This window comes from Vigna umbellata, chromosome 11 (genome assembly GCF_029865625.1).
Source record: "Vigna umbellata cultivar VRB3 chromosome 11, Vumbellata_1.0, whole genome shotgun sequence".
Lineage (NCBI taxonomy): Eukaryota > Viridiplantae > Streptophyta > Magnoliopsida > Fabales > Fabaceae > Vigna > Vigna umbellata.
Window position 1 is genome coordinate 3577850 of NC_142175.1, and position 72089 is coordinate 3649938.

The window sequence follows — 72089 nt, forward strand, 5'->3', positions numbered from 1 at the left end:
GGCACTATAAGGTGAACTCGAAGTATAGAGGTATAGAGTAATCTCAACAACACTTCAATATATCTTTCAAGTTGGATTTTACATGGAGATGCACCTCTCTTTTATAGGTGAAGAGAGAGCTCTAAATCTAACTTTGCAAGCTTCTAAAATCACTAAAGAAGAGTATCTACGACCCTACTAAACTTAGGCTGCAAGTTCCATGCCAAAAACATTAAAAACGTGTTTCTTTTAAAAGCTGAAATCTGGTGCAAAATGGCCGAGCGTGGGCTGGCAGTGGCTGAGCGTAGTAAATTCATCAGGAGTGCAAGGTAAATTCAAAGTAAATGTGTTTTTTATTGAAAGGCTTTATTCCTTTCCCTTTCTTAGTCTTAGTCTAAGTTGATACTTCTTTTGATGGGAAATCCCTAAAGGAGTTGCCATCAGGAGTGGTGGTGTTTGATTGATTCTCTGCAGGTGGTGGTGGTTGACTTATGATTTAGGAATTCTCTTTTAGGGTTTACTGTTATTGTATTTTGATCTTGAAATTGAGATATTTGATTTGGATTTATAGGATTCTTTGTTCTTCCCAATTGGGAATCTTTGATGATGGTGATGTGAGATGGAGCGGTGGGCGTTGATGGATTGTAGCCAAGGGCTAACAACTGACCTAGCGAATGGTGAAAACAAAAAAAATACAAAACAAGCAAAAACCCTTGTATTGCCTCAGTTGGATTTGAACTGAGGCAAAATCACACACCTTTTTGCCTCGGTTCAGAAACAAGGCAAAAAGCCTACCCTTTTTTTCTCGCCTGTATATGCCTTGGTTCAGAAACGAGTCAAAAAGCATATCCTTTACTGTAGTAGTGTTGATATAGTTACGTGATAGTACATATTTTGACACATTTATAGTTTCATTTTAATTTGATTTTGTAAGACTACTAGAAAATATATATTTATGGTTATTTATTTATTTTTATTTAAAAGAATTATGATTGACTAATTATTTAATATATTTATTTTATTTTAAAAAATATAGAGTGATTATTATAATATAGATTTTCTGAAATATATATAAAGTAGTTATTATAATATAAAGCAGTTTACATAGTTATTATAATATAAAGCAGTTAAAAATATATTAGATTTATTATGGGTGTAATTTTCGCTATATACCATATATTTAAGATTTTCTAAGAAACAAAAATTGAAAGGTATGAATATACAATTAATATTTTATGGTTATTAGAAAGATCACTGATAATGCTAATTCTTACCATTACCTAAGCATCATTTTAGTAGCAAAATCAACTCCTTTCTAGCTTGTAACTTGCTTAATCCTTTTCTTTTGTGATGTTTTATAAATAAATGTGTTTTAGGCTACATTGATGTAACTTCATCACTAATCTTATTATTTTGTAGCTAAAACTATACTTCGAAGAATCTCCAACAATGTAGAGAACTGAACCAGCCACAAAAGCAAGCAAAGCTAAAAAAAAAATAAAAAAAGAAGTAGTGCAACAAAGTTAGGCTTGGGCCCCCTTTTTCCAAGGGCGCTTGAGCGCTAGTGCACCTCGACTGACGCGCGCCTGGTGTCCACTCTTTAGGGCCGCTTGAGCGCCATTTTTGCTGACATGGCAGATTTGCCCTATTTAACTCAGGAACGCGAAGCTTTTGGGTGGGGTCTTTGGTTCTTTGGAGGTGTGATTTCACGGCTGGAGCTCATGGAGGGCGCAAGTAGCTTGTGGGAACATCTCCTCCTCTTCCTTTGGGTCTCCTTCATCTTCTATCTTCCATTTTGTAAGCTTTAAGGTTCTCCATGAAAGTGGAGACCAGATTCATTTTGTTAGGGGTTGTTGTAGCCTATGAATTCTTGTGTAATTGTTGATTGATTCGAATATATATATATATATATATATATATATATATATATAGTATTATATATATATGTATATATATATATATATATATGTATATATATATATGTATATATATATATATATATGTATATATATATATATATATATATGTATATATATATATGTATATATATTATATATATATATATATGGGGTTTGCTAACGCACATACGCCTGTTTTTCAGTTGGTACATATTAGCAATGTGTACCGGGTTTTAGTAGACAAAAATATCCCTATATATAATGAATTCTAAGCTTTAAGATTAAGGGTATTTTAATAATTTTCATTCTCAAAACTAAAAAATAAAAAAAGAAACCCCCAAACCCTTACTCACCTCTCTCATTCCTCTCAACCCTTTCTCTTTCATCTTTCTCAGTCTAATCTTTTCTCTGTCATCCCTACTGTAACCCCAATTGAAAAAATCAGAAACACTTGTCGTTAAACAATCTTACAAAAAAATGATTTTATAATGAGTTTTCATCTTATAATTTTGTTTTATCTAATTTTATCCAATTTTCACAAGCATAAAGGAATTGGTAATTGACCTGGAAAAAATCAGAAATACTCGTTGTTAAACAATTTCTTACAAAAAATGATTTTATAATGAATTTTTATTTTATAATTTTTGTCTTATCTAATTTTATCTAATTTTCACAAGCATAATGACATCAAAGGAATTGGTAATTGGCCTGGAAAAATCAGAAACACTCATTGTTAAACAATTTCTTACAAAAAATGACTTTATAATGAGTTTTCATTTTATAATTTTTGTTGTATATAATTTTATCTAATTTTCACAAGCATAATGACATCCGAAAGAATTGATAATTGGAGGGTTTCTTTTAGAGATGATGATTCAACATATGCAGATGATGAAATTAGAGAGGTTAGTGAAGATGGTGAAATTGTGAAGAGATCTTGAATGAACCTTTGCCTCAAGGTGAATATGTCAATGACTCAACTCTTTACAAAGGCAAATTGTTTAAAGGCAAGTGTTTTTGATTTTTTCAATTGGGGCTACAGTAGGAATGACAGAGAAAAGGTTGGAGTGAGAGAGATGAAAGAGAAATGATTGAGAGGAATGAGAGAGGTGAGTAAGGGTTTGTTTTTTTTTTTTTAAGTTTTGAGAATGAAAATTATTAAATACCCTGAACCTTAAAACTTAGAATCCATATATATAAGGGTATTTTTGTCTACTAAAATCCGGTACACATTGCTAAAATGTACCAACTGAAAAACAGGCGTACGCACGTTAGCAAACCCCTATATATATGCCTTTTCTTTTAAAAATATTATATTTTTAAATATAAAAATATTTATATTTTCACCTAAAATCTCTTAAGAATATCTAGGGTTTTAAGGATGAATGTGAAATCCATAAATATGTATATTAAATAAGTGAATACTACTCTTGAGTGACAAAAAGGCGTGGCTAAGTAGATTTGAAACATATGTGAAGTGCAAGAGGTAGGGTGAACTTACATTTTTTGTATTCTTGTAATCTTGGATGCATGTGTTTTGAATTTAAGAACAATGATGCTTTAAGGTTTGATGAATATTTTCAATTCGTTGTTTAAAGCTATGAGGATGAGATTTTCTGAAATTGCATTAGTATTTGGGATAAATGAATTAAAAAGATGAGTTTTGTGAAAACATATATTTTGAAAAGTTTCTATGTGTTTATGAATGCATTCCACAACAGCTACACGAAATAGCAATGTGTTCCATTAGTCTGGGAGGCTCTTCACAAGAATGAGGTGTCTCGTTAGTCAGGGCGACTATCCCTTATTTTGTTCCATCACAACTCTCAAAGCACTAGTACAAAAACAACGTACAACGTCGAATATTTTGGGTCTTTCACGTCGAATTCGAGAACGACGTCATATCGGGAGACGTGAACTTGACGTCGAATTTAAAAAATTCGATGTTAAATTTAACATCGAATTTTATCAATAAACGACGTTAGTCAATTTTTTATTTTTTTGCAACTCTATGAGATCTGAAAAGAGAAAAATAAAAAATTTCAGTTTTGGGTATTTTGTAAAGCATGAACTATGAACTGTAATTAATTAAACACAACAACAATGACAAACAATAAACAGTCCAATCAAAACAACAAACAAGTTCAATTAAACAACACAACAAACAAGTTCACCCAAACAATAACAACAAAAAGTTCAACAAAAAAAACAGAAACAAGTTCACAAATAAGTTCTTCAAAACGAAACGAAACTAACCTTGGTTCATCAGAATAAAGTGTTTGCCACACGTGAAAGAGAAAGCAGAATGCGCCTATGAAAGACAAAAACGAAATAATCGGTCAAAACAAACAAAATCATACCTAAAGTAATAAATTAACATCCATTTGTATCAAATGAAAGAAAGATTACATGTGATGGTCGTCAAACTTCGTTCGAGAAAAGTTTGAGCAGAGAAGAGGGTCTCGAGCGCTAAGATAAAATGAATAAATTTTCAATCTCCCGCTCAAATTTTCATTGAATTCACTAACCTTTTGACGTCTAACGCTGGGACATTCGACATTTTATATCCTTTTACGTCGAATTACAATTCTAAACGACGTTTAATAATTGCATTTATTTACAAAAAGGTTACTGTCAATTTTTAACATTAGCTATTGAGTGGTTCGACGTTGAACGCGTGACGTTATATGCTGTTTTTGTACTAGGGAAGGGTGTTTTGTTCCATCATAGGAGAGACTACCTTTTCAGAGCATTTTGTGTGCATATCTATGAAAAAAATTAATTTATTTATGTGTTTTATATTTATTTTATTGGTTTTATTAACAAAAAAGAATTATTAAAAAAAATTATTAAAAAAGTTTTATTTATTTTTAAATAAAATGTTAGCTTCCTCTTTTTATTTAATAATTTTAAACTATGATTATCATATTTTATACAATAACATATAATCGTATATTTTTTTTTATTAAAGTTTGTGGTTGATGAAACAATATTTTTATTGAGATTTTCAATAAAATAATAATAAAATTTTGTTTTAAATTATGTAATTTATGTTAATTATATATTTTAGAAAACAATAAATTGGAATTGTTACAAATTTAATTTTTCATTTATCTTATTTTAGGTTTTAGGTTTTTAGTTACTTTTTCCTTAACATTAAAGTAAATTTATTAATATTAACCAGTAAAATTTCGCATTTTTAGTTTATTTTACCTTTATTTTTTATTTTAATCATAACTTTTTTTAATATATTTTTGGTTGATTCTAGTTACATTATTTTCATACTTCAGATATTCTTATATAGATAGTTGGATTTAAACTCCTTTAATTTTTTTTATGATTTTTAAAGTTAAGATTTAATGTAAATAAACTTAGCATATAAATATTGCGACGAACTGAGATAAAAAGTGTCCATCATCTCTTTCATCATTTTACCACCTCAACTACATTCTATATGCTCTAAATCTCTATCTCAATACAAAAAGAAAAAGATGATGGACTTAAATATTATAATAACCTCATTAATTAAATCTCTTTCTTCAAACTATTATAACCAAAATTACACTTTGATGTGAATCTGTGAGAACCTGATAAAATTAACACACTTAAATCCATTCTCTGATCACTGTTTTAAATTACCTGCCACGTCAAAATTCCACTAAATCCTCTCTACATGCACTGAATGCCATATGTCAATTTGGAAGCTTCTAAAATCAGTATTGGAAACCAGGTGGCAGTGAATAACTGCTCAACCGTTTGACGAGGGAGAGAAAGTGATTTCTCTGAAAAACACTTCTCTTCATTCCATGCAATCACCTTCTTCCTCTCCAATTTCTGATCTTCCATATTCTCTGCATTTCTCTGCACTCTTTCATCTCCTCTCTGAAGTAACTCACCATAATCTACTCCAATCCCATTTCAGAACCAGTAGAAAAGTTCCCTGCACCGTGAGTATCAAGTTGATCCGAACAGAATTGAGAACTGAACTGGTAAGTTCTCATTCTGCATAATTGTTCATTTAGTTTATGCGAACCAAAATTCTGGTTGCATGCAGAATTAGAAATCTGATCTGTGATGATTTTGGTGTATTAGATTTAGTGGAAGTGGTTGAGTGATTTACTGGATAGAAAGCCGTGAGTGCTAGAGTGAAATTTTAAGCAATTTGGAGAATACTGCAGTAACAGGTAAGGGAAGCTTTAGTAATTTCATTTAATATATGTTTGATCTGTATGACAGTAATGAATAATGTTGAATGTCTGAAATGTATGAAATACGTGATGTGTAATTATGTGTGAAAAGAACTTGTTGTACTGGTTGCATATGAAAGATGAATACTGTGGAAGTGTGCTGGTTGTCTGAAATGTATGCCATAGATGAATTTTGAGTGTGTGCATGAATCAGCAGAGTTGAACTGGATGTATATCAGAAATGTTGTTTGAAATTATGCAGAAAATGAAATGTATGGACTGTATTATGATTTGAATTCTGGATGATTTGGAATGATACGTTTGAATTGGGAAATTCTGTAAGGTATGAAATAATGTTGGAAATAAAATTCTAAGTTTATGAATCATATGAAAATCTGTGAAGTTATCGAGTTGAAAAATCTGGAAATTTCATCTTCTCTGATTGATCATGTGCGCTCGTTATCGAACGGTCTTATACCGTTCGGTTTCCCTGGAACATCACTTAAAATGAGGATCCTTTCATTGGAAAGGACTCTGATTTAGAACGAGCGTTATTGGTGTTAAGAGTTAGGCGTGAGCGTTCGGCTTAGCCTAGCGTGTCCAACCATTGAAAAATAGTTAAGTATAGTTGGGACGCTCGGTTTTGTTTACCAGCGTTCGTCATAAGGGGCGCTTAGTATTTTACTGAGCGTTCGTCCAAAGTAACTCTCGATCTTAGATTGAGCGTTCGTCCTAGTTAGCGTTCGGTCTGATAACGGACGTTCGTTCAAGTGCACGTGCGTTCAAATGCGCGTTCGTTCAAAGTACACGTTCGTTCTACTTGGTGCTCGATCATTGATCTGGCGTTCGTTCTGAGCAGCGTTCGGTTTTGTAATTGAACGCTCGTCTTTCATGGCTTCGTGAGCGAACGTATCTGGCGTTCGTCCAAATTATTAATTAACGTTCGGTCTTAGACTGGCAGTGTTGTTTTCTGAATTCAATTATATTTGGTTGTTTATCTAAATAATTCTTACTGGTTTAATTCTTTGGATTCTGCCTGGAGTCTTTATACTTAAAATTTTTCTAAGTATTATCCATAAATTCTAAGATCAAGCTTTTTAAAGTATTAAGTGTCATCAAGTATCAAGGGATAAATGGCTCGTTTCTATCGTTCAGAAACGTGGATGTATGAGTACTGCAATATGTTCCTTCCTATCTATTGAGTGATGGTTGTTCCTTAAAAGTAAGAGAGTGAATACAGAATGAAAATTTGATTAAGAGAAATTGTGAATATGTGCGAATTATGGATTGAATGGATTTATTGGAATGGATTGTGAAAGAGCGTTCCAAGGAGGAACGTCTCCATGATGTGAATATGAGAAGTAGTGTAGTATGACCATGGATAAGCTACTGATGGCTGTTCATCCTGATATTCCGTGATTGCTCATCCTCATGTAGAGGAGAGTAGTTCATGCGTGGGAATGGCAGGAGGCCCTAGTCCTTATAGTACTTGGGCTGATAAGGGTTAACCTCGGGTGGCAGCTGTTGAGGGTATCCCAGTTACTACATCACCCGGGTGCAAAGAACGCCTGTAGATACATGGATCATACAGTCCGGACAGTCTATAATTATGAGAATTTGAATGAGTTCCTTTATGCGTGGATTTATGTTTAATGTTGTATGAACTGTATGATTGATTTTATTATGTTAAATCATGTTGATTGTATTGAATTAAATTACCTAAGCTTACCCTTGCAATTTTCCTTGTGTTGTCTACTGTTTCTGTATGTCCGTCTTGTCAATGCAATGATCATCCGTTGTGGATGTGAGCAGACGGTGAGGCTCCCCTTGAATCTATGCTGGAAGAAGAAAATTTGGAGGATGCCAACCTTGTGGAAGTTGAAGTTAAAGCTGAGCAGTAGAGGCTCGTTCTATAGCAGCTTTTAGAATTTTGGGTGCTGTATTTTGATATTCTGTATGTAGTTTTACAGCACTGTTTATACAGTATTAGCAATAGTTAGTCTTCCTGTATAGCATTTTGGGACGTTGACTGTATAGTGTTGCAGAACGTTGGTCCAGTAACTGGTTCTGTTTTTTTTTATTTCTGAGTACTGTTATGTGCTGTATGTTCAGTTTTAGATTTCTGAACAGCTTCTGTAAATTACTGTACGTGCTGTTTTATTTTGGAACAGCTGTTATTTATATTAAGACTGTATTGTGTTTACTGTAAATGTGATTAGTTCTGATTAATGGTAATTATCATTTATTGGGATGTTACATTTATTGGTATCAGAGCAGTTTTGTTCTTTTAAGGACATATAGGGTATGAGTGCACTGTGCTTTTCGTTGTGTGCTTGATATGTGTTTGATGAGTTAGTAATTTTTAACTCTTGAACATAGCTAACGTACGTTTTCTCTGATCCAGAAAACGAATGGCTCCTAGACTTCCTCCCCCACCTCAGCCGAACGAATCTGATGCAACAGTTAGTGCCCGTGTGTTGGAGGCAGTCATAGACAGGCTTCAACAACAGAACGCAACTTTGGTGGAGCAGAACGCTGCCTTGATGAGGCAAAACCAGGAAGCAATGCAAAGTATGGAGGCTTCTCGTGTTCATTCAGAAGCAACGCAGAGACAACTAATGGATATTTTGGCAGCTGGCCGAGGCACACCAGGAGCCTCTTCTTCTAACGCTGCACCTCATGCAGAATGGAGTTTAGAGAGTTTATTGCAGCACCATCCAGCCAAATTCAATGGCAAAGGGCTTCCGGATGAAGCTGATCAATGGTTGAGGGATATGGAGCGTATCTATGATGCCAAAAGATGTCCAAATGAAAATCGTTTGGCATTTACAGAGTACTTATTGACTGGTGAAGCTAGTCATTGGTGGGCGAGCATGAAGGCCATCCTAACAGATGCGCAGAATCCAATTTCCTGGGAGGTTTTTAGAACCAAATTTTATGAAGAGTATTTTCCTGATAGTGTGCGGTTTGCTAAGGAAGTGGAGTTCCTTCAACTGGTGCAAGGTGGTATGTCCGTCTCGGAATACACCAACAAATTTAAGCATCTGGTCCGTTTTAACACCATGGCTACAAACGAAGAATGGCAGTGCAGGAAGTTTGAGAATGGACTTAGAAGTGATTTGAAAGTGTTGATATCCTGCCTGTGCATTCGGTCTTTCCCTGCCATGGTTGAAAGAGCAAAGGTACTGGAGAAGAACGTTGCTGAGGCTGAACAACTGAAGAAGCAGCAGATGAATAGGGGGCAGGTGGTATCCAGAAACACAACGAACGTAAGAAGGTCCCCATACGTTCGTCCAACTCAATCATCAGGTGGATCACAAGCCTTGGTCACTGTTGGCCAAACTGGGCAGCAGAGGAGTCTGACGTGTTATCAGTGTGGAGGACCGCATTTGAGATGGGCGTGTCCTCAACTTGCTGGAGGGAAACATTGCAACAAATGTGGGAGGAACGGACACTCGGATCAGGAGTGTAATATGGGAGGCCGTGCAGTGATGAGACCTCCAAATGCTGGAAGAACTCAACAGGGAAGAGGTGGACGTGCACAAGCAACAGGAAGGGTGTATGCCATTACTGGTGCTGAAGCTGCTCGTTCAGGTACACTAATCACCAGTACTTGCTTACTGTTTGGGAAGCCGTGTGATGTGTTGTATGATTCGGGGGCAACTCATTCCTTCATCTCGAAGGCGTGTGTTGAGAAGCTGGGATTAGTGGAGAGCGAATTACAGTTTGATCTGGTGGTGTCAACCCCAGCAGCTGGTGGGATTAAGACATCTACAGTTTGTGTGAGATGTCCTATAGAAGTTGAGGGACGTAAATATAAAGTTAATCTCATTTGCCTACCCCTTCAAGACTTAGAAATAATTTTGGGGATGGATTGGTTGAATGTCAATCGGATCCTCATTGATTGTGGGAAGAAGGAGTTGATCTTCCCAAATGAAGAAGAAGAAGAACTGTCTATTACTCTTGGACAGTTTAAGGAGGACATTATGGAGGGAGCAAGCTGCTTTCTGATTATGACGTATGGAGATGATGAGATAGAGCGTTCATCCACTATTGATAACAGTGGAGGACGAACTGTAATAGATGAATTTTCGGATGTTTTTCCGGATGAAGTCCCTGGTCTACCTCCCATCCGTGAGGTAGAATTCACCATTTAGTTGGTAACTACTGCTGCACCCATCTCGGTTCAACCTTACAGAATGGCACCAGCTGAGTTGGTAGAGCTTAAGAAGCAAATTGAAGATTTAATGGATAAGAAGTTCATCAGGCCGAGTGCTTCTCCTTGGGGAGCGCCTGTATTGTTGGTAAAGAAGAAGGATGGCAGCTCACGGCTATGCATTGACTATAGACAACTCAATAAGCTGACCATCAAGAACAAGTATCCTCTTCCAAGGATTGATGACCTGCTGGACCAGTTGCATGGTGCGTGTGTATTTTCTAAGATTGATCTACGTTCGGGCTATCATCAAATCAGAGTTAAAGAGGAGGACATTCAGAAGACTGCATTTCGGTCACGCTATGGCCATTATGAGTATGTGGTGATGCCCTTTGGAGTGACAAACGCACCTGCAATCTTCATGGATTACATGAACAGAATTTTTAGACCGTACCTGGATAAATTTGTTGTGGTGTTTATTGATGATATCCTCAATTATTCCAAGAGCTTTGAAGAGCATGAAGACCATTTGAGGACTGTCTTGAGTGTATTGAGGGAGAAAGAACTGTATGCCAAGCGTTCAAAGTGTGAATTCTGGATGAAGGAGATCCAATTTTTGGGACACGTTGTGTCTGCTGGTGGTATTGCAGTGGATCCAGCCAAGGTGAAGGCAGTGCTGGATTGGGAGAGTCCACGTTCTGTAACAGAAGTTAGGAGCTTTGTGGGGCTTGCGGGCTACTATAGGCGATTTATTGAGGGATTTTCTAAGATAGTAGCCCCTCTAACTTACCTCACCAGGAAGGACCAGCCGTTTGCTTGGACTGATAGATGTGAGGAGAGCTTTCAGGAATTGAAGAAGAAATTAACAAGCGCTCCTGTGTTGGTCATTCCAGACACGGCCAAACCTTTTGAGGTATATTGTGATGCATCGTATCAAGGTTTGGGCTGTGTACTGATGCAGGAACGAAGGGCAGTGGCATACGCTTCTAGGCAGTTAAAAATTCATGAGAAGAATTACCCCACACACGACTTGGAGCTGGCAGCAGTCGTGTTTGCTTTAAAAATCTGGAGGCATTATCTGTATGGTGCAACGTTTCAAGTATTTAGTGATCACAAGAGTCTCAAGTACCTCTTTGATCAAAAGGAGTTGAATATGAGGCAAAGGAGGTGGCTTGAATTCTTGAAGGATTACGAATTTGAATTACTGTATCATCCTGGAAAAGCAAACGTGGTGGCTGATGCATTGAGTAGGAAAGCAGTAAGGGTTTCGGCAGATGATGATAAAGGAGTGGAATTTGGTGGAGAGTTTTAGAGATCTAAGATTGCAGTTTGATGTAGGAACGGACGTTATCAGATGCTGTAATCTTAGAATTTCCAGTGATGTGTTTGACAGAATTTGGATGAAGCAACGTGAAGATGAAGAATTGGTGAAAATCTTTAACGTGCTCGGTAAAGATCAGGCTAAGGGATTCAATGCTGGAACGGATGGCATGTTACGTTACATGGGTAGAACGTGCATTCCAAACGATGGAGAGTTGAAAAGAATTATATTGGAGGAGGGACATCGCAGCCGTCTTAGCATGCATCCTGGCATGACTAAGATGTATCAAGACCTTCGTTTATCCTTCTGGTGGCCGGGTATGAAGAGTGACATTGCACGTTTTGTGTCAACTTGCTTAACCTGTCAAAGAGCTAAGGCTGAACACCAAAGACCTGGAGGATTGCTGCAGCCATGGAAATTCCAGAATGGAAGTGGGATGGCATCTCTATGGATTTCGTGACTCATCTGCCACGCACAGTCCGAAACCACGATTCAATTTGGGTGATTGTAGACAGATTGACTAAGAGCGCTCACTTCCTTGCTGTTAATTTGAAGATGTCTATGACCAACTTGGCAAAGCTGTACGTTAAGGAGATTGTTAGACTGCATGGAGTTCCTTCAAGCATTATATCAGATAGAGACACGAGATTCACATCTCGTTTTTGGCAGTCACTGCAAGGAGAATTGGGAAGCAAACTGCAAATGAGTTCTGCTTATCACCCTCAAACGGATGGCCAATCTGAACGAACCATCCAGACTCTTGAAGACTTGTTGAGAACATGTGTGATAGATCATATGGGGGTTTGGGATGAAGTTCTGCCACTGGTTGAATTTACCTATAACAACAGTTATCAAGCAAGCATAGGAATGGCACCGTTTGAAGCTCTTTATGGAAGAAAATGTAGAACTCCTTTGTGTTGGTTCCAAGAAGGTGAAACTGCAGTAACTGGACCAGAATTAATCCAGCAAACAACAGAGAAAGTGAAATTGATTCAAGAACGTTTGAAGACTTCTCAAAGTAGGCAGAAATCGTATGCAGATAAGAGAAGAAGACCCTTAGAGTTTGCTGCTGGAGATCACGTGTTCCTGAGGTTGAATCCAGTCACTGGTGTGGGAAGAGTCCTGCGTCCAAAGAAGCTTTCTCCCAAGTACGTTGGACCTTATCAAATTCTGAAGAAGATTGGAGCAGTGGCGTATGAACTGGCTTTGCCACCTCAACTGTCCAACCTGCATCCAGTCTTTCATGTTTCACAACTCCGGAAGTATATAGCAGATCCATCACACGTATTGGAGTTAGAAGATATCCAACTTAGGCCAGATCGAACACTGGAGATGCAACCTGTTTGTGTGGAAGACAGCCGCACCAGACTCTACAAAGGGAAGGATGTTCGTCTTGTGAAAGTGGTGTGGAATGCAAAGACTGGTGACTCAACATGGGAGGTTGAAGAGGCAGTGAAGGAGTTGTATCCACATCTATTCCCTGGTAAGCCTTAGAATTTTCGAGGACGAAAATTTTTGTAGTTAGGGGGAATGTGAGAACCTGATAAAATTAACACACTTAAATCCATTCTCTGATCACTGTTTTAAATTACCTGCCACGTCAAAATTCCACTAAATCCTCTCTACATGCACTGAATGCCATATGTCAATTTGGAAGCTTCTAAAATCAGTATTGGAAACCAGGTGGCAGTGAATAACTGCTCAACCGTTTGACGAGGGAGAGAAAGTGATTTCTCTGAAAAACACTTCTCTTCATTCCATGCAATCACCTTCTTCCTCTCCAATTTCTGATCTTCCATATTCTCTGCATTTCTCTGCACTCTTTCATCTCCTCTCTGAAGTAACTCACCATAATCTACTCCAATCCCATTTCAGAACCAGTAGAAAAGTTCCCTGCACCGTGAGTATCAAGTTGATCCGAACAGAATTGAGAACTGAACTGGTAAGTTCTCATTCTGCATAATTGTTCATTTAGTTTATGCGAACCAAAATTCTGGTTGCATGCAGAATTAGAAATCTGATCTGTGATGATTTTGGTGTATTAGATTTAGTGGAAGTGGTTGAGTGATTTACTGGATAGAAAGCCGTGAGTGCTAGAGTGAAATTTTAAGCAATTTGGAGAATACTGCAGTAACAGGTAAGGGAAGCTTTAGTAATTTCATTTAATATATGTTTGATCTGTATGACAGTAATGAATAATGTTGAATGTCTGAAATGTATGAAATACGTGATGTGTAATTATGTGTGAAAAGAACTTGTTGTACTGGTTGCATATGAAAGATGAATACTGTGGAAGTGTGCTGGTTGTCTGAAATGTATGCCATAGATGAATTTTGAGTGTGTGCATGAATCAGCAGAGTTGAACTGGATGTATATCAGAAATGTTGTTTGAAATTATGCAGAAAATGAAATGTATGGACTGTATTATGATTTGAATTCTGGATGATTTGGAATGATACGTTTGAATTGGGAAATTCTGTAAGGTATGAAATAATGTTGGAAATAAAATTCTAAGTTTATGAATCATATGAAAATCTGTGAAGTTATCGAGTTGAAAAATCTGGAAATTTCATCTTCTCTGATTGATCATGTGCGCTCGTTATCGAACGGTCTTATACCGTTCGGTTTCCCTGGAACATCACTTAAAATGAGGATCCTTTCATTTGGAAAGGACTCTGATTTAGAACGAGCGTTATTGGTGTTAAGAGTTAGGCGTGAGCGTTCGGCTTAGCCTAGCGTGTCCAACCATTGAAAAATAGTTAAGTATAGTTGGGACGCTCGGTTTTGTTTACCAGCGTTCGTCATAAGGGGCGCTTAGTATTTTACTGAGCGTTCGTCCAAAGTAACTCTCGATCTTAGATTGAGCGTTCGTCCTAGTTAGCGTTCGGTCTGATAACGGACGTTCGTTCAAGTGCACGTGCGTTCAAATGCGCGTTCGTTCAAAGTACACGTTCGTTCTACTTGGTGCTCGATCATTGATCTGGCGTTCGTTCTGAGCAGCGTTCGGTTTTGTAATTGAACGCTCGTCTTTCATGGCTTCGTGAGCGAACGTATCTGGCGTTCGTCCAAATTATTAATTAACGTTCGGTCTTAGACTGGCAGTGTTGTTTTCTGAATTCAATTATATTTGGTTGTTTATCTAAATAATTCTTACTGGTTTAATTCTTTGGATTCTGCCTGGAGTCTTTATACTTAAAATTTTTCTAAGTATTATCCATAAATTCTAAGATCAAGCTTTTTAAAGTATTAAGTGTCATCAAGTATCAAGGGATAAATGGCTCGTTTCTATCGTTCAGAAACGTGGATGTATGAGTACTGCAATATGTTCCTTCCTATCTATTGAGTGATGGTTGTTCCTTAAAAGTAAGAGAGTGAATACAGAATGAAAATTTGATTAAGAGAAATTGTGAATATGTGCGAATTATGGATTGAATGGATTTATTGGAATGGATTGTGAAAGAGCGTTCCAAGGAGGAACGTCTCCATGATGTGAATATGAGAAGTAGTGTAGTATGACCATGGATAAGCTACTGATGGCTGTTCATCCTGATATTCCGTGATTGCTCATCCTCATGTAGAGGAGAGTAGTTCATGCGTGGGAATGGCAGGAGGCCCTAGTCCTTATAGTACTTGGGCTGATAAGGGTTAACCTCGGGTGGCAGCTGTTGAGGGTATCCCAGTTACTACATCACCCGGGTGCAAAGAACGCCTGTAGATACATGGATCATACAGTCCGGACAGTCTATAATTATGAGAATTTGAATGAGTTCCTTTATGCGTGGATTTATGTTTAATGTTGTATGAACTGTATGATTGATTTTATTATGTTAAATCATGTTGATTGTATTGAATTAAATTACCTAAGCTTACCCTTGCAATTTTCCTTGTGTTGTCTACTGTTTCTGTATGTCCGTCTTGTCAATGCAATGATCATCCGTTGTGGATGTGAGCAGACGGTGAGGCTCCCCTTGAATCTATGCTGGAAGAAGAAAATTTGGAGGATGCCAACCTTGTGGAAGTTGAAGTTAAAGCTGAGCAGTAGAGGCTCGTTCTATAGCAGCTTTTAGAATTTTGGGTGCTGTATTTTGATATTCTGTATGTAGTTTTACAGCACTGTTTATACAGTATTAGCAATAGTTAGTCTTCCTGTATAGCATTTTGGGACGTTGACTGTATAGTGTTGCAGAACGTTGGTCCAGTAACTGGTTCTGTTTTTTTTTATTTCTGAGTACTGTTATGTGCTGTATGTTCAGTTTTAGATTTCTGAACAGCTTCTGTAAATTACTGTACGTGCTGTTTTATTTTGGAACAGCTGTTATTTATATTAAGACTGTATTGTGTTTACTGTAAATGTGATTAGTTCTGATTAATGGTAATTATCATTTATTGGGATGTTACAGAATCTATATTTTATCTTTTACTACAAATTGTTTGAGTGGAATCAACAAACACAACATATATTCGTATTCGTATGTCCACAATCACTTTCGAATCCATTTAATTTCTTGTGATGGTCTTCGGTTCAACTGGCGAAGAAAAAGAAACCTACATTTTTGTTCTTGAATTTTTCAAGGAGTCTTCGTATATATTCTTCACAAAATGGACTAAAATATTCTTTTGGTTAGATAAGAATGAATATATATATATATATATATATATATATATATTGATTTATCTTTTATATATTTGAATATTTTATCTCACATATTCAGTTAATAAACAATTATTTAATTAACTAAAGTGTTACAAAAATAGAAAAATAAATATAGATAAAACTAAAATTTGATTGAAATTGTTGATTATGAAAATAAAAAAAAAGATTTATTTTAAAAATAAGTTTGAAATTTTAATAGGAAATTGAAATTATATTTACTGTCTCTAGATATTGGAGGAAAGCATGGAAGAAGATATTAGTGGGGTTGTAAAAAGGTTGGAGATTGCAGTGGTATTAATGGTGGGCCTGTTCTGAAATGGTACCGCTTGTTGTGGACATGGAATCCCTTTCCATTTGTGACCGAAAAGGTTATTGATATCTTTATTAGAAAATGATCATTATCTCATATTATTCCTTTACTTATGAAGGTTGGGTATGGATAAGTTTATAAAACTATAATAAAAAAACTAAAGTTTATTCATTAATTAATTTATAAAAAAGTTATATGCAACTATTAAGTTTTACTTTTTAATTTGTTCATAAGTTAATTTTAACTTATTTAAAAAAATGTTTTTATTTTATTTTATTGCATTTCCAAAATTACTTATGGAGAAGATTTTCAAATAAACCTTAACTTTTCATTTTTATTACTGAAATATAAAGCTTGACCAGTTAGGTCTTATTGTGAGAAAATCTAAATAGGCTGAAAAAATCTAATCTATATTCATAGGCTTGTTCTGATTTAATTATACTATTTTTTTAAGTTAGTAATCAATTTCTCTTTGAAAGAATTAATACAAAATTTGGAATTGAAAGTTGGTTCTAGAGGGATGAACAAAAGCTTTTTTGCAAAGCTGTTGGAAGACATAAAACAAGTATATTGTTCAATAATAAATACCTCTTAGTTCAATTTTTTTTTAAAAGTGCTTTCGCAAATCAGGAGTAAAAGATATCTAGGAACAATGGCATGTAATAAAGTTGTTATATCAAAGTTTAAGGTATTGGTTATGATTAATTGGTTAAATAAGAAAGTGTTAAAAGGTAATTTTATAAGTATTGTAAAAAGGAAGTTTGTTGTTTAACTTAACATAAGCAAGTAATGTGACTAAATAGATGCAAGCGCTTTGCTGATACTTTTTATCCCAAACAAATGCAAGCATATTATTGTCATCAGTTTTTCCTTGAATAGATGCAAACATGTCCACTTTGATTTATAAGTTTTCGTTAAGTATAAAACAAGGTCATGTTTTGGTTATAGATGATAGCTTCAATTCAACAATAGATCTTGTAAAATACCAAGGGTTCCATATAACAAACAATACAACACTGTATAGTCTTAACTTATGTTTCATAAGAATAAGCTAAAATGATAAGTACATAGATTTAAGCTAGGAAAGCATATATATATGCTTACTTTATATTACAGAGAACGTCTTTTACTACCATTTACCAAGAAAATTCTCTTTCCACAAGTCACAAAATGATTTATTGATAGTGACAAAAAAAAATCTTCAAAAATTCCCTAAAGTTAGCATTGTCAAGTCTAGAAATAATATTTAGTTCATATAAATCTATACTTTAGAAACATTCCACTAAAGGTACATTGTCCAAGAAGATATCAATGCATCCAACTATTAGATATTACATGAAAGAAGAAAAGAACATTTAATGTTTTTTTTGGAGTAAACTTAATGCATCATTCACAACCAAATTAAACAAACAAAAGAAGAACATTAAAAAGAATTGAAGCTACTCAATTGCAAAAAATAGATTCACCACATCTACTTTCTTCAAAATTTATATAAAGTTTTTCAAGAAGAAGCCAGAGAGAGACCATGTTGCATAGTGATGAAATGTTGCTAAAATTTCTATGCCCACGAAAAACTTCACAAAGAACATTGTTCGTGTTCAATCAAAAAACTAGAGGATAGAGCACAATAAATCTATAAATGATATTTCTCTTTACATGTTTATTAATAAGAAAGCCTATATTCTCACAAGTGTTGTATAACTTAGTGGGCGGGAGCCCTAGTTGGGCATGTATTAAAATCTTGAAGAATGCTTAAAACGTTTTATTTGTTTATTTATGCTATTATTGATGTGTGGTACGTTTACGCTTAAATGTTTGTGATTCACGATATAATCAAATGAGTCTTGATAGCTTGATGGATCATGTGATTGCATGGCACTTAAGGTGAAGAGGTTTGAACCTAGGCAAGTATTCTTTGTCCTTTGTTTTGTTGTTTTACTTGTTCTCTCCTTTTGTGGCTGCCATGTGGCACTTTTAAATTTTGCACGTTGAGGAATAGTTTAAAGTAGAGAAACAGAAAATCTGTTGGGGGCATTTTCTACTGCTATATTTTATTTTTGAATGAGAGAGATTTTAGGAAAATATCAAAAGGATCGGTTAGTTTAATAGATGAATTGGAGTGAGGATTAGACATGAAACCCTGATGTAGCCGTGAGTGAAAGAGCATAGAGTGCACTGTGGTGTTTTTGGAACCTAGGAAGCTTTGTGTTGTGTTTTTGGAACCACGTATAAGCTATAATTCTTGTTGGTTTAAAAAGGTAAGGGGAGCTAAACCTTAGTTTTGGGTTTTGTAATTTATGATCTGATGAGCATGTGTGGTTAGAAGTTCTTGTAGTGCTTGGTTAAACACATATTATGATTTCTTTGGGGATATTTTGTTGCTTTTATGTTCTGTTGTGGGCTGAATGTGAATTGCTCCTTTATGTGCCGATGGAGATTAATCATGAGCATGCATTGGTTTCTACGTAAGTATATAATTTTGTATTTTATAAGTACTTAATTTAATTTCAGGAGCAACAAGAACTAGGTATGTGATCATCATTTAGTTTAAGATAATTCTGTTTTCTTTTCTTCATAATTGAATGGTGTGATAATTGGTATGTTTGAGGTATTAAACACTGGTTGTTTCTATCCAAAAGAGATGTTTACGTGCTGTATTCAGATCAAAGTTTTAAGTTTAGCAGTTGTCACGTTTTTGGATGTTTCAGTGGGTGTATATATTGGTTGTTATCAGTGTTAATTAGGTATAAGAATTAGCATGTAAATAATGGTTAATCATAAAAGTGAAAGAAGGTTGTGGTTCATAGGAATCATGTTCTTTAAGTGTGAATCAGTGTGGTGAAAAACTAAAATGATGTTGCTAGAGGGTTACCAAACTGTTGAAGCAATCAGTGAATTATCATAATTTAGTCTGGATTGTACTATGTTATAATCTTATTAGGGGTTGAGTTGTTATGAATAACTGTGGTGGTCAAGTGATTTAAAAGTTCTAGGCCAACATGGGTTTGTATGTAAAAGTAATGTGGGTAAACTAGGTTATGGTTGGTTTATGGTGCTTGGATAGTATTGAATCAGGTTTAAAGATAAAAATTACCAATCTAGTGGTTGGCATCACTAGTGCAAAAACAACTTATAACGTCACGCGTTCAACGTCAAACTACTCAATAGTCAACGTTAAAAATGACCGGTGACATCTTTTTAAATAAACGCAATTATTAAACGTCGTTTAGAATTGTAATTCGATGTAAAAGGATATAAAACATCGAATGCCCCAACCTTAGACGTTAAAAGGTTAGTGAATTCAATAAAAATTTGAGCGGGAGATTGAAAATTCATTCACTTTATCTTAGAGCGCGAAACCCTCTTCTCTGCTCAAAAGTTTGAAGACCATGACATGTAATTTTTCTTTCATTTGATACAAATGCATGTTAATTTACTACTTTAGGTATGATTTTCATTAATTTTGACCGATTATTTTCGTGTTCTTGTCCTTCATAGGCGCATTCTGCTTTCTCTCTCACTTGTGACAACACTTTATTCCGATGAACCAAGGTTAGTTTTCGTTTTCGTTTTGAAGAACTTATTTGTTGAACTTGTTTGTTGTTATTTTTGTTGAACTTGTTTGTTGTTATTGTTTGGTTAAACTTGTTTGTTGTTGTTGTTTGATTGAACTTTGTTGTTTGTCATTGTTGTTTGTTGTGGATACTCTATTACACATTCATAGTTCATGCTTTACAAAATACCAAAAACTGAAATTTGTTGTTTTTCTACTTTTCAGGTTTCGTAGAGTGTAAAAAAGGATCACGATTAATTAAAAAAATAAAAAATTGATTAACGTCGTTTATTGATAAAATTCGACTTTAAATTTAACGTCGTTTATTGATAAAATTCGACGTAATTTAACGTCTCCTGATATGATGTCGTTCTCGAATTCGACGTGAAGGAGTTTTAAGAGCTTGGTGTGGTTCATAATATGTGTTTATTGCTAAGACAAGATTGTTTAGAGAGATTAGACCATTCAACAACTCAAGTTTTGAAGTTTAACAATAAGCATTAAACAAAATATCTTCTTAGAAAGAGAAGCACCTACGTGCCCTAAAGCGTGTTTGCTTAATCAAAATGAAAATCTAGGATTTTATATGAGAAGTTATGAATATGATAATACAAAACAATGTTTCTCTAAAGTATATATCATCTAAACATGTTGTTTATAGGAAACGTCTAATCAATTAAAAGAGTTTAGATGAAAGCTTTAGTGATAATATGCTTAAGGATATATCTAAGCATTAGTGATAATATGCTTAAAGATTATTAAGCGTTAATTTCCAAAAAACGCAAAATTGGGCCAAATTTCCCTCATAAGATATATCTAACACTCTCAAATATCTCCTAAGCTCATAAAATCTTTCCTTAAGCAATCCTTTGGAAAATATATCATCTAATTGATGCAAAGTATAGTAAGGATCCTATCATGCCTCCAAACATGGTTTGGTTAACCTCTATTCTAGATTCATCTTTATCTAAGTAACAAGAGGTTCCCCTGGGTATGTTGGCTTCTTTAGCAGTGTCCATACTAAATTTCTTAAGAATCTCTCTACAGTACTTGGTGTAGAAAAGTGGTGCCAATATCTCAAGCCAAGACGGGGTGAACTGGACTTTTCTTTCAAAAATAGTTTTAAAAAGCTTTGCAAAATCTTTAAGTTTTCTTGAAATTAATATAACAAGTATATGAATCAACAATAAAAGAGAAGGAGAGAAAGATCAACACAAAGATTTATACTGGTTCGGCCAAGCCTACATCCAGTCTTCCTTCAACAACCTTAGTTGAAGGGAACCACTATAATGATAAAGTATACAAGCAAGAATACAAAGATATCCTCTCTCAATTCACTCTCCTTTCCCACTCAATATCACTTATAGTACTAGATGTAAACACCTCACAATCTCACAAACCCAGAAAGCAATCCTAACTTTTTGTACACCTTGGGAGCAATCCCAACTCTCAATGCAGAACACTCAGGTTCTCCTCCGGGCTAACAACAACAGAAACACAATCTTCTTTATTATAATATGGACACTGATCCTCAAAGAATACACTAGAAATGCATAATTGATCAACAATGTATCAACTAATCTTTTTTGCAAGAATCTTTACGAATTTTCCAAAAGAATGATCTTAATTCTCCAAGAAGTCTTAGGACGCTCATGCAATCAATACTCAACAAACTAGTTAGTTATGAAAGTGTAAGTTCAGATAATTGTATTGAATCAGCATGCAAGACGTCTATTTATAGGATTTTCTAATCCTGACACAATTTAATCAATTACGCTTTTAATGTAATCTGTTAAGCTTTGTTTTTCTACTTTAATAGTTTTACATCAATTTCAAATTTAACAGATTAAATGGCACATGCAATCAATTAGATAAATCACACAAGCCAACAACAAACAAATATGACCGTTATAGGCATTATGGCTATTAATGATGATGATTTTCAAAAGATAAACAATTTAAGTGTTTATGAAACTTATGTTATCGGTTAAGTTCCATATTTAAGCAAATTTATCAAATCATTTTCCATTCCAAACACATCAATGCACTTAACAAACACATTTGGCATAACATCGTGTTTTAATCAATTATACAATTAACGTAATCGGTTAATACACAACTATTTTGCCATTATTAAGCATGTACTGAAATCTGAAGAAATTTAACAAATTATATAAATAGTTTAATCGATTATTTCTTCTGGATATAATATTGCAATATGTTTCAACTTATGATTCATTTCCATATAATGCATTCATATACTAATCATTTCAAGCACAAACACAGTAAAGATCTAACAATTGTTATGTCATTTGTTGTGCAAGAAACTATAAAACATTTCTTTTGTTCATCATCAAAAACACATATGTGAGATGGGTTTTGCTAGATATAGCTCTCCCTATCAACACTAGGTTTGTGAAATGAAGGTTCCCCCATCCATTTGTTTAATTTGAAATCCTAAGAAAAATGTTAACTCACCCATCATAGACCTTTCAAACTCACCTTGGCTTATGCTATCAAATCCTTCACATAAGGTATTATCATTTGATCCAAAAATTATGTCATCAACATAAAGTTGGACAAGTAAAATATGACTTCTTACTTTCTTTATGAACAAGGTTGAATCAACCTTTCCTCTAAGTCTTTATATATGAGTCTATTCAATTGTTACATATATGAATATGAGCAGTTCTCTTATGCCATAACCATGACATTTCTTTTCTTACTGCTAAACATGAAATTTTTTTATTTGAAACATTTTCCAACTCAAGTAAATAAATATTAGCATGTCTAATACCTTTCATAGCAATTTCAGAAGAATCTTTTTCATGGATAGTGCAATAATTGGGTTCGAATGTTACCTTGAAACCTTTATCACATAGTTGACTAATACTTGATAGATTATGTTTCAAATCTTCTACAAATAGTACATCTTTTATCATTGAGGTTTATGTACTTCCTATATCTCTTATACCAAAGATCTTTCCCTTAATGTTATTTCCATATGTAACATAGCCTTGTTCCTTCTTCCAAAAGTTTGAGAATTTATTTTTATCCCCTGTCATGTGCCTTGAACAACCACTATCGAGGTACCACATGGACTTCTTGGATTTAGAACTTATCTACAAAATAAAAAGAGAAACAACTATTTTAGGTACCCAACAACTTTGTACAGGTCCTTTGGGTTAGTTAGATAAATATTTCAAATTATTTTATAACCTAAGTAAATTCTTCACAAGGAACAATAAATGATGAATCAACAATAAAAGAGAAAGCGTAAAGAAATATCAACATAGACAATTTATACTGGTTCGGCTAATCCCAAGCCTACATCTAGTCCTTCTTTAACAACCTGAGTTGAAGGGATTCCACCATAAATTAGTTGAGTTTACAGAAATACAAAGATACCCATCTCAATGCACTTCTCACCACACTCAAAATCAATGTAGCAATACAAGAGATGAATAACCTCACTCTCTTACCACACTTGAGAACACTCACAGCTCTGAAAACTGGCCAAACTGCACAGGTACAATAATACAAAATGTCTATGATGATTCTAATCTTCAAGTCACACTCCTCTTGGTGCAGATCAAATCAAAACATCTTTAGCCCACTTCTCTTGAAAGAATCTTGATGTATAAGCAACAATGTAGCCAAGATCTCTTCTTGAACGTTTATGTATTCAAAACTCAATGTAAACGTTAGTATTTAAAAATGATAGCCATTGATTCATTTGAAACAAAGCTCAAGTCACATATATATAGGATTTTCTGAATCTAGACGCAATATAATCGAAAACCTTCCATATAATCACACACCATATCATTCATAAATAAGCGTTAAAGGTTTAGCTCCCTTACCTTTCTTCCAGCAAAAGCTTCAGCCCCTAAGTTTTCAATAACATTGCTCATTGCTCATGATTCCGCACCTTATGCTTCCAACAAAAGCTCTAATCCACTAAAAAAAATGTAACAAAAATATAAATAAAGACTTAAGCTTTAACCAAGGTACTTCATACCCTCAAGAAGCAAGCAAACACACCTAACCAATCCAACTATTATTCATCTTTGTTATAACCATGCACAACAAATCTTATAATGATACACATCCACAACACATCAATTAAATAACATATTATCATACAATGATACATATACACATCATATAAATTAGATAGCATATTGAAATAAGTAAACACAATTTATGCACTCAGCAGAAATTGAACACATGATCACCAACCTAAATAAGAAGCTTTAACCATATATGGCACCCTTTACTTCTATAAAACATATAACTTTTATTATAATAAACATAATCAATGTCCAACACAACATTCCCTAACTTTATTTCTTTTCCTAGGTCTTACACACCATCTAAAGTAATTGCAACCAACATCTTCACTTCCACTCTGTAAAACACAATAACAACAACAACAATTCAGTATTCCAACATTGACTTCTTTTAAAGAATAATAACACAAATACCATAACTTTCATGTATTTTACCTTGTACTTACAACAACCCCAAAATTGTTTTCCTTTATTCTTAGTACTTTTTGTAGTTCTCAAAACTGGCTTCTCTCCACAATGACAAATGGGTGATACACCTAAACTCCTCAATCCTCTACCACCACAACAATAAAGACTAATATTTTGCATCCGCCATTACATGTGGAAGACGAACATGAATGGCCCACCGACATACCTCAACTACTCTAACCAGAATGTTAAACAACAATCAAAATTAAGAACATCAAACAAAAACAACAACCAATATGAAGAAGAACAAAAACCAAGCTCAATAGTGTTGTAGAAGATGAATAACCAACATCAACAACATTAAAGAAGAACCAAGATCAATAATGTCGAATAAAATAAAGACTATAGAAGAAGAACAATGAATATAAAAAACATCAATTCATTAGGACTTCAACGAAAGAGAGAATTTAATTCACATGTAAAAAACATGTATGCTTAACTCATTTGACCATCATATGTCATATATCCATTATACATATCTATCTTATTATCTCCTAATATGGTTTTAGCCAATTTAACGACAAAAAAAAAAAGATAAAGATATTAATTTGTGATTTCAGAAAAAAAAATACACCACTGATTATTAAACCTTAAAACTAATATTTTTAAATGATTAAACCTTAAAATTAATATTTTTGAAATAATTAAACCTTAAAATTAATATTTTAGTTTTGTAATTTGAAAAGAAACACTTATTTAATTTCTCTCTTTTGTAGCATTAATAACATAAGTCCTAATGAGTATGCAAAACAGAAAATTAAAATAAATGCTTTTTTAATTATAATTATTGAAATACAAACTTTCAATTTGAAAGAATAATATCAAATTTACACTAAATTTAATGAAAAAAATATTTAGGCCCTAAACGAACCCACTGTTTCTGCAATTAGTAGCCAGAGTGGAAGAATTTTCAAGAGAAAATGTAAACTGTCAAAGCTTCCTTCTTTTACTGAACCTTTTGAAGTTTGAATTCCCTTTTGTTGCCCATTCTCTCTCAACAATGCGAAAGAGGTTTCTGAGCATCGTTTGCTCAAGCCCTCCAGGGAACTTTAGCCCATTATCCCAGTTCTTCTCAAGTCTCACGGACTCTGACCATTTTCCCGAGAAAATCGTTTCAACCTCCAATTTTCCCGAGAAGACCCCCCTGGAAGCCCAATCTCCTGAACCCCGTAGGATTCCGTCGCAAAATGAAGTCTTGGACACCCTCTTGCTCCACAAAGCCGACCCCAGATCGGCGTTGGTGTTCTTCAAAAAAGTAGAGAGGCAACGAGGGTTTTTAAAAACCGTTGATGTTTTGTGCTTGTTGCTTCAGATTCTCTGTTCGAGCCCCGACACTCACGGAGATGCCAAGTATTTGCTCAATAACTATGTGCTTGGAGATTCAGCCCCTAGTCCGAAGGTGCTGGTGGAACACTTGGTGGAGTGTGCGGGAAGGTACGGTTTTGAATTATCCGATTCAAGGGTTTTCAATTATCTGTTGAATGGTTATGTTAGAGCTAATAAGATCACCGACGCTGTTGAGTGCTTTAGAACCATGTTAGAGCACAGCGTGCTTCCCTGGGTTCCAGTTATGAACATACTTTTGACTGTCATGGTTAGGAGAAACATGGCTGACAATGTGCACCAAGTGTATGATGAAATGGTTGAGAGAGAACTTTATGGCGATTGCTATACCCTGCATATTTTAATGCGTGCGTGTTTGAAGGGACAGATGTTTTCGAATGCTTGGAAGTATTTCGAAAATGGGATTGGTAGAGGATTGAAGCTTGACGCGGCTGCCTATAGTATTGTTATTCAGGCTGTTTGTAGGGTCCCGGACTTGAATTTGGCGTGTAAGCTGTTGAAGGAGATGAAGGAGTTGGGATGGGTGCCATCTGTGGGTACTTATGTGGCTGTGATCGGTGCTTGTGTCAGGCGGGGGAATATTGTAGAGGCCTTGAGGCTCAAGGATGAAATGGTGAGTAACGGTGTGCCTATGAATGTAGTTGTTGCGACGAGCTTGATTAGAGGGCATTGTATGCAAGGGGATGTGAATAGTGCATTGCGGATGTTTGATGAAGTTGTTGAGGCTGGTGTTACTCCCAATGTGGCTATTTTTTCGGTTTTGATAGATTGGTGTTCTAAGATTGGGAATGTGGAGAAGGCCGATGAACTTTACACCAAAATGAAACTCGTGGGCCTCCAACCCACTGTCTTTATTGTAAGTTTTCTGTTGAAAGGATTTCTGAAAAGGAACTTGCTAGAAAATGCATATACATTGCTTGATGAGGCAGTTGAAAATGGAATTGCTAGTGTTGTTACATATAACATTATTTTATTGTGGCTCTGTGAATTGGGCAAGGTTAATGAGGCTTGCAATTTGTGGGAGAAAATGATTGGTAAGGGTATTACGCCTTCACTAGTTTCTTACAACCACATGATCCTTGGTCACTGCAAAGCAGGCTGCATGGATGACGCATATAATGTGATGAATGATATTATTAAATCTGGCTTAAAACCGAATGTCATCACTTACACAATTTTGATGGAAGGATTTTTTAAAAGGGGTGATTGTGATCATGCTTTTGATGTGTTTGATCAAATGGTGGCTGCAGATATTGTGCCTACTGGCTACTCAATCAACACAATTATGAATGGCTTGTGTAAAGTTGGCCGAATGTCTGAGGCAAAGGATAAGTTGAACACTTTTATCAAGCAGGGTTTTATTCCCACATCTATGACCTATAATTGCATCATAAATGGATTTGTCAAGGAAGGTGCAATTGATTCTGCAGAGTCTGCCTATAGGGAGATGTGTGAAAGTGGAATTTCACCTAATGTCATCACTTGTACTAGTTTGATTAATGGATTTTTCAGAAGTAACAGGTTTGATCTTGCTTTGAAAATGTATGATGATATGAAAAACAAGGATTTGGAATTGGATATTACTGCATATAGTGCTCTCATTGATGGTTTCTGCAAAATGAAGGACATGGAAAATGCAAGCAAAATCTTCTCTGAACTTTTGGAGGTTGGTTTGACTCCAAATACAATTGTTTATAACAGCATGATTAGTGGCTTCAGAAATTTGAATAATATGGAAGCAGCACTTAACCTGCACAAGGAAATGATAAATAGTAAGATTCCATGTGATTTGAAAATATACACCTCACTGATTGGTGGACTTCTAAAAGAGGGTAAATTAAGTTTTGCGTTAGATCTTTACTCAGAAATGCTTTCCATGGGTATTGTCCCTGATATCTTCATGTACACTGTTCTGATAAATGGACTCTGTAACCAGAGACAACTAGAGAAAGCGGGCAAGATTCTGAAGGAAATGGATGGGAATAGTATAACTCCTACTGTTCTTCTTTATAACACTTTAATTGCTGTACATTTTAAGGAGGGCAATCTACAAGAGGCTTTTAGGCTGCATGATGAGATGCTAGATAAAGGTCTTGTGCCTGATGACATTACGTATAATATTCTTGTAAATGGAAAGTTAAAGAGATCATATGCCCGGGTTGGAGTTTAATTCACGCAAAAGGATCCTGGGCTGCACTAATTTTTCCATTGAACTTTCTTGCAAACCGAGGTTTGCTGAAAGTTCTCAAATGTTTTGAAATTGGTGTCATCTACATGGAAAAAATTGCCTTTTGCAACAATTTCATCATGATTCATGTAAAGGAAAGTGTAGTTCTTTCATTTTCATATAAATGAAATTGTAGTTCTTTCATTTTTATATTATGGGTTCATTTACCAATTATGGCCAAAGTGAGTTCTTTTAGTTAGGCTTTCATTGGCCAAGAGCAGGAATTTCCAATAGCTACAGTCCAGTAGTGTTTTGTTTTTGGAGGTTAAGAGCAATGGGAAGAAAAATAATCAGGTGTGATCTTAATAATCTAGTTTCCTTTTATATACATTGCAAAATTACTTTAAATTTTGTTTGAGAGGAAGGGTTATATGATATGCTCTTCTGGTATGAAAGTGACACTTTGGTGTTCAATTTTGTTTTGCTAGACAAGGATGAATAATTGTCAAAGAGTTTATCTTTATCGCCTCGATCTTGCACGAATCTCTTTAATCCACGGGTACCAAGGATTGACAATTGCTTTTATATTTTAGTAAGGCTTTAAGTTTAGGTACTTTCACTTGACTCTTACAAATTTTCGTACTACTGAGTTCTTAATTTTTGTTGTCTAAGTACCGTAATATTTTATCCTTTTGCCATCAATGAGATGATGCGATTGTTACATCTGTCTCTATCTTCATTTCACGGATCAACTTGTTGCTTACCTCCCAACTGGTCAGTCAACGTATTCTTTCCTTTTCCAAAACTGAGTTGACAAACAAGTTTGAGAAATTGCAGAGGAAAGGAATAAATTGACCAGTGAGTTTGTTAGGTTTCTTATGAGCAAGAAACCTGAAACACTATTCTGGTTTAACTCCAGAAAGTGAAACACAACAAAGAACCTGTTTCTTTATTTCAGAAAACACAACAATTGTACAACACTATCAAGGAAACATGTCTTCCTCCCTCATAAGATGTGCACATCCTGTCTCGACTTCAAACAATACAAAAATGTGTCTCTTGAGAGACATTTATTTCCCCTTATATAGCTAAATCCTAGCTAACTCTTAAAACAATCTCCTAACGTAACTGTCTAACCAACTTTCCCTGACATAAACCCTTAAGACTCTATCATTACTTGTCAGCCTTTGAACAACCTTGTCTTTAAGGTTGAAATCTCGGAATTGGTCTTATGATCCTGGTTTCTCTTGGGTGGTAGCTTTGCTGGTTCCCTGAAAATCTCTTCATGCTTCCCTAAGATCTTCTCAAGTTCTGTGGACTGCCTAGGTGATAATTGAGCCACCCTTCCCACTTTTTCTTCCAGTTCTATTTTTTTCAGACTCCAAACTAAAGCCATAGCCTCAATTTTTATTTCCTTTACTAAAGCCTATGGAGCCACCACTTTCCTAGCCAAAGCAGGATCCCCTCTAATCATTACCTCCATTTCTCCTTGGGCAAAACTCATAGTTAATTTTATCCAATTGATCTTGACTTCCCCTAATGAAGCTAGCCATGATACACCCAAGATCATATCTACTCCTGTGAGTTCATACAGATAAAATTTTTCCTTCACCTCTACTCCTTTCAGGACCACCAAAATGTTGGGGCAACATTCACCGGAAGTCTTCTTGTTATGAAAGTTTCTAACTCATTCAATCACATGAAAGTTTCTAACTTTAATCAAAGTAAATTCTCAATTAAAATTAAAATTTCTTGGACTCATATCATTTATTTGTTATATAGACTTAACACCATGCTAACTTGCTATAATGTAAAAATCATTATTTTGACTTGATTAAGAAGGAAAAGACATAAATAAAAATAAATCACAACAAAAACAACGTGGTGTTGTGCTCGCTTCCTCTCTTGATCTTGATCGCCCTCGCACTACATGGTATGACGTAGTTCGTGGCTTCGCACATGCCTCATCTCTTAATCTCGCGTGGTAGTGGCTTGTGATATGTTTATGGGTGCTGGTGGTGTCTCTCACGTCGCGCGTTGTGTGATCTATTAGTGTGCGGGGTGTTTTCGATTTTAATTATACACTTAGTCCAATAACATGTGTGTTATAACAGTAAGGCAATATGTTAGGAATAAAAGAAGTTAATTGTTAGTAGAGAAAGGGTATAAATAATAATAGAATAGGTGGAGAGAGGATTATCAGATATTTTACTTTTGGAATAGACTGGACATTTTCCAGTCGAGGAAGGGAGACTTCCTTGGGACACTTATTGTAATTCTGTTTTTCCATACTTTACAGAATTAATGAAATACGTATACATTCATATCTTTTCTACTGTTTGAGTGTTGTGAGAGAGGAGAGTCATTTGTTACGGTTCCCTGCATAAAGGAACCTAACAAATTTGGTCCGACCTGCCAGATCTGTATCGGAGGAGCAAGAGGAGAAGTTCGACACTGTTGGAGGAAGCGCATTGAACTACCTACATTTGAAGGTGTGGATCCCATGGGCTGGATCGCACAGGCAGAGAAATTCTTCGACCTCCAGAACATGACGGAGAAGGAGAAGATGAAGCTCGTCTATAGATGCATGGAGGGAGGTTTAGTGAGCTTTTGGTTTCGCTTCTGGTGGAAGAAAACCACGCATCCGACTTGGAAGATGTTCACCGACGCTTTGACGCGGAGGTTTGGCGGACTAAATCGGGGCACCGTTTGTGAGGAGTTGATAGCGGAGTGACAAGAGGGGAGCGTCGACGAGGACGTCCAGGAGTTGGAAATTCTGGTGTCGCGAGCATCGGGAAAACCAGATCACTCCTCACTTTTTGTCTTTGTTAATCTTTTAGCTAGCATTATAACTGGTGGTGGAACTGTAGGGAAAGGAGGTACGACATGGGGAAGATGTAACTCAAGCTCGGGGACAATCGCGAGGACGGAGACATATCGGGGATCGTCGGAGGTAACTATCAACACCGACGGAGGGCAAAAAGACGAAGAAGATGAGGTAGAGGAGGGTCCCGAAATCGAACAAAAAACCATGGAGTTATCTGTATTATCTACAGGTGGTTTAACGCAGTCTAAAACAATGAAACTGCAAGGAAGAAAGGTATTGGTGTTGATTGACAATAGGGCGAGTCATAACCTTATTTCCTCTAGATTGGTGGAGGAATTAGGGCTGAAAAGTGAGGATACACCCCCTTATAATGTATATTTAGGTGATGGGGCTGCCTTGTCTTATGATGGAAACTACTGGTTGTTAGGTACATCCCCAACTGAAGCACAGGTAAAAGACATTGCATAATGGTTACTTAGTAATCATGGGGATTCAACTGGTTTGACAATAGATAGTTTAGCTGATCCTAGTTATCCAGGTGCTGCTTCACTAGGTTATGCGGTTTGTGGCATGGCCGCGACAAGAATCAATTCAAAACATTTCTTGTTCTGGTTCAGGTCTCACACTGCTAAGGAAGTCAAATGGGGAGGAGCCAAGCATCATCCAGAGGATAGGGATGATGGAGGAAAAATGAACCCAAGATCATCATTCAAAGCTTTTCTTGAAGTAGTCAAAAGCAAAAGTTTGCCTTGGGAAGTGTCAGAAATCAATGATATTCACTCATTACAACTAATGATAAGAGATTCTTTCCATGACACCGAGATCACCGGTCCAAAGACTTCAAACTATGTGCAGAAAACTGACACTTCAACTGGAGTGATGGATGAACTGAGTTCAGTAGCACTTGAAATGGTGAGATTAATCGAGACTGCAACAGTTCCGATTTTTGGGGTTGATTCAGGTGAGGTAATCAATGGATGGAATTCAAAGATTGCTGAACTGACAGGTCTACAAGGCAATATAGCTATGGGGAAATCCATGGTAAATGAAATTATACATGCGGACTCATGTGACACTTTTCAAAATACTCTAAGCAGAGCCTTGCAAGGAGAGGAGGACAAAAGTGTAGAGTTTAAAATAAAGCACTTTGGGCTTCAACAACAACAGAAAGTTGTATATCTCATGGTCAATACTTGCACTAGTAGGGACTACACAGATTCTGTTGTCGGGGTATGCTTTGTAGGTCAAGGCATCACTTATAAGAAAATGGTTCAAGATAAATTCATCAAGTTGGGAGGTGATTACAAAGCAATCGTCCAGAGTCTCAGTCCATTGATTCCACCATATTTTCTTCTAATGAGAGTGCCTGTTGTTCTGAATGGAATGCAGCCATGGAAAGGCTAACTAGTTGGAAAAGGGATGAAGTCATAGAAAAATTGCTTCCTGGTGAAATATTTGGAAGTTTTTGTTGACTAAAAGGTCAAGATACCCTAGCTAATTTTATGATTTTAATATACCGTGGAATAAGTGGCCAAGATTCTAAGAAGTTACCATTTGGATTTTTTGATAGAAATGGAGAATTTGTTGAGAGTTCTATAACAGCAAACAAGAGAATTGATGCTGGTGGGAATATACTTGGTTGTTTTTGCTTCTTGTAGGTTGTAACGCCAGATCTGAATCAGTCCTCTGAAGAACACAAGCCAATAGGCAGAGAAAACATTTATGAATCCAAAGAGTTAGCTTATATACTACAAGAGATTGAAACCATGACTCTAGCTTGGAGTTTGAGCCAAGCGGAATTTGTGGAGGGGGAGACAAAAGAGAGTGACTTAACTCCCAATAAGGAGGGACCTACAGAGGGGAAAGAGCTGTTGGAAGCATTGAAAGACATCAAAGATCATCTTCTCCGGGCTTATAGTTTTGGAAAAGATGTGACCAGAATAAGGGAAGTCAATAGAATCGAAGAAGAATGGAAGACATTGGAGGAGGATTTGCCACCACCCAAGCCTCCATACCAGAATTTGGAGGACGCCACCTGGAAAGAGGAGCATTACCTCAAATAACAGTTCCTTGACTTCAACCTTGAGGACAAGGTTGATTATGAGGGGTAGAGTAATGTTAGGAATAAAAGAAGTTAGTTGTTAGTAGAGAGAGGATATAAATAATAACAAAATAGGTGGAAAGAAGATTATCATATATTTTACTTTTGGAATAGACTGGACATTTTCCAGTGGAGGAAGGGAGGCTTCCTTGGGACACTTATTGTAATTTTGTTTTTCCATACTTTACAGAATTAATGAAATACGTATACATTAATCTCTTTTCTACTGTTTGAGTGTTGTGAGAGAGGAGAGTCATCTGTTACGGTTCCCTACATAAAGGAACCTAACACAATATGTGTTACGACCTGGCGGGTGTACGAGAGAAGAAGATATAGAAGGAATAGAGGAGAGGACGAGCGTCCATCACAGGAGGACGAGCGTCCATCACAGGAGGTAACGAGGGGCGAGGACGAACGCACTCAGCGAGAGGCCGAGCGAGCGGGGCAACAGGGAGTGAGGACGAGCGTCCGGGATGAGCAGAGCGAGGACGAGGACCGAAGAGAAAGGACGAGCGTCATGAACGAACGGAGCATGGACGAACGTCCTGAGACAAGGGGAGACGACGACGAACGTCCAGCTACGTCTAGCTGGCAAGCGGAAGGATAGGCGGGAATTCAGGGGACGTCAGCAGAGTATTACTGTAATAAATACAGTAATAAATAGAGTAAATAAGGACAGAATGATTCTTTCCAGATAATTATAATAAATAGGCAATTATGTTTAATTATAATAAATAGGCAATAGCGATTATTCCTTACCTTTTCTGGGAGGAGTAATTAGTATTAATTAAGGGGGCACCTAGGGCTCAGGATATGTTTTGATTATTGAGGATTATTGTAAGAGAGGTTATGCTCTCGTGTGACTGAAGGAGAACCTGCTCCCAGTCATTGGTTGTGTTTGTGCGTCCTATACCGTTGCAGTAATAAAGGAATTTATTCAGTCATTTCTTTTGTCAGTCGTGAGCTGAGAGATTACGTGATCAGGCACGTAACAATTGGTCCGACCTGCCGGATCCTATTGAAGGAGGAAAGCGTTATGGAAGGAAGACTGAATGCTGTGGAAGGAAGAATGGAGAACCTAGAAATCTCCATGGGCGGACTGGAATCGGCAGTCCAGGAACTAGTGAGGGTGATAGGGGAGCGGGGTCGACGGGGTGATGGACACCTTTCTGGCAGCCAAGGCTCGGTCAATGGAAGAAGGAATGACGAGGAGGAGAGGGATGACGGCGGCTTAGAGGGGGGGCCCCGAGAAGGGCAACCGTACTGGAGGAAGAGGGTCGAGTTACCCGCATTCGAAGGCAACGAGCCTATGAACTGGCTTTATAGGGCGGATAAATTTTTCGAATTGCAAGGGGTACCAGAGGACGAAAAGTTACGCCTGGCCTACATCAGCATGGACGGGATGGCGGGACACTGGTTCCGGTTTTGGAGGGAGAAAGCCAGGAACCAAACGTGGGCCGGATTAAAGGAGGCGTTGGTGGTTCGGTTTGGAGGCAGGAATCGAGGAACGGTCTTCGAGAGGCTGGCATCCTGTAAACAGACAGGGTCCGTGGGAGATTATATACAAGAATTTGAGGTGTTGGTGGGCCAAGCAGAAAAAATACCCGAGGCACAGTTGATGGGGTATTTCATGGCAGGACTGCAGGAGGGGATTCGTAACCAACTCAGGTTGCTGGACCAGAAGGAGTTCATGGACGTCATGAGACTAGCCAGGGACGTGGAGGCGTTCCAAGCTGGAGCGAGAGCAAGCGGGGGAATCGTCAGCAAAGGACAGACATGGGGAAAACCGAGCGGTTCAGTGACAAGGGTGGAGCCTAGCCGCCACACTCAGAACCGAACGGGGACTGCTGAGAAGGAAGGAGGCCCGAGGAGAGAAGGCGAACGCACGTTCCCTAACGCTCAAAACAGGAACGTACGTGACCTGCCGTACGCTGAGTACGTCAAACGTAGGGAGGAAGGGAGGTGTTTCAGGTGTGGAGGACCGTTCGGTCCGGGGCATCGATGTCCCGAAAGGGGACTCCGGATGTTGATATTGGCAGAAGACGAGGAACCGGGAGGGGAAGAAGAGATGGAGGTGGAATTCGAACAAATGGAGCTGTCCGCGTTCTCGGCAGGAGGGCTCACCCAGCCCAGAACGATGAAGCTGCAGGGGCAGATAGGGGCGAAACAGGTTCTGATTCTGATTGACAGTGGCGCCAGTCACAATTTCATAAGCCGGGAATTGGTAGAAGATCTAGCATTACCCGTCGTAGATACACCACCCTACAGGGTGAGTTTGGGGGATGGGCAGCGCAAAGAGACGAGGGGGTGCTGTGAAGCAGTCACGATCCACATGGGAGAGGTTGTGATCAATGAACGCTTTCACCTGTTCGAGTTGGGCGGAGTGGATGTGATACTGGGGGAAGAATGGTTGGCAAAGCTGGGCGAGGTGACCTTAAATTGGGGGCAGCTAACTATGGCGTACGTTCAGGCAGGGCGCACAATGACCATTAAAGGAGACCCAACTCTAACTCGAAGATTGGTGGACCCGGCCGCGTTGCGGAAGATGAAGGAAGTGGAGGTCTGTTGGCTGTTGTGGGAGCTTGGGGAGACAGAGAAGGAGGAGGAGCCAAGACCGTACGTTCAGATAAAAGAAACGTTCGGCCCGGAGTTGACAGGGAGGCAGACGTTCGACATGATGCGAATCTTGGAACGGTACGCGGACGTATTTAACGAACCAAACGGACTACCGCCAGATAGGGGAATGGTTCATCAAATTCCCTTAAAAGAAGGTACGGACCCTGTGAATGTAAGGCCGTACAGATATCCCCATGTAATGAAGGGGGAAATTGAGAAACAGGTAGGGGAGATGTTGAAGGCAGGCGTCATCAGGACGAGCAACAGCCCATATTCGAGCCCTGTAATTCTGGTTAAGAAGAAGGATGGCAGTTGGAGGTTTTGTGTGGACTACAGGGCCTTAAACCGCGCTACTGTACCAGATAAATTCCCTATTCCTTTGATAGAGGAGTTGTTGGACGAACTGAGAGGGGCCAAATACTTTTCAAAGGTAGATTTGAAGTCGGGCTATCACCAGATACGAATGGGAGCAGGAGACATAGAGAAAACGGCCTTCAGGACACACCAGGGACACTACGAATTCATGGTGATGCCGTTCGGCCTAACCAACGCACCAGCCACTTTTCAAAGTGCCATGAACACCCTGTTGCAGCCTTATCTGCGGAAATTCGTACTGGTATTCTTTGATGATATACTGGTATATAGCCGAACTTGGGAGGAGCACTTGGAGCATGTGGGGGTGGTGCTGCGGGAGCTCGTGGCCAATGGATGGGTAGCCAACAGGAAGAAATGCGAATTCGGAAGAACTCAAATAGGTTATTTGGGCCACCGGATATCCGAGAAGGGAGTAGAGATGGACGAAGACAAGGTGCGAGCCGTGTTGGAGTGGGAAAAACCGAAGACGGTGAAGGCCTTGAGGGGCTTCCTGGGTCTGACGGGATATTACAGGAGGTTTGTGAAGGATTATGGAAAGATTGCCAGACCATTAACCGACCTTCTTAAGAAGGGGCAGTTTGCATGGACGACACAAGCAGAGGAGGCCATGTCAAGGTTGAAGAAGGCAATTACAACGGCGCCTGTATTGATTCTGCCTGATTTTGACCAGCCGTTTCACATTGAATGTGACGCATCCGGAAGGGGAATTGGAGCGGTACTCATGCAAGGGAAGCAGCCCATAGCTTTCTTTAGCAAAGCGCTATCTGAGGGTTCATTAGGGAAGTCAATATATGAGAAGGAATTAATGGCGCTGGTTTTGGCCATACAGCACTGGCGGCCGTACCTGCTGGGGCAACGGTTTGTAGTTCACACGGATCAGAGGAGTTTGAAGTACCTTTTGGAGCAACGCATCACCACGCAGAATCAGCAGAATTGGCTGGCCAAGCTCCTGGGATACGACTTTGAGATTGTGTACAAATCAGGGGTGACCAACAAGGTGGCGGACGCCCTATCACGCAAGGATGAGGATGAGCTATTGGAAGAGAAGGAGTTGACGGTGATTGCTCGACCATACTGGCAAGATTTCAGGGAGATCTTGGAAGAAGTCGAGGCGGATGAGGAGTTAAGGAAAGTGATCGACGACTTGAAGAAAGATCCCAATTCCCACCCCTCGTACACCCTGGAGAACGAGCGCTTGCACTATAAGGGGAGGCTCGTGCTATCAGCCAGTTCGGCCTGGGTGCCCAAATTGATAGCCGAATTCCATACCACGCACACAGGAGGCCACTCAGGGGTCTACCGAACGTACCGCAAGGTGGCGCAGTCCCTTTACTGGGTGGGCATGAAGAAAGCCGTGACCGAGTTCGTTGCCAGATGTCTGGTCTGTCAACAACATAAATATTTGACCTCATCTCCGCAAGGGTTGCTGCAACCGTTACCCATTCCCAACGCCATTTGGGAGGAGATAAGTATGGATTTTATTGTCAAATTACCCAAGTCTAGAGGATATGATGCTGTGTTAGTGGTGGTGGATCGTCTCAGCAAATACGGACATTTCATACCCTTAAAACACCCTTATTCTGCACGCACCATAGCCGAAGTCTTTGTGAAGGAGATCGTCCGATTGCATGGGGTGCCGTTATCTATAGTAAGTGACAGGGACCCACTGTTTTTAAGTAATTTTTGGAAGGAGTTGTTCAAATTACAAGGCACTCAACTAAAGATGAGCACCGCCTATCATCCTGAATCGGATGGGCAGACGGAGGTTGTCAACAGGGTCTTGGAGGGGTATTTGAGGTGTTTTTGCTCCGAACAGCCCAAGGGTTTGAGTATCGTATTACCATGGGCGGAATACTGGTACAACACCAGCTACCAAGAGTCAGCCAAGTGCACCCCTTTTGAAACCGTCTATGGGAGGCCGCCTCCATCACTGCACAGGTTCGTTCCAGGGGAAACCTTAGTAGAAGCTGTCAATCAGGAGTTACAAACACGAGACGAAGCACTCCTCCAGCTTAAGTTTCATCTAGCCAGGGCTCAGGAGTTAATGGTGAGGCAGGCCGACAAGGCAAGGAGGCCCTCCCAAGTAAGCGTGGGGGATTGGGTCTACCTGAAGATTAGACCTCACCGACAAACTACGATGCCGTCCCCAGTCCACTCTAAACTGGCCGCACGTTATTTTGGACCGTTCCGGGTCATACAGTAGGTGGGGGCCGTCGCATTTAAACTACAACTGCCAGAGTCCGCCCGGATACACCCAGTGTTCCATGTGTCACAGTTAAAGAAGGCAGTGGGGGATCACAGGGTCGAGCAGGAGTTACCAATAGACTTAGAGATGGAGGAACCGTCTCCACAGCCGGTCAGAGTTTTGGATAAAAGACAGGTGCAACAGGGAGAGGACGAGCGGCTGGAAGTCTTGGTCGAATGGCAAGAGGGAGGTATTGACGGGGCGACATGGGAAGATGCCCTCACCATACAAGATCAATATCCTGACTTCAACCTTGAGGGCAAGGTTGATCTTCAAGGGGTGGGTAATGTTACGACCTGGCGGGTGTACGAGAGAAGAAGATATAGAAGGAATAGAGGAGAGGACGAGCGTCCATCACAGGAGGACGAGCGTCCATCACAGGAGGTAACGAGGGGCGAGGACGAACGCACTCAGCGAGAGGCCGAGCGAGCGGGGCAACAGGGAGTGAGGACGAGCGTCCGGGATGAGCAGAGCGAGGACGAGGACCGAAGAGAAAGGACGAGCGTCATGAACGAACGGAGCATGGACGAACGTCCTGAGACAAGGGGAGACGACGACGAACGTCCAGCTACGTCTAGCTGGCAAGCGGAAGGATAGGCGGGAATTCAGGGGACGTCAGCAGAGTATTACTGTAATAAATACAGTAATAAATAGAGTAAATAAGGACAGAATGATTCTTTCCAGATAATTATAATAAATAGGCAATTATGTTTAATTATAATAAATAGGCAATAGCGATTATTCCTTACCTTTTCTGGGAGGAGTAATTAGTATTAATTAAGGGGGCACCTAGGGCTCAGGATATGTTTTGATTATTGAGGATTATTGTAAGAGAGGTTATGCTCTCGTGTGACTGAAGGAGAACCTGCTCCCAGTCATTGGTTGTGTTTGTGCGTCCTATACCGTTGCAGTAATAAAGGAATTTATTCAGTCATTTCTTTTGTCAGTCGTGAGCTGAGAGATTACGTGATCAGGCACGTAACAATATGCCTTTTTTTTTCAAACAGGTCGCGGGCTGACTTATGTTTACTTGCATGCTAGCCTCTCTTGAACCGCAGGCTAGTCCGACGAGTTGGTGGATTTTCAGCATCAGGCTACTCTAGGATGATGGGTTGAAATTATTGACCCGACTCACCTATTTTATATTGGGTTGACATGTTAATCCGACAAATTTGACCCACTTTATCACTCTTACTATTAACTCTTTTTCTTAGTTTTTTTTAAAACAAGAATCATATAGAATATTTTCAATTTGCTTTACATTAGTTTTCATCTTTAAATTTTTATCATTTTCGAATCTTAATCTTTAGGAATCATCCTTTTTATTTGTTTATCAAATTTTTTATTCAAGTACACTATATTCAAAGTTTATTTTGTATATTAGAAATTTGCCACAAATTTAAAAGCTTTTTCAATCATATGAATAAGAATTTACTAAAATATCCAACTTTAATAAAACATAAATTGAATTCATAACAAAAAATATCTTATACTTTTATTCTAAAATCTTAAAATATTGAGTTTATGAATTTTTTTTATAAGATATTCAGTTTTGTTCATGTCTATCAATGAGATTTCAAATCATGCTTAAATTTTCAATACATACTACTCTATTGTTTGTTTAGGTATGTAAGGCATATTTAAATATCAAATTAGTCTAGTCAGTAAGTAACAAAAAGAAAAATACGACAAACGAGATAATATGTGGAAACGTGAATGACAACTTTTTGAAATGGAAACTACACACATAATCTTATTGTCATATTACATGATACCATAAACAACTAAAACAAAAACTAAAACTCTTGGGCTAGGATCATAAGCTAGTTGAAGCTTAAGATGAAATTTAAGGATTCTAACAGTAGAAATAATAAGTATATTTTGTTCATCGGTTGAAGAAACCTAGGTGGTGACTTGTGCTGAATAGAATTAATTTTCACGAATTCAGACTCTAACATCTGCTTTACCATCATCACTTTTGTCTTCATAACAATCAGCCACGGCTAACTTCTGTACATTCTTGTAGTTATACTTGCGAGCAAAGAACACAAACATGAACAAGTTCAATGTGGTGATCAGTGCCAGAAGCCAAAAGAATTTGTCCAAGCGGCTAGAATTCAAATCCTTACCAAACCAACTCTTCCCACTCTTACTTGTCACATGATCAACAATCGTTATCAACACACTGCTTAGAAAACTTGCAGCCCCAATCACACTAAGGTAGAGTGCTATTCCCAAGCTTCTCATTGAGTCTGGCACTTGGTCATAGAAATACTCTTGCAAGCCCACAAGAGCAAACCCATCACCAACTCCAATGATTATAAATTGTGGGCCCAACCAAAAGACACTCATTGATAAAGAACCCTTTATTGGTCCATTCATCTCAACAGCATCAAGCCTCTTTCTTTCTACCAAAGCTGCTACTATCATTGAGAGAACTGAGAAAACCATTCCAATACCAATCCTTTGGAGGATGTTGATTCCTCTTTCATTTCCTGTTAGCTTTCTTAGGGTTGGCACAAGGACATTGTCATACAGAATCACCGCAGATATCATCCCAAGAGCAGCAAGAGTGAAAATTGAAGCTGGAGGGACCTCAAACCCATTGCCTAATTTTCTGTTCATGATGGCACCTTGCTTGATGAAGAAAGTGGAGGTTTGTGCAGCACAGATTCCAAATGGTAAAGTGAACACCCAAATGGGGATCATGTTGATTATAAGCTTCAGTTCTTCGACCTTAGTCACTGTTGCAAGTCTCCAAGGACTCTGTTTCCCTTCTACGTTCCCTTCATTTTCAGTGATTGCTGCCTTGTCAAGAAATCTGGCAGAACAAATCAAAGGAAAAATCTTTTAATTACTTAAAATGCACACAATAAAACTATCTGTTTTTGAATCATCATATTTAAAATACTATCCGTTTTTGAATTTGAAACTCTTGTTAAGATTTGTTCTTAAAAAACGTATAGGAGAATTGAAGGAAGAAAATATGTTCCAATTATCTTTCACTTCAAAGTTTAAACAATAGTTCTAACGCAGAACTATTGGATATATGGAAACATTTTCGTTACAGAGAAAGTCTATTTCTTATGTGTGCCTCTAAATTGATCTTTCTCAAAGTAATGATTGAGATTTTGTACTTACCTGAGTTTCTTGGTGTGAACCAGAAATCTTTCACCATTGCTTTCAGCCTTGGAAAGTTCATACAATTGAGTTGAACTGGAAGGATATGGAAGCTTTCTTTTGGAAATAGCAGCAACAAGAACCTGCAACATAGGAGTCAAGGGGCTCCCAGTTGGTGTCGTATAACGATAATAAGGCCTTCCTATCAAGAAAATGAGCAAAGAGATAGCCATGACAACTGTGAGGATGATATAAGCAGCCCCCCAATTGATACGTTCTTGTGCATACACAATCACAGTCACTCCCAGAATGATTCCACTGCACAACCCACTGTTCCACCAGTTGAAAAAGGACATTTTTTGCCTTCTTTCTTTAGCATTGTTATCATCAAATTGATCAGCACCAAAGCTTTCCAAGGAAGGTTTATGCCCCCCTGTACCTATGGATATCAGATAGATCCCTAGGAAGAAAGCCACTTCGTGAATCCTCCTAGGTTCGATGCATGTAGCCCCATGATCACATGGCTTCAACCCCGGTAAGAACCATGACAGAGAAAGCAGAACCAAACCCTGTGGTGTTTTTGCCACACATAAACAGTCAACATCAATATATTGTTATAATGCTCAAGAGAAAACAACACCATAAGACAAGAGAAATGAATGATGATGATTCAGATTGATTACCATGAGATAAACAATGCACGATGCTATCACAGTGCAGTAACGGCCCAAGTAAGCATCAGCTAGGAATCCTCCTAACAATGGCATCAAGGTGGTAACACCAGACCAGTAGTTCACATTCTTAACTGCTGTCTTAAGGTCTTGATGAATAACTTTTGTAAGGTAAAGAACCAAACTAGTTGCTATTCCGAAGTAGCTCAATCTCTCACTAAATTCAATTGCTGCAAATCAAAATAAAAAGTATGTGCTTATGTTATTTATCATCAATATTCATCATCATATTATTATCAACAGATATTTGGATTGGATATGTTTTCTTTCTCTTCAAGCTATTCGTTCTAAATTAAATTATAAAATATTTAATCTATACACTTTAATGAAAGTAATGTAAAAGTTATCTTAAAACAATATGTAGAAATGTTTCTCATGCGACAAACAAGTTCTATAATGAACTGTAATACAACTTCTGCATGCATGTTGTTTGTTTGTTAGAAAAAATGTTTTCCATTACTTTCAAAAAATATGAATAAGAAATATTTTATAACTTAATTTAAAGTGAAAAAGCATTATTTTATATTAGCTTGAGAAAACGAATATATTTAATTTTTATTATTTTATTATTGTTGAGAAGCATGAACTCAGTTTATGAATATAGGCATGGTAGGTGGAGCAGTTAAGGAGTGATTGTTAGCTTTGTAGATTCAAGCAAACGGTTTCAAGAAATGCTTCCATTCTCATGATTGAAAATATCACATGAGAAAAGGCTGGAAAGAGAACAAGCATCCTGAACCAGTAATCCTAATCTACATATCGAATAGCTTTTTCGAGTGAAAAAAAAAAAAAACCAAGCATGCGGGCACAGTATATTCTTGTTCAATGATTTTGGCACGCACAATATGCGTAAGAATAATAAACTTTTGAGTTATCATACAGGACAAGACAACCCATTATCTCGTAACCTTTTTACGATGATTTTTGTTCTATTGATATCTATTAAATAACTTTTATTCTAATCATTATATTATTTTTCTAGTTTAATATTTCCTTATTAAAAGGTAATTGACATGTGATTGTTCCAAAGCTAATGGTTTTAGAAAAAAAAAAAACTATTTCGCTAAACCTTTCAATTTTGTTTAGAATTTTGAAACTTTCAATTACACAATCAGTGAGAAAAATAACTTTATTGTCATTATCTAGAATTTTCTATATAGAAAAGTCTTTTTCATATAAAAAACTTTTTACTTTTAAATGATTTAAAATTTATATATAAAGTCATGAATACCATGTGTATGGACAAATAGGGAATTTTGAACCACTGATTTGAATACAGGCTGTAGTGTTCTTTCTTATCTACTTAAAATAACACTCATTATCCAGTTTGAGAGGAGAGTGGAGCATCTTTCTTACTATTAATAGTGAATTATAATGGCAATTTTGTGTGGTTCATATGCATTATCTTTAATAATAATGGTATTAAAATATATCTAGTTGTAGGAAGGGGACCCACCTATTTGAAGGTTGTGGTAGTCTTCTTGACCATTTGAGTGCATGAGAATTATCTGTCTGGGTACTATCCCAATAATATTCTTATTTCTTTATTTGCAGTGTGCCTAATAATTAGGGTTGAATATCTACGGATATATACCGTTGAACATTCAAGATTAGGAAGGCAAACATGTATGTAGTTTTTTCCTGATGAAGCTCTAAACATAACAAGTAGTGGTTGCTTCTAATAACCATATCAAATTATTAAGAATCTACTTTGTAAAAAGATAATTGTTACATTATTTATAGAAGCATTAAATAAGAACTAAATTTAAATATGGGAATTCATTAGTCTTTATATTAACTAAATTAAATATTATTTTAAAGTAAAATTTATTGATGTTTAAAATGATTTCTATTATTAATAAAAAATTATAATTGATTTATAAATTAGAATTCAAATTAATCTCTAAAATTAAAGTTTATTTTAAATACTAATAATTCTTTATTTATAAAATGGTTTCTAATTTAGTCAATATAATAACTAATTATTCTTGTTTATATATTTGATTACTATTTAATGAGTTTTTAGTATATATATATATATATATATATATATATATATATATATATATATATATATATATATATATATATATATATATATATATATATATATATATATAGAGAGAGAGAGAGAGAGAGAGAGAGAGAGAGAGAGAGAGAGAGAGAGAGATAGATAGATAGATAATAGATAGATAGATAGATAGTAAATAACATGATAAATTTAATAAATATTAATATAATAAATTTCAATATCATAATATAGAGTAAATTTAAATTTAAGTTATTCTTACAAAATTTCATTTATAGAATAAAAATTATCTTCATCTTTATATTTTAGTTTGTCTTTTATTGTACATGATGTGAAATTTCGAGTACTTGTGTTTTGATTTTTTTCTATCTATACATATGTTTAAAAACTAAATTGTTAATATGAAAAAAAAAATCTAAGCATTGAAGGAGAATAAACGATTAAAGGTAATGAGTAAATAAATTATTAATATGGTTATTGATAAATTATTAAAAAATTTTAAAAAAATGAAACAGATGAGATCTACGATTTGAATTTGAGGGAATAAAGTATTTTTGTTATAATATCACTAGTATATTTCAATAAAAAAATAAATCTGTATATAAAAACAATAAATATTCAGTCAAAAAATCATGTATAGAATCTTTCATGACACTCGGATTCTCTCTTGATTATGGGATTTTTTTACTCGTTCTATTGTATTTTCAAATAATATTATTATTTCACTGTTTTTTCAAGTTGCACTAATTTTTAAAATATCAAAATCAATATAATTTAAAAACACAGTAAAATATAGTAAAAAAAAATCCAAATTTTATGATTGCGGATTTTAAGAATCTAATGTATTAAATTAGTACCAAGTACATATGTTAATATAATATATGGTATGCATGTATAACATTGATATTATTTACAATATACAATACATAAAAAATTCATTACATAACACTTTTCGAGTAGTGAATCTCTATCCTTTGTATATAGGAATTTTTTAAACTCCTAATGGGATAGGTATCATGAAACACTTTGGAAGTACTGCATTTTCGTGAATCATAGGAAAAAGTCTTCCACCATCTAAACATGGTCGGTAGGATTGAATTAAAGGTCGACTTTTTTTCCAAATACTTTAAAATAAAAATTAAATAATTTTTTTGTAAACTAAAATTAAAATTTCTATAAGTTTTTTTAACAAATTAATACATGCATAATTAATTTAGATAATTAAGAAGTTACTCTTAACAAAATACTAATGGATAAAGTGATTCTTGTGTGCTAAAATATAAAAAAAAAAATTATCATTTCCTAATTTTCAAAGTATAGAAAACGTGGCATATTCAGAAAATAGTTTGTGATGATAAATACGCATGCAAATAAAGTATATTTAACTAATATATTCGTTGCCTAAAGTTAATATTCATCACACAAAAAGGTGTTAAAACGCTTATAAAATAAACCCGCCGTATCAACATGGTGTTTAAAACTTTTAGCTCAGCTTACATACTAAGTCAGAATATAATTTATTAATATGGAGCACCTCGCACGAGCTTTTACATTCAATAATTAACTCATTTGGTGAAAATTTAAATAATAAATTAATACAAAAAGTAGTTGACCATATAAAAAGTTTTAAATACTTTTGATGTATTTTAATAAGCTTCCATTTTTACCTGTTTGGTCATTCAAATTACTAAACTATTCACTGTATAATTATATATAAATAGTCTTTTCGTATATAGATTATTTGGATTCAGCTTCCCTAGAATAAAAAGATATAGCTATAATTATATATATATATATATATATATATATATATATATATTTATATATAATATGATATCCTTAGACCTCTTTGGCTATATTTAAGTGTGTGAAATTAGTTATATAAGATTTTAGTAAATAGAACATGATATTTCAATTGGAGATAAAAAATCAATAATAAAAATAACTTAAGAATATTTTCGTCGTGTGAATGAATTGAAAACTGGAAACTTAAGTTTAGTATTAGTTGAAAGGTCAAAATCAAACTTTTAATTATGTTTGATTTGATAAATGAATTAGCTTTGAGTTAATAATTCTAAACTTTATAAGAAGCTCATCGTGTTACGCGTATAGTTGATTTTCAAATAAACAATTGATAAAATTAAATAAATATATAATATAATCTAAAACTAAGCACATCATGAATAGTTATTTTCTAAAACTGTACCATGTTACTTTATTTTAAAGTGGATTCCCCTCAATTAGTAGCCAGATTCAACTTCCAGTTTCGTTTTATTGCTAAGATTAATTGTATGATTAAAAATGGTTTCCTCATATCACAGAACACTTAAAAGTCTTTAAATTTTACATCGGTATTAAAAATGTGACGAAAATGTTTACTAGAGATGTTGACTCAAGTTAAAATTGGATAAAAATACAAATCAATAGAAAAAACAAAAAAAAAAGTGATATTTTTTAATACTTGAGCTTTAAATAAATTAATAAATTATTATCAATAAACATTTAAAACACTACTTAGGTATTCAATAAATTTAAATCCTTCAAAAATACGATAAAAATATATCTATATATAACATGAAATATTTTAATTTGAAAAACATTATATTATCAATTTGAATAGTACTAAGAAGACTAATTAGCTTTTTACATAACCACTTTTAGTTTACGAATATTTCATATAAAATAAAATTATTTTATATAACTGAGTTTAAATATTATTTTATAAGTATTTTAAATTATTTATAAAATTCAAAGATTTCTTATAATTTATAATATTTTTGAAGACTTCATAATATGAATTTGTAATGTATAAATAAATATGAAATTTTATTTTATAATTTTTTTAAGGTTGAATTAAATTTAAAATTTAGTAATTAAATTTTAATTGAAAATATAAAAATATTTTTGAAAAATTGTGAAAAAGTACAAATGGGTGAATCAAAGTAGCTTACAAAGAGTAAAGAAGAAAAGATTGAGTACTGTTATGAATAATGGTGCTCTGAGAAGTGTTCCTTACCGATAATGAAAAGAGAAGATCTCCACGAACCAGTTGAAGCTCTCAGCGGAACTCTTCCTTTGTGATCCAAAGAAGAATCAAGAACCCATTTCATTTCATCGTTAATTTCATCGCAATTTGCATCTTCTTTGTTCTTCTCCATGAAGGTTGCAAGTAGAATACTAGCTTTCTTTGTCCAAGTGTTTGGTGAGTATTGGATTTTTGTGGTTATTGCATTGAGAAGCATCACCATGGACCCTCCTTATATAGGAGAAGATAATTGCCTCTTTGACCCACCGGCTTTGCTGAGGCAGGGTTTGAAAATATTGAAATCTCTTGAAAAATTGCGGTTTGGGACAAGGACCTCTTTATTTATTTTATATTTTAAATAATGTATTGAAGGAATATTGGCACAATTTTACTGGCTACGTGTTAATCCTTAGTTATAATAATATATTTATGAAATCATTTAGTTTTTTTATAATATTTTAATGTAAGATTTTATTCTTTTTTATGTTTATAAAATTATAAAGTTGGGTCTTGCACTGAAAAGTATATTTTTAACCTTTATTTTTTAAGAAATGTCAGGACATTTGTTTAATACATGGTTAAGAAGCGACAGAATCTAACGTTCTGAAACAAAATACATAAAATGAATGTATTGTATAAAACTGAAATATTGTTTTTTTATGTCTTGCGTGTTTGCAAAGTATTAGAAGATTATCTACATATTTAAAATATAAAAGGTATATCCTCTTAAATGTATATAAAAAATATTTTGGTTTTAAAGGTTAAATTTCGTTTCACAAAATTAACTTGAGTTTTCAAGAAGAAAGTTGAAAAAAATTAAGTACAAGGATTAAATATGTTTTTCATTTTAAAATTACATTATAAATATTAAGTTGTTATTATGTGGAAACAGAATATTACATTAGAGTGTAATATAATTTTTACATGTTACTCGTGGGAGAGAATAACAAAACTCAAATATATTTAAGAACAAAACTCACGTTAATAGATATTTATTTGAATGTTTGATTTTTTTTTAAGTAAAAAAGTAGGCCGTATTTCAGTATATCTTTGACTTTCAGAGAGAAGTTTTGGACAAATTAGATTTTCAATATTGAAACAACCTTGTATATTGCTAAAGAAAATTTAGTGGAAATCTTTGTTGAATTCCGTTGTTTGTCAAAATTTGTCATGAGAGATATAATACTGATATTAGTGTTTAGCATGTTAGAAAAAAAGAAAATCCTTTAACTAAAAAAATGTGATGATAGATTTGGAAGAAATACCCTAAGGCCTTAAAATTGAAGCCATATAAAGATGCTCTTAACTTGTTCTTGGAAAACGTCATTGTTGTAATGGGAATAACATTCGACCCATTTTGCTGCATAGGACCACGGCACTGTTCAATTGGCGAAAGATTTTCGTGTCATGAAGTCGGTGAAGAAAAAAGTTGTTTAAACATCTCACAGTTATGTCGACTCTTGTGTTGATGGAGTACGTTCAACAATTATCTTATATATTGAAATATAAGTAAGAGAAAAATAGTATATGTTGATACTTTATCTAGAAGATATGCTTTCTTTGCAATTTTGGAAATTAAACTTTTAGAATGTGATGATTAAGGAGTAGTAGTTGTATGAAAAATGATGACGACTTTTCTTCAATTTTTAAATAATGCTCTAAAGGATCTCATGAAAGACTTTTCATACAAAGTGTATTTTCTTTTAAAGGTAAAAACACATGTATTTTTCAAATATCTTAAAGAGAACACTCACGAAGATGTTGTCATGTAATATTTTGTTATTAATAAAACTTTAGAAATCTTAAAAGAATATTTTTATCACTCTCATCTATTATGAAAAGATATTTCAAACTTTTGAGGAAAATATAAAAATTGTGAAAAGGCCAACTTTCAAAGTCTTATATAATGAATTGCATACATTCTTCCTAATTTTATAGGACAAAGATTGTCTAAATACTATAGGTTAAGATAAGATCGTCTAAACGCTTTGTGTTAAGATATGATTGTTCAAGTAAACTTAGTTTTGAAATTTAACAAAGCGTCTTAACGAAATAACATCTTATAACATGAACTATCTAGTTTATTAAATGCAAGCGCTAAATGCTATATTAAAATTATCTTAAACTCTATAAGTTACTCAAACAAACAATGTCTAAACGATAGTACACGTATAATGCCTAAACGATTAGGATCGTTTAACGCTTTATTACATGTACATTGTAGTACCTTTTTGTTTGGTATGTTGTGCTCTCTTTTTCTGTGTAGATCATATCAGTACACTACCTTTATTTAAAAGCTACATCAAAATCAAAAGAACGTTTAGAAACATGAAGATTTTCTAGGAATGTTTACTTCATCCTTTCTATCTATCTATTCCGTACACAACACATTGCCTCTACAAAACGCAACATAACTTGTAACCTGGTCCAAAAGACTACATCTCTACGTGAAAGTCAAAAGCTTTGAGTAACAAATCTTTTTCAAAGAAACATATATAACGAATCTAAGAATCAAGAATTATAACTGAATACTCTCTTGTTGTTATTCTTTAAAAAGCTTACATCATCTAACGCTTTGAAAAAGAAAAATTTCAAAGCACTTTGTTGAATGTGTTCTTATAATCTATAAAGCACTTTGTTGTTTTCTTTCAGACGTGAAGTAAAATATTTATAAGTTTAACTCAGTGGAGTCATCTAGTCAGTTAGACTAGTTCATACAACGAATGGTTATACTCATCCTAACCAGTTGCGTTAGTTGTATACCATGAGTGGTTAAATTTGTTGTAATCCTTTGTGATTAGTGGAACCCCTTAGAAGTGCTTAAGGAAGGACTAAACGTAGCTCAATTTGGAGCGAACCATGATAAAAATAAGCATGCTTTATTGCTTTTGGTTTTGGAGCGAACTAGGATAAAAATGCTTTTGCTTAGTTACCCAAGTGTTTAATAGATGGATTGAGACCTTTATGTCCTCATATTTCTAGATCGATCGTGACTCAATAAATCCATGTAATTCTTATTTGTTTTTCTCCAAACTCAATTTATCCTTATACCTAACACAAATGAGTTATATGTTAAATGTAATTATTATAATATGGAAGATATACACCAAAATTGTATGTCTTACATGACCCGTAGTTGTATGATTAAATGATTAACGTAAAGGCTCCACCAACAATCTCCAATGTGTGTGGTAAGAAAATGTACAACGGGACAACAATAGTATAACTTTGAATACTTTGATTTCTCATAAATCTACAAGGGTTTCCTCCTCAACCTAGGTAATATGATCATCATTTGAGATATGAGATCATCCTTAACTTCTACCATGTTATCATCATGCATAACATGTTATCTCATAACCTGTTTATCAAGATGTACAAAAAAATATTAAATAAAGACAAAACATTAGTTCAACATTGATAGAAAATATAATAGTAAAAGTTATTCATGACATCAAGCTATGACTCCTAGATAAATTTTAAACTTAGCATCATCTAGACCTGGGTCCGATGCCTTACTAAATTAGGATCAATGTCAATTAATGTCATCTCCACTACAATTTGTCATATAGTTACATGAGACAATTAGATGACAGGTCAATTTGGTTTTCACTATCAGATCTAGAAGTCACCATAATATTGAAAAATAAGAATGTCAATAATCGTTTTTAGAAAATAAATACAAATATTGTAATAATAATAAAAAAAAGTAATTGACACACATATTTAGAAGGTAATGTTTTTCAATATTCTTTCATCAATATCTTAAATTTGATAAAATTTGAATAACATTTTGCATTTATTGTACATGAAAGAAAAATGATAGTAAAACAACATGGTCAAGTATGCATTTTAGAAAGCAACGCAATTGTTTAAACTAAAATTTCATTAAATTTAAGGTTGACTTTGTGTGTGTAAAAAAATATGAAAGAAAATTATTTCAAATGGTCCCATCAAACAATTCAATTATTAATATAAGTGATTAATCCTTAACTATTTTCACTAAATCAAATAGAAACTAATGTTTGTTGAATGCATACATGAATAAATACTTAATTGAAATAAATTTAATACAATAAACACAAACAACATTACTCAAACATTTTCAATACACCTTACTTCATTTTATAAACTTCCTATAATTTAATCCCTATCATTTTACACAAAGTAGTAACCAAAAGATTAAGTCATTCTTGGTGACTAATATAAATAATTAGTCCCTATAAATTTTACTATTCCTAAATACTAAGTTATAATTTTGATCATCATATAATATTATTAACTCCTAAAAATGTTAATTTAATATTCAAATTTAAGAAACTAAATATCAAAATTTAGATTCAACAAAAATTACACCAACACATAAATTTAATGAAATCATTCATATATTATCGTGATTGAGATATTAAAAACAACTATAATTTCAATTTCAAGAAAACGAAATGTGAAGAATCACACATTGGAATTGTGAAGAAGAGGAATCTTAGAGTATTAATTTAAATTGATTTACACGCTTTAGAGTTTAGCGAATAAAATGTTGTATTATTTACAAAAGTATTATTCTACATTTTTTTCATTGTTTTTTTTTTCGTTTGACTTAAAACGTGTGGAAATATTCTCTTAAAGACCTAGCAATTCATTTAAAGCTTAATTTAATTTCATAAAATTAACTTGAGTTTTTATGAAGAAAGCAAATAAGCTGTAAAAATAAATCAAACACGGTACTAAAACTAAAATATGATAAATTCGTAATACGGTCCCTCACATCACATTACACGTTCCAATAAAAATTTTCTGAATATATATTTATTTTATTGCTTGATTTTCATTTAAAAAGAAGCCACTAGGCCTCATTTCAGTATTTCTTTAAGTTTTAGAGAGAAGTTTAGCTTTTAAATAATGAAATGTCGTTATAGATTGGTAAGAAAATTTAGGGCAAATCTTTGTTGAATTCCGTTGTATGTGAGAATGTGTTACCAGCCACGTATATAGTACCATAAGTAACAATAGTCTTTAGCATATTTGAAATAAAATCCTTAAGTGAATAAAGAAATGTGACGAGAGATTGTCAAAGAAATACGATAAGGCCTTAAAATTGAAGCCATAAAAAGATGCTCTTAACTTGCACTTTGGAAACGTCATTGTTGTAATGGGAATAGCATTCGACTCATTTTCTTCCATTGGACCACAAAAGTCATCAATTGGCAAAAGATTTACGTGTCATCCAACCATTGAAGAAAAAAGTTAGTATGTAAACCTACTTGCATTTTCACCTTAGCAACGCATGGGATTATTTTTTGATGCACGAGATTATTCTTTAATGAATGATTTTTTTTCTTAACAATTGGAAATAAATAAAAAAGTTAAAAATAGATAATAACTTTTAAATAAATATGATTCAAAGTAAGAGATATAAATTTGAGAATGTTTATAAGTAAACGCACGAATATTCAGCATCTATGACATTAATTATAATAATCACTATTTTATCTAAACTTAATATTTATTTCGGTCCTTATTTTCGTCACTTATGTCAGTTTAGTTTAAAGTGGTTATCGACTTTTTTTCGACGAATAAAGTGATCATAATTTTTGTATTTTTAGTTCAATTTGGTTTTTTTCTCTCATGATGTCCGAATCATTAACGACACAGTATCCACGTGAACCATTAGTGAATGATGTGGTCCATTTTTTCTGACGTGGCTGCCCATTGTCTAACCACCTCATCATCTTCAATCTCTCACCACCCAAAACCCTATCCACCACAATTTCCTTCCACTATCGCCAACAATTCACCATCCTTGCACCTTCCATCTTTGTCAACCACCACAAAGCAACACAGAGCCCCCGCAAGTCACTACTGTTCATTCATCATCAAACACCATGAACCACAATACCACCTAAAATCATGCCACCATCCACCAACAACGAACCATGATGAGGCAGCACCGTAAGCCACCATTTTTCGACCACCACAACAACCACCTGCATCTCCTTCCTTGTCATCGTGAGTACCATTGCAGGCCACCATCACCACCTCAGCAACCTACAACAAAAATCGCAACGTCAGTCCATCAACCACGATGAACCACTACACCCACCAAAAATCACAATCAACCTTCATTTACGCCGTCAACAACCATCACAGATTCACCATCACATGTTCGAACCTGCAAATTGGAAAGCCCCAAATTGGACAACAAATCAAAACCCCAAAATCATGAGTACCCAAAATCATAATCAACCTCCATTTACGTCATCAACCATCATCACATGTTCGAACGTGCAAATTAGAAAGCCCCAAATTGGAAAAGAAATCAAAACCCTAAAATCGTGAATCACATCCCGAACTTGCAATCCCAAATCGCAATTCCAGTTCATACCACCACAAATCTCCCTTTCCAAACCACAACGAAACCTAGCTGCCATCACCATTCACAACCTCGTATTTCATCTTCTTCATCGCGAGCAACCTGCGAATCGGACAAAGACCAGACCAGAAATTCGCAAATCTTGCGGCCTTTTACGCCTCCATCTTTGAACAACATAGTAAAAACCTAATTTTGGGTGAAAGATGAAATTGCCACGTGACAGTCTCTTATTAGGAAATTGCCACGTATGTCAAAAGGCTTACACTTCATTCAATAATGAATGACGTAGACACGGTGCCCTTAACGATTTAGATGCCATCAGAAAAAATGACTAAATTGAACAAATATTATAAAAATTGAGACCACTTTGAAAGCCCAAAAAAGTTGAGGACCACTTTGAACAAAACTGATGAAAATAAGGGCTAAAAGAGGTATTAAGCCTTTTATCTAATATAACATTTTAACCTTTTAAACATAAATAATAACTCAATTTCATTGTTCATAAGACCATTATAATATACACATATAAGACAAATTTTATTAAATTTAACCTGAGATTCACATTCATTCATTTTAATTGTATTAGGCTAGTTTTTATTTTTCTCTTCTATTATCTATATTGTGTTTTCCTAACCATTCATGTAGGTTTTATAAGAATTAATTTATTAAAAAATTAATTTTGTGTTTGTTGACAGTGAAATAACAGATAAAGTCTAAAAATATGGTTTAAATAGTGTTTGAAAACTTTTCGCAAAGAATGTCAGCCATTGTTTGCAAGGGTTAAACGGTCTACAAACTGTGTTGAACACTTGAGTATTGTTTAAAGCGTTTAGAAACACAATAAAAGGAGGTTAGAGATAAAAGTTCATTTTACACTGGTTCACTCAACCTGAGATACGTCCCGTTCTCCTTTAAGAACTCTTAAAAGGTTTCAGAAACTTCAACAACTTACAAACGAATTTCATTACTCCTGGTTTACAACAACCCAACTAGCTAAATATCGTTTAACTTCTCCTAAGCTGAAAGAAACCGAGTTTTTTGAATCACTCTTGATTATATAAAAACATATGTATGCTTAAAGTAAGTATAGAAGAATAACTCTCTTAAAGAGGATATGATCAAAATAATACAAATATGAAAAGCTGGTTACAAAGTTGTACTACCAATGGTAGATGATGCATAGAGAGAGAAAGATTTTCAACAACGTAAGGGTATGTGGAATGTTATTATCTTTTTCTCTTTACACTTAAGTTATTGACTTTGGATAGAGCTGATGTAGCCTTTTGTATAGTTCTAAATGCTACGATGCCTTTGGAGAGAAAAATTGTGTTGTTGTATGAATGATCAGATATAAAACAGTGAGAAAACATTCTTAAAATATCCATGTATCTCTTAACGTCTATTTGGATCATAACAAAACTTTGAATAAAACACTTTTTCCTTAGTAGGATCTGCATAGACAAAGCGATATTACACAATAGACAATAAAACTATTCGTCTGATGATTAAGCACATTGGATCTAAACAAAAAATTGTTTACTACATCATTTAGTCCAATAGTGTTTAACGAGTTTTCCTAAACGATATTTGCGATGATCACTATTTCTATAAACAATATTTTAAACTTCAAAATAAAGGGTTCCCAGACAATCTTGTCTTAACAAAGGGAGCCCGATAGGATAAAGAGAAATAAGACATACATATTGATAACAATAGAGGACCAAGTAAGACATACATACTTTGGTTGAATTTATTATGAATAACCTAGAAATGTCTTGCTTTTGATTGAGAATCTTATTTAATTGATTGTAAGATCGCCCTCAAATTAATTAAGAATGTACTTTAATTAATTTGAAAGTCGAACAATAATCAATTGAACAATAATCTATGGATAACCGATGATGAAGCTATCTTGGAAAAGTAATGGATTTAGCATATTTCATTATAATTGTTTCTAAGTTTCCTATTTGTTCTTCAATTAAGCTCAAACATTCTTCAAACCTTAATTTCATTGCATAGCATTTGCTAACTTTTAGAGTTTCCATAAGAATCAAGTATTGAAAATAAATTTCGCATTCGTTGGAAAACAACTCAGGGTTACTTTAACCCTATCTATTTTCTTGACTACTAACTTGGTAATATTGAAGTTGCTGTTGAAAATAGAATGGTTTAGTTTCAATACCAAGAGGGGGGGTGAATTGGTGAAACACAAAAATAATGTTTTCTTTAAATCATTTTCGCAAAGTAAATTCCTTTAAAAGCTTTCTTAAAACGCAAGGAAAAAGACTTTGTACTGCAGCAGAAATAATCGAATGAGTAAAATACAAAGTCGACTGAATGTAACAGAGTAGGGACAAAAAGATCAAACACTAAGTTTTTATACTGGTTCGACCAAGCCTACATCCAGTGTCCTTCCTCCACAAGAAGCAAATGCACTATAATGATCAAGGTTTTTACAACAAGGCTTTTATAGCGACATCCACGTCAAAAATATAAAACACCTCTCTAACCCTCTAATCAAAATATAGGCATATACAAACAAAGAACACCAACAAGATGTCCCCTCTCCTGCAGTCTTTAACACTTTGAACAATCCTCAAAGTCCAGAACGCCACACGTTCTCTTCCTATAATCACAACAGGGCAACTCCAATCTTCACAAGATTGATAGAAACTGATAACGAAATAGACACCTCAAGTGTAGATCGATCAAAGAATAAGAGCACACAGATTCTTGCTCATCAAGAAATCACCAAAGATGAACACCACAGTCTTCTTGATGAATTCTTGGAGCTTTCACACTTTCTGCAAGAGATCAATAATCTGAAAGAAATCAATCAAATCGTTAGAATCACAAAAGTTCTCGCAGAAATCAAATTCGCGTCAATTTATAGCAATTCGCAACTCTGACGCATTTTAATCGACTTTGCTACTAATGTAGTCAAATATGACAAAAATAATTATAACAGTTAGCAACAATTAATGCAGTTAATTGAATGAACAATTAATGTAGTCGAATCACAATAAATGTTTGGTCAACATATTTAAAAATATAGCCGTTGTAACATTTAATTCAAGCATTAACAGAATTTCAAAACTGTAACAGACTTAGTCGAATGCAGGTTGTATGTATTGACTATACAACACAGTTAAACAATGTTTTGAAAAACTTTCTCTTCAAAAATTCTCACAGCACACTTTGGAAAAGATTGTGCAAAGCCACAAGTTTTAATCGACTTACTTAATAATGAAGTCGACTTAAAACTGTTGTTTTGCCACATAAGTTCAACAAAAGTGCATGTGGTTTTCCTTTTCTCAAAAATATGTCATGCATACACAGATAAGATCTCATGTAAAACACAGTGAATTGCAGCAATGACATAATCAACACAAACATGTTCTCAAATAATCATAAACATGAAAGTTATGAACATGTAACATATAAACAACATATAACAACACATGTTATTAATAATGTTGTTGTCATCATAAAAAACCAGAAGCTACGAGATTGTAGGTTTAGCTAAACCAGTGCTTTACCTATCAACAATCTCAACAATCTCCCCCTTTTTTGATGATGCACAACCATGATTAATAAACAACCATGTTGTACAAATCAAATCATATCATATCAAAATGTATCAGAGCAAATGATCAACAAATATTCTTATTTTTATTCAGAGTAAACATGTTGAAATATTCTCATTTTTGATTCAGCATAAAAAAATATATCACTTCATATAAGAACATGTCAGAGTGTATCAGAGCAAACAAAATATATCAAAGCTCAAAATGAATATCAGAGTATTCTCCCAGCATTATTTGAGTATTTTCCCAGCATTCTCCCCCTTTGTGCATTAGCAAAAAAGGTATGCCTTATGATAATGATATGTTGACAAACAGTTATTTAGAGATGCATCAGTAAATCATATTTATCAAACAATGATGCTCCCCCTATCACAGATAATCACATGATAAAGATATAATCTTCCCCTAAAGTGTAGGCATGTGAAATTATCTAAGATCCTATGCAATGCTCCCCCTACCATTATGCATGTTTTATAATCAAAATCCAAATACACAATGCAGCTTTCACAGAACTTTTCAGAGCATGTATAAGCATGTGACAACATTGTATCAAATCAGAAATTGTGTAAACACATCAATGAAGCATAGATACAATATCAATCAACAATCTTAATATTATCTCAAGTAATTTCAATCAATTATAAGAACATAGATATATTGAAAATGAAAAAATCAACAATATATGATCAATAATCATAATAATCGAATTCCAAATCATGGAATTTATAACCCCTGTTAAACAGTAATCGATTGATCCATTGTTGCAATCGACTTCATTGCTTTCTATTTGAGTTGTATTTCTAGTAGTTCATCCAGAAGCAATGTTCCTGCAAAACCTTTCAAGATCTTTTCCAGATCAAGTATTTTGGAATCATTGTAATGCAAGAATTACTACAGGTATAATTTGTGTGTGTAAATGTATGAATACAATAGTAAACAATAAAGCATTCAATTGTATACACAACACAATTGACTTAATCAATACATATTGAATTTAATCAAAATATCCGATTTCATTAATTCTCGAAAGATATTACATTCAGATAACTGATAACGGTTGAAAAACTGTTATTTTAATACTTAACTTTGATATTAAAAGCAACCTTTATGACTTAGAAACTAGCTTGAAATCATGATTTTGCTTAAGTTTTGGAAATAAGAGAGTTGGATGGGTTTTATGCTTAGTTTTCCTTGTTTTGGCAGGAATTAAGATGAATTAGATGAAAGAAGTTGAAGTAGTAAGGGTTGGACTCAGGAAAGGAAGTAAAAGTGCACAAAAGAAGAGCCGCAGTCACCGCTCAGCGCAACTTTTACCACTAAGCGGCGTTCTGAAGCACAGCAGTCACCGCTGAGGGCCAAAACTGCAGTTGAGCGCCATTTAGAAGAACCGCACTTACCGCTGAGCACCAAAAGTGCCGCTGAGTGCCATTTAATTGGGCTTGGGCGTATTTTCTATAAATTTTAATAAACTATATAAGGGTTTAGTCGACCTAGGGTTAGTATCTTTGGACAAAAAGAGACAAAATCACACTTTCTTCACCCCTTGGAGGCCGATTTTGGATGCGGAAGCTCCTTTCTTCACATTCTAGGGTTCTATCTTTCATTCTTTCGTTGTTTTTCATCTAGTTTCACCATGTCTATGGTGAACTAAACCTCCATTGTTGTTGGGGATCCGATGTAATCCTTTGAAACTCTCATGTATTGAATTGATTCTTGATTATATATGTTTTGCTTCATTAACTGTTAGGGTTTTTATTCTACCCTCTATGCATGCTTTGTTTAACTCATTCAATTGCATGATCATTAATGTTATCTATATGGACACATATAGATAAATCTAGAACTGAGGAAATTCTCCCGGAAGCAATATTACCTAGACATAGGAATAGGAGGATCGGTTGTCTTTAAGCTTCTGTGCTTATGTAATGCATGAATAATTGCTAGGGAGACAAGACATTGTAAACTAGTGATTAAGATTAGGATTTCTTCACCGAGACATCGGGTTTAAGGTAAATTAGAAAGTGACATTAACATTAATGAAGAAAGATGAATTCATGAATACATGAGAGTGGATAGGATAAATCGGAAACCCCAACATCATCATCATTCCATATTTTACATCAATCTCTTTTGCTTCTTTCAATCCAATTGATCAAAAACTTGCATTCATGTTTATTTTCCACAATTCAAACACAATGATTTCGTTTACAAGTCTAATTTAATCAAGAAATCATATAATTGTCTAGGCCATGAGTCCTTTGGGAAACGATACTTGGTCTTACCATTTTATTATTACTTGATACGATTCGGTACACTTGCCGAAGTGTTAATAAGTTTTTGGCATCATTGTCGGGGACTCGTGGTTTAACTATTCTATTTGTGTGATTATTGATTAACTTTGACTTGATTTTTATCTTTTTTTTTATTTTTTTTTATCTTTTTGTTTTATCTTTCTATCTTTTTATCTTTTTGTTTATCTTTTTATCTTTTCTATCTTTTTGTGCTAACAATTGTTTCTAGGGTTTTATGTTCTTGTGTATGCAGGATACAATTCGGACTAGGAGTAAGAAAATTTCGGAACCTCTTCTTGAAGGATTGGAAGAAAGTAGAAGGAGGAGGAGAGCTCGAACTTCTAGAGAATTATTTCCTTCTCCGGAAACACTTCTGCAACCCTCATAACAAAGATCTAACCAAAGTACTGAAGAGATGGCCGAAGAGAACAATGATAGATGTACTCTGGCGGATTACACCACTGTTGTTGGCCCTCATCACTTTAATAGCATTGCTAGGTCGAGGGCCAATGCTGCAAACATGGAGGTGAAACCGGCGTTGATACAATTGGTGAAGAGCAACTAATTTAATGGACTATCACATGAAAGTCCATATGAGCATCTCACCACATTCAACGAGATTTATAACACTGTGAAGATCAATGGTGTGTCGGATGATGCAATAAATCTAAGCTTGTTTCCTTTCTCATTGGGAGGCAATGCAAAGCTATGGTTGAATTATTTCCCGGAGGATAGCTTTACTGAATGGGAAGCCGTGGTTTCAAAGTTCCTTAACAAGTACTTCCCACAATCCAAAATCAACAAAGGGAAGCAAGAGATTTCTTCTTTTAGACAAGGCATGGAGGAGACGCTAGGTCAAGCATGGGATAGATACAAGAGCTTGTTGAGAAAGACGTCAACTCATGGCTTTGACGAAGCAACAATAGTCATTCTTTTCCTTGGAGGTCTTGGTTCACAAACCAAATTGATGCTAGATGCCTTAGCTGGAGGTGATATTAAATGCAAGACTCCAAAGGAAGCTTTTGAATTGATAGATAACATGGCTACTAATGACAACGAGATGCATAGTGAAAGAGGAACTCCAATTCAATAGAAAGGAGTCTTACAATTGCAATCTCAAGATGCCTTGCTTGCTCAAAATAAAATCATAACTCAACAGTTGGAGAATTTGACAAAGACACTCGCTCAGTTGCCAAAGGAGTTGAAGAACGTTTCACAGGTTCAACAACAACAACTCTGTGAATTGTGTGGTGGTGACCATATCAATGGTCAATGTGCTTTTCCAGTGGAGGCCTTAGAAGATGTCAATTTTATGGCCAATCAATTTCAAAATCAATTCCAATACCGCCAAGGGAACTTCAACCAAGGGTGGAAACCTCACCCAAGTATTGGTCAAGGTCAAAATGGACAAGCTGGACAAGCAGGACAAGTTAATAGACCACAACAACAACCATCACTATGGCAACAAGTATCTGCGCTAAATGAGAGATCAACAAAGCTTGAAGAAACTCTTCAACAATTTATTCAGGTGACTATCTCCAATCACAAGAGCATTGAAGCTGTAATTAGAAGTCTGGAGATCCAGGTTAGCCAAATGGCTAAGAAGTTGGAGAATATGCCTGATAGGAGTTTTGGGGCTAATACTAAGGTTAACCCTAAGGGGGAGTGTAAATCTATTGTGAGTATATGTGATGAGAGGGTGGATGAAAAAGAGAGAGTTGAGTTAGAAAAGAGAGATGAAAAAGAAGAGAGAGAAGGTGAGGATGAGAAAAAACAGAAAGAAAAGAAGAGGGGAGTAAAAATTGTGAGAAAAGTAAGAGAGTTCTTCCTAATCCTAAGGGGAGTGAAAAATTTGATAAAGAGAGAATATAAGCGTTTTAAAGAGATCTTCAAGCAATTGGAGATTAAGATACCTTTGACTAAAGCACTGCAACAAATTCCTGCTTATTCAAAGCACATGAAGCAAATCCTCGCAAAGAAGAGTTATCTAGAGGAGGAAACTAGTGATAAACAGGGAGAATGTAGAGCTATTTTGGAGAAACCACTTCCTCCAAAAGTAAAAGATCTAGGAAGTTTTACTATTCCTTGCGTCATTGGGAAGGAGAATATAAGGAAGGCCTTAATTGATTTAGGGTCACGCATTAATTTGATGCCCTTATCTATGCTTAAAAGGATTGGTGATTTTGAAGTCAATCCAACCAAGGTGACTTTGCTCATGGCGGATGGATCTTCCAAGAAACTCTATGGTGTAATGGTGTAATGGAAGATGTGGTGGTTTGCATAGACAAACTTAAATTCCTGGTGGATTTTGTGGTGATAGAGATGGAGGAAGATGAGAAGATCCCAATTATTCTTGGAAGACCGTTTATGAAAACGACAAAGGTAATCATCAATGTGGATGATGGGATGATAGTGCTTCAAGACCAAGATGAAAAGGTGATCTTTAATGTCTTCAAAGTGGAGCAGCAGATTCAAGAGAAGGAGGCTAGGCATAAAGTTGTATGTAAGGATGCACCCATGACTAGCTCTAAAGCTGCAAAGCCAGTCATCAAAGGTAAAAATTGTTTCTTGTCACAGGTTAGGGAAGAAGAAAAAGATGACAAAGGAAGAAAGGTTCAGAACCAGTGTGAAATATCGAAAACTTTCTATACCCCCTGCTTCTGTACCTACTCGAAAATAGGTATAAAAGACCTTTTTAACAGGTATAAAAAACCTTTTTTGCACTAGTGTGATCATGTTTTTTTTCTTCGAAGCTATTTTAGTAACACTCTAATTGCTACTTATTCTACCATTAGATCAATCTGGAAATTTAATACATAGTTTATAAGACATAGAAATTAACTTTGACCATAAAGATCTTTAATTTGGGAATTGTACTTAGAGGAAATAATATTATAATTTTGGGTAGAATGACCATCGCTTTAATTCTATCTCCAACTTATATCAGAAAAATCTAAATTCTCCCTTCTTTTGTCGATAGATTAAGTTGGAAATTTTGATAAATGATTCCCTAAATATATTACTATATTTTGATCACTCGGATTTGTAACTGGATGTCTGTACTTGGAGGAATTAATTCAGCAATTTTGATAGAGTCAACAACCCAATTGAATAATGTTTTCGAGTTGTATAAATCTCAATCTCTACCTAGTTAACCGTTAGATTAACCTAAAATTTAGATATGTAGTTCCTAAGACATGTTGATGTATTTTGACTATTCCAATTTTTTTTAAAACTAAGTGGTGTTTATTAAGGATCTCAATTTTATGTTCATGAATTACGAATGCAAAATTTCAAATTTTCACTTTATTATTGGTTAAATCGAACTGGAATTTTTATCCAAGATTCTAGTAAATTATGATTCAATTTATCAGTTTAGATCCTGAATGTGGAACTTGTACTAAGAACAAATTTTTTTGTGTAACGTCATAGAAAAAAAATAAAATAAAAATTTGGTTGATCTATAACCTTTGATTGGTGAAATTATGTTGAGTTTGTACTCGTTATGGGAAAGATGAGATTATAAGAAGAGTATGATATCTGATAATAAGTTTATTTTATTTTGGATATTGACATGAAAATGAGTTATTATCAATTTATCATTAGAGAACGAACATGATTGAGTTAGGTGGATGAGAAGATATGATTTGTTGATTTTAGGAAATGTTGGGGTGAATATAAGAAATCATTAACTATGAAATGATGTTTACTACCGGGAGTAGTATATTTGGCTTATACCATGAGACCTTGATATGAGCAGAGTAACACATGAGGTTTATGAAAGCAGGCAGAGAGTGGTCTAACCATAAGGCTTTGACATAAACATATTACTCGTAAGTCTTATAGAAGCAAGTAGAGAACGGTCTGACCATAAGGCTTTGGAAAGTAAAACATAGTATACGGGTAAGGCTTAAGGAAGCAGGCAGAGAGCGGTCTGACCATAAGGCTTCGTGAATAAGCATAGTATACTTGTAAGGTTTATGAAAATGAAAAGTATGATTTTGAAGAAGTTAAGGAAAAATGAAGTAATGACATCGAGATAATTGTGTTCATAAATTGTAATAATACTTGATTGAAATATATATTATAAGTAAGTTTAATGATTGTATGTTATGGTTTGTTTACTCTTATTTGTTTGTGCTATGATCGTATAACTCATGTTATATGTGAGCAGATAATGTTGCAGATGCAGTTGAAAAAGCTTAGAGATGATGAGAGACATGCTGGGAAAAACATTGAGGGGTTTTGTTTTTGTAAAAAGAATAAATTTGTATTAGAACAATATGTTATGTAAGGCTTGTAAGTCTAAATTCGAACTTATGTTAAGTGGTGAAGACTATATTGTTTAAAGTTTGTAAGTTTGGAATTGTATTTTGATCTAATCGAAATAAAGTTTAGTTGTTTATATTAGATATCAAATTAATTAGTTTTTTTTGTTACTACTAGTAATACCCTTAAATTAATTGGGTGTTACATTGTGGTATCAGAGCAATGGTTTTCAAAAATCTTTTGGGGCTGTGGGGAATGAATTTGTTATTCTTAGTAAAACTATTTATTGTTTATGGTGAGAATGATTATTTGAAGAAGTTCATATCATATGCTAAATTGTATTATTTTTTTTGGAAGAAATCACTTGAATCTCGACGAAGATGCAACAACAACCACTTGATCAAGTACCTCAAAATCATTCTAGCTTGAATGACTTCCTAAGGCATGACCCTACTAAGTTTAATGGGGAGGCTACTCCTAATGAGGCTGACTCATGGCTAAGGCAGAATGAGAAGATTTTTCGAGCAACAACTTGCTCAGAATAACATAAATTAACTTATGCATCATTTCTTTTGGTGGGTGAGGCCGAATATTGGTGGGAAAATATGCAACAGTTGATGACGATTCGTGGTGAGGTTGTGAATTGGGAGAACTTTAAGATAAGGTTCTTGGAAAAATATTTTCAAAACAGTACAAAATTTGCAAGGGAGGTAGAATTTTTGACCTTACAACAAAGAAGGCTATCAGTGCAGGACTACGTGGTAAAATTTAACTATCTCTCGAGATTTTATACCCAGAATATTACAGAAGAATGGAGATGAAGAAAATTCAAGGGAGGACTAAGGCATGAGCTTAAGAAGGTACTTATGCCATTAGAAATACAAGATTTTCCAACGTTGGTAGAGAAAGCCATAATGATAGAATTGCTAGAGATTGATCCAAATAGGGTTTCTAGACCTTCAAAGGGAGAATCTTCAATGAAATTCGACAAAAAAGCCTTATGAAAAACCACAATTATCCTATCGAGGAACAGTAAAGTGTTTTGAGTGTGGAGGAGAACATTTCACACGCGACTGCCCTAAACTTATTGGAGAAAAAGTTGAAGGGAAGAGATGTTTCATCTACAATGATCTGGGACACTTTGCTAATGTTTATCCAAAGAAAAAGAAAGTGAGTGAAGCACAACCACAAGATTCTGCTGAAATAAAACCCCAGGCAACAGGAAGAGTATTCGCAACGTCTGCGGAAGAGGCTACTAAGTCAGGTACCTTAATCTTACAAACTTGTATGTTGTTAGGACAATGTGTATATGTTTTGTTTGATTCTGGAGCCACACACTCCTTTATATCCCTAGCATGTTTGAAAAGACTCGGATTACCAATGCGAGATCTAAGGTGTGAATTAGTAGTTTCTACACCAGCATCAAGACTAGTTACGACTAGTTTAGTCTGTGTCGGATGTCCGATCCAAATTGTAGGACATAAGTTCAAAGTGAACTTGATCTGCTTACCCCTTCAAAATCTAGACATTATTTTAGGAATGGATTGGTTAACTTCCAATCATGTTCTTATTGACTGCGGGAAACAAAAGATAGAGTTTCTAAATTTGAACGATTTAGAACTAAGCTCAACTCGGGTCATTTAGAAGGATATCAAAGATTGAGTTGCTTGTTATGTAGTGTTAGCTCAAGAGAAAAGAAAGAATACTGAAGAACAAATCATCGGGATACCAGTAGTAGAAGAATATGTTGATGTTTTTCCAGAAGAAGTACCAAGTTTACCACCTAGTCGAGAGATCAATTTCACAATAGACTTAGTGTCAGGAGCTGGTCCGATGTCTATGGCTCCATACAGAATGGATCCTGCCTAACTAGCGAAGTTGAAAAAGCAAATTGAAAATCTCTTGGAGAAGAAGTTTATTCGCCTATGTGTGTCTCCATGGGGAGCTCCTGTCTTGCTGGTAAAGAAGAAGGATGAAAGTTCAAGGTTGTGCGTGGACTATCGACAATTGAACAAGGTTACAATTAAGAACAAGTATCCTTTGCCAAGAATCAATGATCTAGTACATCAGTTAAGAGGAGCAGGGGTGTTTTCAAAAATTGATCTCAGATCTGGTTACCACCAGATTCTTGTCAAGACGAAAGATGTACAAAAGACGACTTTCAGATCTCGCTACGGGCACTTTGAGTACATAGTAATGTCGTTTGGTGTGACGAATGCTCTAGCGATTTTTATGGATTACATGAACAAAATATTTCGGTCATTTTTAGATAAGTTCGTGGTAGTGTTTATAGACGATATTCTAATCTATTCTAAGAATAAGGAAGAACATGTAGAACACTTGAGGGTGGCGTGGGAAATTTTGAGAAAACATCAACTCTATGGGAAACTGTATGTTATTTGATAATTGTATTATGATAGTTGTAATGTTATATGTTAAATTCAGAGGAAGTGAAACAAGAATGGTAGTTTATGAATTAAGAAATGAGATGCACGTTAATTGAGAGTTAAGTTGTTAAAATTGGAAGAATGTTGGGTGATCTATACTATTTAGCCATAGGTAATATGAATTATATGATTAAATGTTAAAGGGTAAAATATGTTTCTAAGTTGAACTACTCTTAGGACAAACCTCGTATTGTTTGAATGATAAATAAACATATTTTGAAATAGTTGTTATTATTAGTTGAACTATGAGTATGCTAAGTTGAAGTTAGGTTATAGTAGTATGGAAAAGCGTTGTTTGAAAATTTTATTCAAGGAAAGACTATTAATAGTGGTACTATAATTAATTTGGAATTGTAGAAGACCATATCAGTATTCTTAAAGAATTCAAGAAGGTAAGTTCCTCAATGTTTATGGGTATATAATTGTATGAACAGTGGTTGGTGTGAAAATTTTTCAGTACTTGGTAATTAATGTGTTGGTTATTTATATTTGAATGCACCTGCTACTGAACAACTTTCAGAGTTTAGATTGGTGTACTTTTGACAATGCTACTTGTATGATGTATAATGTTGTCTTGTTTTCTTTAGTATGAGTGTTCAATATTTCATGTTGATTGGTGAATAAATATTGTATTTGCTATATTAGATAGGTGTTTTACAATTTGGCAGTGTGGTCTATGTAAATCCTTGTTGTAAAAACTCAAAATCTTTATAGTGGAAAGTCTTTCAATCTCAGGTTGATTGAAAGAGACTGGATGTAGGCATTGAGGCCGAACCAGGATAAAAAGATTGTGTTTGGTTTCTTTATCTATCTCTCTACTACTTTATTATCCATAATTGTGTTGTGCACATTTAAAGATCATCTTAATTTTCCAGAAAGATTCAAAAAGAAAGAGAAACAAGCCATATCTTTTCTTACAATTCACGCCCTTTAATGTTTTCCTATGTATTTCACTTTACTTTCTCCATCATATTCCCACCTCCATAAAAAAAAAGAGGCACGAGATCCACCATCTTCATATCTCTATTGAGAACTCAATTCACGCCACTATGGAGTCCTAACAAAAAACAAAAGCTCAACAAAAATCGTAGAAAACAAATCAAATAGGGAAGAAAGAAAACTCACTCACTTTTCACTCGACGTTGAGTAGCGGCAACGAATTGGGTTCGACAGTGTTGGGTGGAGGTTTTCAAGAACAAAGAAGGAAGAAGGGAGGAGTGGCGAAGGAGAGAAGGAAGCAACTTTTGTAGTGATGAAATGTTTGGCATGAGTGTAAACTTTAAGAGAAAAATAACATTAAGTAGGCTTTGGTTTTTCATAAAATTGAAGCCTAAATTTAAAAATAACTAAAGCTTGAACCTTTGCCCAAAATTAAATAAAAAATACTAGCAACATTTTTTAAATTAATGGAAACTTTTAAGCCTTGGTTCTTAGACAAGTGAAGCTGAAACGTGTATATAGCCTAAATGTTAATAATTTCAAAATTGTCACTGTATTTTGATGGACTTCGATTTTCTTAAAACCAAGGGATATTGGACGAAGTCAAATGAGTCTTTTACAGTAGTGGTTGTTTGTTGGACATTATTCTACTTGCTATAAAATTGTTATCGAACCAACAATTAATGATTAGTCTCATATTCAAGATCTATATACCTTAACATAAGGAATGTGTTAGGAGTTTCACATTGACTAAAAATAAAATCAATTTATAAAATATAAATAGGTATAAACTTCAACTTACAAAATTATTTTTTAGAATTGAATTAGATATAAATTTTACTTCTTAATATTATATGCTGATTTGATCTTCTCATAGTGAACCAATACCAAACATACACACTAAAAGAATAACACATACTTAGTTAAGAACAAAGAAGTTGAAGCTATTCACAAATAATTTACCATCTGTCATTGTCTAGGTCATAGAATTTATGAGTCAAAAAGATTATAAAAATTTGGTTGTTTCTAACCAAAAACAATTGCAAGGTTTACATATTTTGGACATATATTTGTTGGTATTTATACTGCAGTGCACCTCTTAATCAGTTTTCTAAATATGCTTTTATAACTTTGTTTAAGAGACTTCTTTATTTTCTCGATATCTTCTTTCTTCTATTCCATGAAAATTAATTTTGAAAAAATAGTAACAAACACTAGTAAGAAACAAGTTTAAAAATATATTAGTAGTTAAGTTCTAGAATGAATAATATCTCGAAAGTCTATAATGTAATTTTTTAAAATGAACGATATTTTAAATATGAATAATTTAAATATTTTATTTTTCTGAGACCATTTTAAGAGTAAAATTACAACAAAATTTAAATTTTAAAATATACCATACTTGGCATACTACTTTTATTGACTTTAACTATTTATCTCAATAAATATGTAACACGCAACACTGTTAGAATGATCTAACTGAACATAATAAATATTTCCATATCTCCACAAGAGATTAATGATTTTTTTTAATGATGAATAAATTTATACTTCCCAATCCTTTAATATATATTTTTTCCATATTTCATATAGGATGATGATATAAAACACTATTCCTTTTTTTTACTTTACACATATCTAGTACCAACAGAAAAATATTTTTATTTTAAAACATAAAATAAATTAAGATAAATGAAATAGAAAAGCAAAATTATTTATTAAATATTAAAAACGTGTAAGAAAATTGAAAATCCTTATAACTTTCTTTCACATATATGCAGGGTTGCTGCTACTGCTACTGTGTGTTTGGGTGTGATGGTGGGAAATATTCAATTATGGGGCTTACACGATTTCCAAGGTCTCGTATTTGGTGTGGAGACTGAATAATCAATCAACAACAAGACAAAAGGAATTTATTATCATAATGATTAGCCTTATATAGCAATATTTAATTTACCACAATAGCTTTATTTTATACAAGGTTGAAAGTATATATTTATTAGGTTTAATCCTTTAGTACATCCCTATGTATGTACGAATGTTTCAATTGGGTCCTCGTTTTTTAAAGTGTATCAAAATGGTTCTTAATTTTGAAAATTGATATCAATTGAGTCCTTTCCGTTAAGTTGGGTGGACGGCGTTAAAAAAATTGATGAGTGGATGCTGAGATGACGAACGGACGCTCGTCCACCAGCGGACGAACGCTCGTCCATCAGCGAACGAACGCTCGTCGACCACCGAACGAACGGTCGTCCAGTGTGGAACGAACGGTCGTCCAGCAGTAAGAGGTCGACGAGCGTTCGTTTTCTGGTGGACGAGCGTTCGTTCTCTGGTGGACGAGCGTTCGTTCGCTGGTGGACGAGCGTTCGTTCGCTGGTGGACGAGCGTTCGTTCGTCATCTCAGCATCCACTCATGAATTTTTTTAACGTCGTCCAGCCAACTTAACGGAAAGGACTCAATTGATATGAATTTTCAAAATTAAGGACCATTTTGATACACTTTAAAAAATGAGGACCCAATTGAGACATTCGTACATAAATAGGGATGTACTAAAGGATTAAACCTATTTATTAATCTATATTAGGTGCTTTATTCTATATCAAGGTTGAAAGTATATATTTATTAATCTATATTAGGTAAGATTGGTAGAGCATATTTGTTTGATATAAATTAATATCAAGATTAAACATGTATATATTTTATTTTTCCCAATTTCTTACCTACTTTATGAGCTGGATGTAAAAAGCAAATTGAAGAATTGGGTAATTTGAAAATTTCTTTTTAAGAGGATAAGTAACATTCAAAGAAAATCAAGGGAGAACATTTCATATTTAAAATCATTTCTTCTTACTGATGGTTGATGGTATTTTACAATTTTTTATAAAATATTTAATAAATTAAATTTATTATTTGTAGTTTAAATATATATATATATATATATGTGTGTGTGTGAATATATTATATATATATATATATATATATATGTAAGGACTTAGAAAATAAAGTATTAAAGTAGATAGGTGAATTAAAATAATGAGACGAGCATTTTATTTTAAAATAATCTTATGATATAAATAGAAATTTTTAAAGCTCGGTTCATTATCAAAATCACCTATATCTCTCTAGAACTCTATTCTCCTTGAGTTCTCTGATTTCTCTCTACATTTTCTCACTATAGAGTTATATGTTCAATGATCAGGGAGTACCTAGATGATCAGGGAGTACCTACAATTTCTACCGGTCAATTTTCTGTTTTGAACCGGTAAGTTGTTTCCCCTCTTTCTCCATACGTTCTTGGACTATGATCATGCAATGATTTCTGTTTGCATGTATCTGGTTGTTTTCTCTTCAATTTCTGGCTCAAATTAGGTTTTAAAGTTGATTCTCTATCACCAATCGGTGAGTTATAGGTTTTTGTAGAATTCCTTATGGTGCAAACAACTGTCGGTGAAATTCTTAAGCTGTGCAGTTTTATAGAGGTAAGGGGAGCTAGTTTATTACTTTAATTAAGTAGTTTGACATGTAAGTGTGATGAATTCTGTATGGTGATGCTGATTTAATTAACTTAAGGTTTTTGAATGGATTTGAGTTGCATGTAAATTTGACTGCTTCAATGTGACATTGTGAAATTGTGTTTTTGAACTGAATTGAATGATGTGTAATCTGTAATTGATCATACTAGATAAGGGTAATCTGTTATGAGAGTGATTAGTTAAAGAGTTAAGTGAATTATCTTGTTTTAAGCTAATATAGAGGAAGTGAGGTAGTGAAAATGAAAAATTGGGATTGTGGGCTCAATTGGTCTGTTGGGACAGTGTGGGTAAGTCAAATATTACTTGTTTGAGTCATAAAAATGGTCAAAAACATGTTCAAAGTGGTAGATGGGGATTTAAGTCCTTAAGTTGAGGAATTTGATGTTCTAGAGTAGGAAGTGATCCATAAACACTTTAGATTGATGTTATGAAGGTTTAGAATCACTTAGTCAAGTCTAATTAGGTATATAAAACAATCTAGGAGTGTTTGAAGTTGGGAAAAATAGATAGAATTGGTAATTGGGGTTTGAGTTGCAAAATTCTGCAGATTTTGGTTATGTAGATTATGCAGACTCGCTGTGCAAATGGATTCGCACAGCGAATAAACGCGTTGTGCGAATGGTTTAAGAGGTTTGCTCTCTGTTTGATGATCTGCATGGCGAGTCAAGGCGTTATGCGACTGGTTGGGGTCTGGGACTACTGCCAATTTTTATTCGAATAGCGAATAGGTGCACTCTACACGAGTGTTTAGGGAGTCTAAGCCACTGCCTGGGGCTCTCGCATAGCGATTTGGGGCGTTATGCGAGGGGTTTGGGGTCTGATACAATTAGGAGTTTATTCGCATAGTGAGTTTAAATCATTGTGCGAATGGTTATGAGGGGTAAGTCTCTATTTGAGGATTCGCACAACGAGTTGGGTCGTTGTGCGAGAAACCTCTGGATTCGCTATGTGAATGTATGCGCTATGCGAATGGTCCAAGTTTTAGTTCACTCTTTTCTTTTAGTCTTAAGTTGATTTAAATGAATTGTTGAGTGCATTATGAAGTATGTTTGAGTTTGTTTTACATTACATAATTAATTATTGTTATGAGTTATGTCTAAAGTGAAAGTATGTGATTTCAAAGTATGGTTGATGGACGTAATTCCATGATCTCACGGAGAGGTTACATGGTGGTGCCCTATGTTGTGATCCAAAGTGAATCTCTTGTTGAGATTCAAGTATGTTTAGAATGAATGTATGAGCTCAGTAGTGGGGGTTATCTTGAAACTTCAATGGTCTTTCATTCTCAAGTAGAGAGGATTGATCCATGTCGTGAGGAGTAGCAGAAGGTCTTAGTCTTGGGGGCTTCCAGTATGCTCCAAGGAGTGGTACACACTAACCTCGTGAGTGTGGTAGGGTGAAACCCATTGACAATGGCTTTGTAAAGTAGTAGAAGCCACCACGAGTGCACAACTCGCCATAGCTCGACAATCA

General features: G+C 34.9%; 3 protein-coding genes and 1 pseudogene across 3 annotated transcripts; 3 read left to right on the forward strand and 1 right to left on the reverse strand.

Moving 5' to 3' along the window:
- The first annotated feature begins 5462 nt into the window (after positions 1-5462).
- Positions 5463-10221, forward strand: LOC148190787 (uncharacterized). Its single transcript, XM_088102116.1, has 2 exons — positions 5463-6061; positions 7877-10221. Exon 2 carries the CDS (start codon positions 8476-8478, stop codon positions 10219-10221), a length of 1746 nt encoding a protein of 581 aa, XP_087958242.1. The 5' UTR covers positions 5463-6061; positions 7877-8475.
- Positions 10222-25506: 15285 nt separating this feature from the next.
- LOC124828661 (Pentatricopeptide repeat (PPR) superfamily protein) lies at positions 25507-28320 on the forward strand. Its single transcript, XM_047302016.2, has one exon. The coding sequence runs from the start codon at positions 25600-25602 to the stop codon at positions 28111-28113; it is 2514 nt and encodes an 837-aa protein (XP_047157972.2). The 5' UTR covers positions 25507-25599; the 3' UTR covers positions 28114-28320.
- Positions 28321-30613: 2293 nt separating this feature from the next.
- On the forward strand, positions 30614-33000 carry LOC124828658 (phytochrome E pseudogene; annotated as a pseudogene).
- A 6977-nt stretch (positions 33001-39977) lies between these two features.
- LOC124828662 (protein NRT1/ PTR FAMILY 5.6-like) lies at positions 39978-47391 on the reverse strand. The gene is made up of 4 exons (XM_047302017.2): positions 47171-47391; positions 42078-42295; positions 41416-41963; positions 39978-41095 (listed from the first exon to the last, which is right to left on the reverse strand). The coding sequence occupies exons 1-4, from the start codon at positions 47310-47312 to the stop codon at positions 40219-40221; spliced, it is 1785 nt and encodes a 594-aa protein (XP_047157973.1). The 5' UTR covers positions 47313-47391; the 3' UTR covers positions 39978-40218.
- Between the last annotated feature and the right edge of the window lie 24698 nt (positions 47392-72089).

What these genes read in the sequence shown, in the direction of transcription:
- LOC124828662 (XM_047302017.2), bottom strand. Translation starts at nt 47,312, where the DNA reads ATGGAGAAGAACAAAGAAGATGCAAATTGCGATGAAATTAACGATGAA. An exon ending in CGTGCATTGTTTATCTCATG is followed by an intron (nt 41,964 to 42,077) that starts GTAATCAATCTG and finishes AAAACACCACAG; the next exon opens with GGTTTGGTTCTGCTTTCTCT. An exon ending in GTTCACACCAAGAAACTCAG is followed by an intron (nt 41,096 to 41,415) that starts GTAAGTACAAAA and finishes TTGTTCTGCCAG; the next exon opens with ATTTCTTGACAAGGCAGCAA.
- LOC124828661 (XM_047302016.2), top strand. Translation starts at nt 25,600, where the DNA reads ATGCGAAAGAGGTTTCTGAGCATCGTTTGCTCAAGCCCTCCAGGGAAC.
- LOC148190787 (XM_088102116.1), top strand. Translation starts at nt 8,476, where the DNA reads ATGGCTCCTAGACTTCCTCCCCCACCTCAGCCGAACGAATCTGATGCA.